The 72,089-nt window shown below is 40.1% G+C and overlaps 1 protein-coding gene and 1 long non-coding RNA gene across 5 annotated transcripts; both read right to left on the bottom strand.

The window, feature by feature from the left end:
* Window positions 1-11,841: 11,841 nt before the first annotated feature.
* On the bottom strand, window positions 11,842-54,776 carry PIANP (PILR alpha associated neural protein). 4 transcript variants are annotated; one of them, XM_087926254.1, is made up of 6 exons: window positions 54,409-54,776; window positions 27,637-27,704; window positions 26,158-26,729; window positions 25,793-25,874; window positions 20,000-20,227; window positions 11,842-17,138 (listed from the first exon to the last, which is right to left on the bottom strand). In XM_087926254.1, the coding sequence occupies exons 2-6, from the start codon at window positions 27,651-27,653 to the stop codon at window positions 17,117-17,119; spliced, it is 921 nt and encodes a 306-aa protein (XP_087782380.1). In that variant the 5' UTR covers window positions 27,654-27,704; window positions 54,409-54,776; the 3' UTR covers window positions 11,842-17,116. The 4 variants fall into 4 exon arrangements, with proteins under 4 accessions (XP_087782380.1, XP_026569105.1, XP_087782382.1 ...); XM_026713320.2 differs by lacking the exon at window positions 54,409-54,776 and adding an exon at window positions 53,373-54,122; XM_087926256.1 differs by lacking the exon at window positions 54,409-54,776 and adding an exon at window positions 53,214-53,317.
* A 3,808-nt stretch (window positions 54,777-58,584) lies between these two features.
* LOC148127217 (uncharacterized) lies at window positions 58,585-64,620 on the bottom strand. Its single transcript, XR_015741470.1, has 3 exons — window positions 64,506-64,620; window positions 61,676-61,697; window positions 58,585-60,498 (listed from the first exon to the last, which is right to left on the bottom strand). It is a non-coding gene; the product is annotated as an uncharacterized LOC148127217 (long non-coding RNA).
* Between the last annotated feature and the right edge of the window lie 7,469 nt (window positions 64,621-72,089).

Here is a 72,089-nt window from a genome sequence, read left to right as displayed (position 1 = left end):
TTTTTTAATCCCACCACTGCCCAGGCCTACATGTTATGACCCCAAATTCCTTCCCCCTCCCTTGTGATTTATGGCAGAATGCCAACGAAGTGAAGAAGCTGAAGATGGCAGACCTGACAAGCAGTTTGACTGCTTCTGATTTAGGAAATGCCAAAACTGCTCATTCAACTTCTGAAATGAGTATCTGGTGGAGGAAAGCCGCCTATGTGACTTGCATTAATTTCTGCCAGGTTTTCACTGTTATTACTTCTTTCACTACCAAGGAAAGCAACAGAAATAAATACAGAAATGAAAGGGAAATTCATTTATGCATGCCCATGAAAGTATTTGGTATAATTCTACTTGAGAAGGTAAAAGAGGTGACAATGAATAAAATTTGAGTACAATTTGGGATATGTGGTACACAAGGTACCAGATGTTGCAGGCCGGATCTTTTTAGCAAGTTTGTTGTTTTGAAGAAAATGTATAGGAACAGTCTTTTGAATTATGGAATGTTCATTCAAATATGGAGTTAAAAGGTGAATGTTAAATGCAGTAGGAGCAGTAAATAATGGAAGTAAAGCATTGTGGTAATAAATGGCAGGCTTAGAAATTGGCTCAAGATTGAGCAGGGAATAAGACAAGGATCTGTGATGTTTAACACATTTATGAATAAATGTCTAAGGAATGCTTGTGGTAATAATGGAGATATGAATGTGTGTGTGTGTGTGTGTGTGTATTTTTATATGCAGATGATTCCAAGAACATAAAGGATTTCCAGAAAATGTTAGATAAATTATACAATGCACAGAGGGGAAGGAATTGAAAATTAATGTGTCAGAGACCAAGGTAGTTGTATTTTGACAGGGGAAATGGAATAAATGATTGCAGGTTATACATAAATGGAAACAAAATAGAGCAATTCAGTGAATTTGTGTACTTTGCTAGTTTATTAAAGGGTATGAAAATGAATAGAGAAATTTTAACATGTGCAACTGTTTGAAGGTAGATTATAGATGAGAGGTTAGTGCAGGAAAGACCATTTGGCTAAAAGAAATTACAGTGGCTGCATTTTGGGTGTGTTTCTACCTTATTATGTGAAAGTGAGAATAGGGTGTATAAAAAGATATGTAAAAGTAAATTGAATGCAATGGGAATGGGCTGTTTAATGAACGTGCATGGGAGAAGAAGAAGGATAGGCTCAAGAGTGAATAGATGATGAATGAACATACAAAAATGAGCCAAACCACCTCATTAACTCCTTTTGTATTGGTTATAGAAAGGGAATTTTAATGAGGATGAAACTGTAAAATTAATATACAAAGATGGACTGAGGGGAAGATAAAGAATGAAAAGGTGGTGACTGATCAAATTAATGACATTTTCAGACAGCGTGTGGTGAAAAAAATAAAAGTCAATTATGAATCAGTGTATGGATATGGAGAAAGCAAGATAAGAAGATATGGAAAAATAAAATTAGTGGTATTGGTATAAGCTACATTTAACTAGATTTTCCTTTTCTTTTCTCTTGTTTCATGCCTTTAATTTCTTTTGCCCAGTATTTCCTATCCTTTTATGTGCTTTCCAAAATATTGCTTAACCTAAAGGAGAATATTATAATACAGGGGTCTCCAACCTTGGCAACTTTAGGACTTGTGGACTTCAACTCCCAGAGTTGCTAAGGTTGGAGACCTCTGTTACAATAGATATCATCTACAATAATACAAAATATAGCAAAGATAAAGTCTCCTTTAGTTCAAGTTAAACTCCTTATAACTTCGTGGACACCTCCATGGAGATTTCTTGGCTTCATTAGCAAAGTGGTTTGCTACTGCCCTTTTTCAGGATATATTTTTCAACATCCCAATCTAGTTTACAGCCAAAGTATTTCCCATTTTCCATCCCAGTCCTGACCCCATTCCCTTACTTTCATCTATGCCTTCACAAAACCCTCCAGTTTCTGCCTTTTGCTAACAGGCAAAGTGTAAGTTTAGTTTGTATTAACAAATATGCATTTCAAATATTAGATTTTTGGTTAAGATTGAAAATTAAAATTAGGAATGGGTTGTTTTTGAAAATCAATGGCTTTGAAGTATAGTGATAAGATACTTCACATACATATACTCATATACTATATGATTAACATTTAGCTTCTTGTAAAGATAAGTCAAACTTCATAGAAGATGAATGTCTCTAGTCAACCCCATATCATGGGGGGGGTTGATTATGCCCACCGCTTGGATAACAATCTAGAAAAAAAGTATAGCAGGATTTCAGTTCTTCTGCAAATGGCACCCGCCCCCGGTGAACTAGATTGTGTAGAGGCAATTGTTGGTGCTTCTAAGTAAAAGGAACTGACAGCCCTAATCATTCTTGTAATTAATTTCCTTATTGGGGTTATTTGAATTACCTCCTGAATATTCATGACTATCTCAGCATTTTTCCACTCTTCATTTGAAGTAATGTATTCCTATGTTTGATAAATCAACCTTGGAGGTGACATTTCTTCTCCAGTATCAAGACTTGGCTGAAGCAGAAACAGTGAGATACAAATCCAGAGCATTTTTGCCATTATAGAGAGAATAAGTAGGGTGTCTGATATCTTCTACTTCTGGACACCTGACCAAGTGTCTTTTGCCCCCCCCCCCTTTGTTCACCTAAAAGCTTCACATCAAGGAGAGAAGCAGAAGCAACTGAAATACATTAAATCAAGGAGGAGGTCCTCAGGATTTGCTCACTACCCGTGTTTCCCTGAAAATAAGGCCGGGTCTTATTTTCTTTTGGGCCCAAAAATAAGCACTGGGGCTTATTTTCAGGGGGTCTTAGTTTTTCCCATGTACCGAAGGCCATTGCTGTGAGGCAGGGGTGGTAGAGCAGCCCTATGTGCCCACACTGGCTTACCTAAAAGTCCCCACAGCCAGGCCACCCCCAACACCTTGGGGTGGCAGCTCCAGCAGCCCTGTCCAGCTGGACTCCATGTGGCCACTGGCCCCAAAATAAGACCGCCTTAAGAGCTTGTGCAGCGGGCCACCCACCCATTCTGTCTGGTTGCTTGCTTGTGGCCATAAGGAGCAGGCAGAAGAAGTGGGCTGGCGGCCATGTGGGCTCCTGCTGCACATGTCCGCTACTGCTCCAGCTCCAGCTCCAGCACCATCCCACCTCACCTTGGGGTTGTGGCACTGCGAGCAATCAGACAGAATGGGTGGATGGCCCGCAACACAATTTCTTAAGTAGGTCTTATTTTGGGGGGTAGGGCTTATATTAGGTGTACATGTAAAAAGATGCTAGGGCTTATTTTCAGAATAGGTCTTCTTTTCAGGGAAATTCTATCAGAATTGACTGGTCTGTTGAATTTAAAAGCTTGTGAATGTATCCTTATGACAAGTTGCTTGAAAAAGAAGAACGCAATTATTTTAGACTTCAACATGGTTGCTAATAGACAGTGTTGTAAATAAGGGATGTGGTTTTGCAGTCAAATTATGATATTAATAGAATAACAGAGTTGGGAGGGACCTTGGAGCTCTTCTTGTCAAGCAGGAGACCCTACACCCATTTCAGACAAATGGCTCTCCAGTCTCTTCTTAAAAGCCTCCAGTGATGAAGCTCCCACAACTTCTGGAGACAGGCAGTTCCACTGGTTAATTGTTCTCACTGTCAGGAAATTCCTCCTTAGTTCTAGGTTGCTTCTCTCCTTCATTAGTTTCCATCCATTGCTTCTTGTCCTGCCTTCAGTGCTTTAGAGAATAGGTTGACACCCCGCTTCTTCTTTGTGGCAGCCCCTTAGATATTGAAACACTGCTATCATCAGTGGTGAGATTCAAATATTTTACCACCGGTTCGATAAGCGTGGCTTGGTGGGCGCGCTTTGCGTGCATGCACACACTTTGTGTGTGTGCGTGCTCTAAATATGTACTTTGCGCAGGTGCAGAGGCATTCTAACCAGGGGTGGGATTCAAATTTTAACAACCGTTCTGTGGGCGTGGCTTAGGTGGTAGGTGTGGCTTGGTGGTCATGTGACTGGGTGGACATTACTTGGTGGTCATGTTATTGGCTGGGTGTGGCCAACTCAATATCACATCGAGGCACGCATCTCCTTGCCTGGCCTCTCGTGACTGTGGGGATGCTGCAACAATTGTAAGTATGAAAAACAGTCATAAGCCACTTTTTTCAGTGCCATTGTAACTTTGAATGGTCACTCCACACAAGCAAAGTACCAGCAAAGGAGGGGGAAAAAAACTCCAGAGAAGTTCCTGAGACAGGAAGTCTAGTCCTGTCAAGAATGTAATAAGGGTTAATTTCAAGAATGTAATAATGGTTAATGGAGAGGCAGTTTCTGTAAACAACACCAGAATGTTTCCTTCCTGCCTTCCTTACAGGATTAGGCCAGTAATTTCTTCTAACAACCGGTTCTCCAAACTGCTTAAAATGTTAACAACCGGTTCTAGAGAATAGGTGCAAACTGGTAGAATCCCACCCCTGATTCTAACTCACCTCCTATAAGCCTGCACGATCCCCATTGCTTCAGCACTCTTCTGTGCTGCACAAAGCAGCTGCGCTTCAAAAGCAGAGGATAAAGGTGAGTATGGGAGCCCAGGTGGGCAGGCGGGCCCAACAGCAGAGTGGCAGAGAGAACTGGTTCGGTCTCCACTGCTCATCGCTGCTCCTGGCTCGGCCGAACCGGTAGAATACTACCACTGGCTATCATGTCAGGCCTATTCTTTCTTTTTATTACACTAGACATACCCAATTCCTGTAAATGTTCTTCACGTTTTAGCCTCCAAACCCCTAATCATCTTTGTTGCTGTTCTCTACACTCTTTCTAGAATCTCAATATCTTTTTTTATATTGTGGTGACCAAAACTAGATGCAATATTCTAAGTGTGGCCTCCCTAGTGCAATAAAAAAACGGTACAAACACCTCACATGGCCTTGATTGTAACCCTCTGTTAAGGCAGCCTAGGATTGCACTGGCTCTTTGGCAACTGCAGCACACAGCTGGCTGATATTTAAGTGATTGTCTGCTAGTACTCCTAGATCCCTCTCGCAGTTACTGCTATTGAGTTAGGTGATTTATACCTGTTCATTTGGATTTTCTTGTCTAAGTGTAATGCCTCACTTTTCTCTCCAGTGAGATTCATTTTGTTAGATAGGGCTCAGTGTTCAGGTCTGTTGAGATCCTTCTGGATATTAAGCCTCGTCTGGAAATTTTATGAGTTTCCCTTCTACCCTCTCTTCTAAATTGTTTATGAAGATGTTGAAAAGTACTGGGCCTAAGACAGGACCTTGGGGGACCCCACTATATACTTCCCTCTATGTACATGCAGTTCTAAGTACTACATGTTGAGTGCAGTTGGTCAGCCAATTATTAATCCATCTGGTGATGATCTTGTCTAACCCACATTTTTCTATCTTATCAAGTAGTTGGTCCTGGTCTATTTTATCAAATTAATGCAGCAAGAACAAGGGGGAATAAAATGCATTCTAAAACAGAAAAACCTTCACAATTTCTTATTCTATTTCTTCTTACTCTGTCCTTTCCTGCTTGCAATTGGCCTAGCACCAGTTCTGCTAATATGTATAGATCCACTCAGCATTTTCCTCCGTCTCCGTAAGTGTGGGTGAATTTTCTTGTCACTTCTTTGTAAAGTCTACATTCAACCACCCACTCCTAGCTTGGTGCACAGCCACCCATATTTATTGTGAGAGCAAAGAGAGAGGTTTAGTCAGAATACCCCTGTGTGGTGCTCTGTCCTGAATAAGTTCTGTTTGAATAAAACCTTTAATTGTAAAGTCTTCTTTTATGTCAAGTGAGGATAACCTCCTTTCTGAAAAGGTTTGAGAATTCTGGCACTTCCTATATTCATTTTGGGAAAGAACTCCTCACTACAGCTGAAAGGAGTTAATTAATCCATTCCCCACTTCAAACTCTCTGGAGAACCAAGGTCTAATATGTGTCCGCTTAATGCTGCACTCTTTTATTTCCCATCATTGATTGCCGGCTTGACAGAGTGAAGGTATTAAAGCAGAAAGTGGGCGAGTAGAGTTCTAGTTTTCCCCTTGGAAAACTAGAACTCTTAGCAGCAGCTGCACCCTTGACAAAAGAAAGCTACAGGAGAGCCTTAAATAGAAAGGGTGGAGAATCTGAGCAAACAAGCTTTCGGCTCCCTGCCTTGTTCTTCCTTTTCTTCTAGTTATTTCTGTCTCCCCTTCCTCCTCCCTGCCTGCCGCAGCCTGAAATTACAACGTTACAAAATGTTTTTATGATGGCAGATGTTACAGTACAGGCAAAGCAGCAATTATAGAAGCAAGGATGAAAATTCAGTTCTAACCAGGAGGTTGAATGAAGGAAAACAGTGCGATGGTGGATTTGTGTGCTATTAAAGGTATCATTGAGTAGGACATACGAAGTCCAAATGATCAGCAAGGTCTTTTGTAGCTTCCCAACTCCTCCTCCTCCTCCTCCTCCTCCTCCTCCTCCTCCTCCTCCTCCTCCTCCTCCTCCTCCTCCTCCTCCTCCTCCTCCTCCTCCTCTTCTTCTTCTTCTTCTTTCTTCTTCTTCTTCTTCTTCTTCTTCTTCTTCTTCTTCTTCTTCTTTCTTCTTCTTCTTCTTCTTCTTTTCCTTCTCCTTCTCCTTCTCCTTCTTCTTCTTTTCTTCTTCTTCACCAGCTTTGTAGAAGTAATCTTTGTGTTGTATTAATTGGCAGAAAGAAAATGCCATTTAGATTTCTCATCTCAGATGCCAAAACGACTTGGGCCAAACCTGTTGATATTTTTGATAGTACCCAATGCATGCCAGGCAACATATGCACCATCTCATCATAGACACCAAAGAGAAGCATTTTTTCAAAGAGGTTCCAGCTTTTATCTAATCTACCGCTCAGCTCAGCCAAAGTACAGTACACCTTTCAATATGCAGTATACCAAACTTTCCTTAATGGTATGGGATAGAATATGTCCTCTTTTCCAATCTCTTGTTAGCTTCATTTGAAAGTTTCTGGAGATTTCTATCAGAAGACTATCTTCCATTAGATGCTCTTAGGAATACTGACCATGCTGAGATGTTAAGAAACATGAGTATTATTTTGCCAAAACTCACTCTTAACCATGAGCTGAAGAACCTTCTTGGGTGAGAAGCGAAACATCTTCAGACAAAAACCAGAAAGTCCAGTTGCCTCTTGAAAAAGCCCCTTTGGGACAACTATGACCTGGATGACTGAGAATCTGCATGGACATTCACTCTTACCAAGCAATGCTCCTTTCTTTGGATGGGGGGAATTATGCAATTCTCGTACTTTTAATTATGCAGCCAGTGACTGTACTTCTTGTGGACTGTGGAAGCTATCTTGTAGACCAGCATTTTTCAACTGGGGGACCAAATGACCAGGGGTGGGATTCAAATTTTTTAACAACCAGTTCTGTGGGTGTGGCTTAGTTGGTGGGCGTGGTTTGGTGGTCATGTGACTGGGTGGACATGGCTTGGTGGTCATGTTATTGGCTAGGTGTGGCCAACTCAATCGAGGCATGCATCTCCTTGCCTGGCCTCTCATCACTGTGGAAATGCTGCAACAGTCATAAGTGTGAAGAATGGTCATAAGACACTTTTTTCAGTGCCATTGTAACTTTGAATGGTCACTCCACACAAGCAAAGTACCAGCAAAGGAAGAAAAAAAACCTCCAGAGAAGTTCCAGAGACAGGAAGTCCAGTCCTGCCAAAAATGTAATAAGGGTTAATGTAGAGGCAGTTTCTGTAAGCAACACCAGAATGTTTTCTTCCTGCCTTCCTTACAGGATTAGGCAAGTAATTTCTTCTAACAACCGGTTCTCCAGACTGCTTAGAATGTTAACAACTGCAAATAGGTGCAAACTGGTAGAATCCCTGCATATGACCTCTTGGAGGCTTTAGGGTGTTTTAAGGGAGCTATAGATAAAAATAAAATATGTAACAAGGGCCATGATATATACTGAGTGGGCCCCAAAAATGTGAAGTGTGTTCTATTGCAAATAGTGTCTTTTGATCAGAAAACATACACGAGTTTCTGTCCTCTGTCCATATATGATAATGGGACATGGATGTGGAGGCATAGGAGAAAAACAAGGTTGGAAGGGGGCCACAAGTGAAAAAAGCTTGAGAAACAAACTCTGGTCTAGACTCTGGCACATTGGGATGAACCTCCAGTGTGGAGAAGGCAATATGTCTATTTACGCTAACTGGATAGCTCTGCCAATAAGAGTACCATACACGAAAGCTATTTTCTTTATCATTTTGCAGTTTTATTTTAAAATTCTTGAAACTTAACATTCCACAGGTATTAAGAATTTCACCACAAGAAGAAAAGAATTCTACAAAAATATATCGTACAATGCACAAGGGGCAGAAGAAGGAGAAGAGAGACACAGTGGCCCTGCACACATGCTAAAGGTTTCATAAATATTCCACTCCCATGAGAGAAACTGCAAGTTTACTGTCACATGTTACAAATAAACACACACTTACTCTGCCACAAGTAGCCTCAAGTCGTGATGGGTTTCCATGGCACATACAGCAAAGGAGCATTTGTTACATGTGACAGTGATGGAAGCGGTGGCAGAAGAGAAATTGCTTGCCCATAGTTGCCCTTAATTTAGTAGCCACACTGCTCTTCCTTTAACCATGCCTGCTAATAGTTCCCCATCCCCACCCTCTGCTTGGCCATCTCATAGTGTTTCAGGAAATAGACCATTTCACTAAAAAAAATATATGCACAATTATACTGTGATGCTGTATTTCTAGTGCCACGCTTGAGAGAAAATTGTGCCATTAAAAAATAATTAAAACTTCTTAATGCTGATGGCAGAACTCATTCTTGACTGGAACCCATGCTGAATCTCATGCTGGTACCCCATGCCTGACTGCCCACTTTTATTTTAGATGCTCACATCAGTTGCTTACATGGAAATGATAGCAACGCAAGACATTTGTCACAAACCGAGGAAGTGGGCTAGAGGTGGGCGTGGAGGAATTTAAGGAAATGAAAAATAGGAGGAAAGCAGAGAAATGAACAGCAGTTTTCACCACATTCTACTACTCTTTCCCTGTTGTCATATTGCTTTCTCCTCTTCCCTGAAATATTTACCTGCACGTCTTTAAGCCTTTCCTCACTTGAATTTAGTTACAGCACAAACATGCTCTGCAACCCACTTTTCAACATCTATTGGCTAGTGTGGGAACATTCTCCCCTCTGGTCCTTGAACACTATTTTTATATCGCCTTTATGTCATAGAACACTGAACCGCAACCATCTAGGAGTGGTGATGGGCCTGGTGAAGTGGGACAGAGGAAGTCAGCTCCCTGCTGCTTCATTGCACAATTCTCCCCATGACTCCAGCTACTGGCTGCTTTTGAACCTGGGTTTAGTGCTCTTCTGGAATGACACGGAATCTGTGCATCAACTGATATCAGGAAGCTTTTAGTACACCCAAAGAACCCAAGTCAGTTTTGATAGATAGCTAAACCTGATGGTCCTAATATCGGTTAAAATTCACTTCCTTGCCAGCCCCAATGTTAAAGAGAGTGGATGATCGATGTTTTCTTGCCAGGGAATGACCTTTGCTGGAAGTGGAGAGAAATAAACTAGAGGAATTCTCCAGTCCTTGTCCTTAACTTGCTCTGTGTACGTTGTAAACAAGGACAGTTTCATTTGTAGATCGAAAGGCTGGCATTGTGCTTCTGGGAAGACAGGGATCACCAGTAGGGCAGCAAATGCTATGCCATTATAATTTTCTGTTGGCCCAAAGGTAGCCCTTTAAGTTGATATGAGGAAGAACCTGCAATCAATCACTTCCCCAACAATGGACAGTTTATCATTGTTGGAATGACTGACTATTTACCATGAGGGCAGTATAAGAGGAATTTAAAACTGCAGATGCAATTGGGGCAGAGTCAGGGTGAAAAAAAAACTTTATTGTTTTACCATTTATAGTGAAGGGCAGCATAGAAATTCATAAATGTGTAACTGGGATCCATGGGATTTTTAGCTTCTTCACTTGGTTCAACTGAATCATTGTCCAGAGGTGCAGATTTAGGCCTAGTGCATATATAAATAAAAAAGAGTTATTGGGTACTTCCAAGGGAAAAAAATGGTGAACTGAAGACAGCTCTGCAAAAAGCAGAGCTGATGGCCACAGTGGAAGAAAGAGTAGATAGATAGATAGATAGATGATAGATAGATAGATAGATAGATAGATAGATAGATAGATAGATAGATAGATAGAGGAGAGGAACTGAGATCACCCATAAATGCTCCAGCCAGTTTCCCTCTACAAGGAGACTGCACGACACTGATGCTAATGGGTTTAGGAAATGATGCTAATGGGTTTACTCTGGGAGATGAGGAAATAGCCATCTTTGCTCAAACCAGTCACTGCCTTTGAAACACTAAGTTTGTATACTTCCTTTTCTAATCACTTTCAGACATTGCTTCTTAATTGGTTTTCAGCTGTTAGGATCTTTCGATCCACATGTTTTATAGCACAGGCTGAGTTTCCTTCAATACTTGGCAAAATAAATTTTAAATACAGCTTAAGGGCCTTTTTTAATGGAATGAAAAGAAAAAGGTGATTAAAACTTTGGTTTTTGGAAGTTACAAACAGTCTGAGGGACCAGGTAAATTTGAAGTAAGGTTTTGGAATGAGATATAAAGAATCTTTCCTTTGGGAAAGTGCTTTTACTTTGAATTTTTAAAAAAATTGAATAGACTTTAAAAATTGGGCACCAGAGAGAAGAAGAAAGAAGTAAGGTTTACAATTGAAAATGAACCCCCAAACTCAAACTTACTAATGCAAATGAAGTGAAGCATTTTAACCCTGAACCTATTGGAGGATATTTTTGAACTATGGACACAGAAGCTAATTTTAAGGTGGTCTGTCTCTGTAGATAGTGTTCAGAACAGGGGTTGCCAACCTTTTGGACCTCAGGGACCACCAAACTCATAATTTTAAATCCCAGGGACCACTAACTAGTTCTGTGGGCGTGGCCTAATTTGTGGGTGTGGCTTGGTGGTCATGTGACTGGCTGGGCATGGCTTGTATGTAAATATTATAAATATTTATATAAATATTGAATTTTTTATAAAAAAAAGAGCAACTTTTACCCAAAATTAGGCAAAACAGGCAGGTAGATTGAGTTGCTCACAGATTCATTCAGAGATCTAGCTATCTGCCATTGGCTAGCTCAGTCGGTCACATAAAATTTGCTTGCTATGAGTCTGCAGTGAATAATCAATAATCAATAATCAACTTCTAGGTTATTTGAAGGGACTAAAGATGAAGATTTCTGGAGGTGAGAAAAAGGAATATAAAGTTGGTTTATTTGATCAAAATATTTTTTTTGTTATTTCTGGTAATCCTTAATGGGCTTTTGTTGACATCAGGACTGAAATTGCAACATTGTATGGATTTGTTTATATCCGTGTTTCCCTAAAAATAAGACCCTGTCTTATATTTTTTGCCACCAACACAGGCAAAAAAGGTCTTCTTTTTGAGGGATATCATCCACTGACTAACCTCACGTGTGACACCCCCAGTCTCCTTTTCACTGTCAGAGGCCTTCAGGAACGTTTTCTTCACAGGCGGTAAGGCTGGCAAAGCTTTCCTGAAGGCAAAGGGGTCTGGATGGATCTGGAGCTCTGTTATTAGCTGCAGAGGCCTTCGGGAAATCCTTGCTGGCCTTGCTGGCTGCAGAAGAAATAGGCCAGCAAGGCAGGTGTCAAGTGTACCAGGCCTGGCTGCAACTGTCCGAAGGTAAATAGTAGGGCAACTCCACCCCCAAGCTTAATTTTTACCTTGCAGTGGGCGGGGTCTTAATTAGGGCTTCTTTTTTTGGGGGGGGGGGTAGGGCTTATACTGGACACGTGTAAAATTCAAGCTAGGACTTACTTTCAGGATAGGTTGTATTTTCGGGGAAACACGGTAGATAAGAGATGGGTTATGGGAAGAAGAACTCATGTGTTCTACTTTTATAAGTTACTAAACTGTTTATACTTATTGGGATAAATTAAATTATTTAAAAACACAATTATTGGCATGAAAACAAATAAAGACAGGAAAAATATTACAGCATCATAACTTTTTCTTGGAAATGTAAACCCAGGTGGTTTTTGTTTCATGGGTTGTTTGGGTCCCAGTTGGTATTTGCCTGATGCTATCATTACTACAGCTCTCATATCTGCAATATGGCCAACGAGAGAATTAGCACCCGACAAAGAAATCCGATTACATGAGGCAGGGATAGAAAGTACATTCATTGTGCAGTATAACCAGCCCCATTGGGAGGCTCTGTGCAGTTATGCACTTACAATTAACAGCATTTAATCTATTATCACTGATGCAGAGGCCAACAAAAATAAATAATGACATAGAAGGCTCTAAGGGTTCCAATGCGGCAAAGTTAAAGACGCTTTTTATGGAGCTGTACATACCGTCATGAAGGCAGAACTGCCTACAATATGAATGCATATGGGAAAGTCATTCTCTCATGACCAGATCTATTAGACCTCAGTCATGACCCATCATAGTAATCATTGCTGGTTTCTTTTCTCTCCTATTAGGCAGGAAAATCTCTTTACCTGTCCATTCCAAGGACAAACTATAGAAGGAAAATCCTCCTTCTATTCCTCTGGGTCAAGGCAAGGCCAAGAGGAACCATAATGAAGAGGAGATGACACCACCCAACCAAGGGCTTCCACCACCCATTTCCCCTGGAAAACCTTGGAACAGAAGATCCAGGGTGTGTGCATACTTTGCCATGTGCCAAAATGACAAATGGATCCAAACAGGAATAAATGAATGCTGGCTGCTGCCCACAACATGGTTTGTCCTCAAACTCACCCACTTCAATTTTCAGTTTTGCCTTAGCCTGCCTGTTTCCTTTGGTGGCATCTCTGCTTTGCCAACCCAACCGTTTCCAGTGTTACCTCCTCCTCTTCCTGCTTGGAGAAATTATTTTAGAACAACTTAGCTGGAATCTTTGCAGCTGCTCACTCTCTTTTCCCCATATGAATAACCCATTGAATGCTAACATGGATTGTGTTTAGCCTCTTAAAAGTAACACTTGAGCTATTTTAAGCTACGAGCTGCTTGGAAGCTGGGGATAAAATTATTCTATCTCAGGTGACTGGAGAATCAATGGAATTCCAATTATTACCCAAGAAAGTACAACAAAGAGCGAAAAAGGAATTTTGGAAAGAAAAATATATCATTGTAAAACACGTTGGATTTTGAACCAGTTATGTTCAAACAGCTATACCAACTGTAGTACTGGTAAAAATGAGTCAAAAAGCCCTTAGAAACAGATACAGTATATAGTTATATATATATATTGGCCAGGCTTTTTAAAGCTGGCTTCGAGTCAAGCAGGCATTACTAACAGGACAGGAACAGCTCAGATAGTAAGCACAGAAATGCCCTTAATTACAATGAGGCATGTAGAAGATTCCCCAGGGACTGAATCCCGGGCTAAAGATTTTTGCATTTTCCATTTCATTTGCTAAAACATCTTTAGTCAGGCTTGCTGACATCACTCTGTTTTAACAGCATGAGGATTAATATTTTTAAAGGTTAAAGAACACAATTTTGTTGAGGAAGAACCCTCATCTTCTGCAAGCACATATCAAGGAAGGAGAATAACAGACATAGAAAAGGTAAACATCTAAGTAGTTAAGCACCCAACCAGTTTTTCATCTTCTCTCCCAAGGTTTATATCAGCACCATTTTTTCTTTACTTCCAGTGATGGACAATCTTAACAATATTTCTGCCTGCCTTTTTCTTGCTTTACTTCACATGCTGCAACACCACCCATTCCAATGTCTCTAAAATTTTGATGGTGGTGGAGGGATTACATCTTATGCGTTGTCAAAATAAAAGCAGCTTTGTGTACACACATTAAAATATGACAGTTATAAACAAGCTGAAAAGAGCTCAGTTGATTTATTTTGGCGTATCAAATTTATGCAAACAGAGTACTGTTATGGTGGGGGTTAGGGTTATTTTTTGGTTAATAAGCATGCCTGGGTGGTCTGTAGTTTCCACTAAGAATCTTGGTAGTCAAGTTCTAACTCTGTACTATTGATACAATTAATAAAATATAGAGTTTTATAGTTCCTTAAATAACTAGGTGACAATCCCTTTGCCCCAAAGAAGCAGAAGGGATCACTAAACTTCATATTACTGCATAAAAATAAACTATAAAGTTATTTCACTTGAATAAGAAATGTATGCTGGCAATTAATTCTTAATTTAAAAATAGATGTAACTCCATACTGAAATAAATGGCACTTGAAAATAATTTTCTGTGCATCATATATCCTTAAGCAGATGAAAGAATGCAAACATTTTGTTATTAAGTATACTACAAAGAAAGGAGAGGGATCAAACACAAATAACAATGGCAAGTTTCCTTCATTTCTTCCTTAATTAAAATAAAATGACAATGGCCCACCGTCCCATCCCTCATTTTCATTACTACAGGGTCCCTATACTCCTTTGATTATTTGGTGATTCTGAGAATGGAATTCTAAATGCAACAATGCAGTTTAGTTCTGAGTGAGTGTTCATAGGATAGAAATGACTTGAGATATGACATGTTACTTATGCATTTTTCTCCAGAACTGAAGACGATTGGTTAAATCCCAAATACCTGGCTAGATCTCCATTCAGGCTGGCTTCAAATCTCAGATTCCACTCAGATAAGTGTGGGCCACTCTTCTCTTTCTCACCTCACAGAAGAGTTGTGAGGCTAACATTGACAGGGTGGCACCTACTCATTCAATAAGTTTCCTTGGGAAAGAGCAAGATATAAACATTAACAAATGTTTATACAGAGTATCTCATAACTATGCAATCTAGTATCTGGGAAGATGGGTATAAAGGAATCTGCCCCTTGTGGATTTATCACAGAAAAACGGCTTTATGTTGGAAGCTCAGATATAATTACCGGAGGAACCTTTGATAAAGAATTGTGCTTGTCAGAAACTGAAGTAATAAAAAGAACATATAAGTGCTTCCTTGGGGCTTTGGAACAGATGCCCGTATTTAAAAAAAAACAGATTTTGGTTTTGTCCCGCTTATACAACACAGTTCTGTAGATACTGTACAAAAACTATAAACATATACCTTTAATACTTGTTCTGAGCTAGAGAATCCACTGCAGAAAATATGAAACACCCAGGGATAATGACGTTGGCATTGCAAGGAAGTAGCTTTTTATCCTAAGAAGAGTCAGACTGCTCAGGTAGCTGGTCTGTGCTTTAAAACAAAAACAGACCCCAGAAGGCTTAATGATGAGCCTAAGGTTGAAATGTTTAGCAATGCAGTGGCTACATGTGGTTTATAATCTTTGGCTTGCCCATCTTCAAATCTCTACCTGAAATTCTATCTCTACTACTTCCCTACTTGGAAGGGCACAATACACATTATATATATATATATACCACCTAGCATGATCAGCAGTGATAGCTCCATTTTGGAATCTCTTCCTAGAGAAATGCATTTGGCACTGACTTTACAATGCTTTTGGAGGCCACATTTGTTGCAAACCATAGTTTCATTGGGGGTATCAGGACAGGCAAGTCTCATCCAATAATTGTAGCGGGGAACTCAGAACTAGAATGAAATGCTACAGAAGGGCAAATGAAGGGGGACATGAAGGAAATGTACCTTCTTGGCACCATAGCTATAGCAAGTAATGTGCTTAAAAATTCAAGAACAGACAGATGGTATGGGTTGCTTACATACTACAGTGCATCAGTAGTGCAAAGGAATTACCTTTCTGCAGTTAGCAGTAAATTTAATTAATCAGAGATTTTACATATACAAAAGGAACAACACTTGCTGCTATCAAGAAAATCTTATGTTTATGCACAAAAAGGTTCTGTTTAGTGGAAGTTCCTAGCAATATAAACAAACAATTTCCTCTTTTAATTCCTCAATAGCTAGTTTTCTGACACTGAGGGAAGGGACGTAATTTCACCATATTTTTAAGACAAAAAAAAAGCAACTAACAAACCCCTCCAATGCATTTTTGTTCTGCTGTCAAAACAAAGGCTTCATTGGGTTGAAGAGAAGCTATTCAGAGGGCCATTAATAGCTTTTCACTTATCTCCCATTCATTCTCATTATGAAGCAATCAAGCATACCGCACCTGCAGCCAGGAAATATTTGATGGGAGGCACAAGACCCTATCAAAGCTTCAGTTATGGTTAGCCTGTCATCACCAGACAGCATAGTCTTGCAATTGTGTCATTGAAATAGCCATTGGCTTGTTTGTTTAATCGGTGTTCTCCGATTATCTCTGGGCAGAGGTTTTTGTTCTGTATCGGTAAAGTATAAACAAGCAGTGGTTTTCAGTGCCCTGTAAGTGGCAGATTTGGATTAACCAGTCCTAGGTTCAGTATGATGCTTGAACACAATTTAAAACAAATGAACAAGGGATGGCAATTCTAGATCAAAGGTTAATCTGAAAACCACTATAGGAAATTGAGTGTGTTTGTTACTGACTCTTTGTATCTAGTTCCCCTTTGTTGTACTTTCGCTTCCTATATAGTATGTTGATTCCCATAACCCAGTAAGATCTGCATCATCCCCACCCCCACCCCCCACTGATACTAAGAACTGCCCTTTTGGAAGGCCCATCAGATCACACGAAGGGGAAGAGAACAAAACTTGGGAAGGAAGGGAAGACACACAGCATCCTGCCTCTTGGTATCAAGCATGCTTACTAATAAATATCTGTATGCAACTGTTTGTGTCAAGATACAGGAGAGAGATGTAAAAATTATTATGATACTAGTAGCTTTCATCTACTTGTTCCTCCCCCAGGCTTTGCTGGCATGACACTGCCCTAATCCCCGTGCACCATGGCGCTTTTGAAAGCCCAGCCTGGCAGGTTGCAACTGAGCTCATTCTTGTTTCTGTCAGGTCCGCAGTGATGATGGAAGGACGTGACACAAAGGGATCCACAATAACTCTTCTGTTGCAGCAGAAGTGGCATTGCAGGAGGATGGGACTAAATAAAGGGCTGCCGCTTCTGTGGGACTCCCTCGGAGATTCAGCATTTGAGCTCATTACAAGGACATCAAGCCTTATTCCTTCTAGCACATTCAGTCACAAGTTCACCAGTGGGATCCTGGAAGATCAGGAGACAGAAGAGGAAATGGAATGGGAGAAAATTAGAGACATAAATAAAAAAGTATTCCCAATTCTTAGATGGTAAGAATAGAGTGGCTTTATCCGCTCTTTTGCAACGCTAACATAGCTTGGGTGAGATTATTTCTAAAACCTTCTTAGTTCTCTATAAAAATGGGTAGCATGTAAGTCATTACACTATGCCAAAATGATAAATTTTGGGAAAGTTGAGAGTATTTCATCAACTATTACATTTAAATAAATGTACATTAGCCAACATTCTGTTCATGCTTTCTCATTGCTGCATCCTATTGTCTCCCATTTGTTGGAGGAAGCCCCTATAGATAGGGATCTTCAGAAAGAGGAAGGATATAAAACTATCCGTGGGTCAAGGAGAGAAACTCCTCCTGCCCCCCATGGAGAATGGGCATGGTCCTGTCTACTCATGTTATTCCTATCTATTCCCAAAGAACCCAGCACACCATACAGGGCATCAGGATGGAGAGGTCTTCCCACTGATGACAATAGCGAGGAATGGAATATCCTGATTGGAGGAATGACTTCTGGGATACCAAGGGTGGAAAAAATCAAATCAAAACAGTTAACATGGAAATGGGTGGTCAGAAGAAATCCTTTTATGAAAAATGTTCTCTCATAATATGGATGTCTGCCTTTAACTCATGATTCTACAGGTACTCCTTGACTTAGGACCACAATTGATCCCAACATTTCCTTTGCAAATCAAGTTAAGTGAATTTTCCCCATTTTACAACCTTTCTTGCCAGAAAAAGAGAAGAGAATTTGGCTTCCCCATTTTGCCTTTGCTTGTCAGAAGATCGCGCCCTGGGATGCTGCAATGGTACATGCCATTTGTCAAGTGTCTGAACTTTGGTCACATGGCCATGGAGATGCTGCATGGTTGTGTGAAAAACAGTCATAACTCACTTTTTTTCAATGCCTTTGTAACTTCAAATGGTCACTAATCAAATGGTTGTAACTCAAGGTCTACCTGTATTAATATTTGATTCTCGCTGATTAACTGTAATTTTTTATAGATATTCAGTTGCTGTTATATATTTATTATATAGAACCAAGATCCCCTCAGAAGTTGTCAAATGTATTACAGTATTAATAGTATTCATCTTCAGTCACTTTTAGCCCAATATATATTAGAGGTCTAAGTAATTTTGTTACCACCTATTTGCATGGTGCCAGTAATCTATGATTTAGCTTACCCAACCCATGATACAGAAACCAATGCATTCTGTTTATATACTATTATACAGGAGTGGAAGTGGGTGGGTTGCATCGGAAATGCAGTCAAGTAATGTAACTCTTGCGAACTCTGTGGCCTTGCCTGGCATATTGGGCTCTGCTTGCGATACCGGTAGGAATAATGAAAAGTAGTGAGATTTCTCTTCTATTATTTGTAAAGGTCATAGTTGCTTTTAGGGATTTTTTTTTTGGTTACTTCTTCTAGTGAAGACCATTTTTAAAAGCAGTAACATAAGACTACTCCTTTTCCTATATCATCAATGGAACCTGCAACTTTCAGCTTCCTTTATCGTTGCCAAGTTGCCTGAGGCTACTGGGAACTAGAGTTCATCAGTATCCAGGGACATGGCCTGTCCCAAGCCTATCGCAGTGAGTCATTATTTCAGGACCATTTGAAAAGTGAGAGGAAAGAGAAGAAGAGGTCCACCATGCAGCACATAGGTAGGCTCAGTGACAGTGGCAGTGAGGGCACTGTTGGAAGATCTAAAAGGCTAAGTTAGGATAGAATCCTCATGAAGAAAATCTATATGGCTGCCAAGAGTCAGCAGCAACATCATCAATTGCTTTTCAATTATTTTCCTTGAGGTTTCTGAAGTCTTTGTATCCCTATTTTTGTTTTATACCTACAGAACTGAAAGTTATACAAATACAAAAATAGAAAGTCAACCTTCCCTCCGCCCAGTACCATTAATTCTTGAAGGGGTATTTGCTAACATTTTATAACTAAAATGGAACCGGAACACAGTGACAAAGCATAGTACGTACAGATTAAACAACTGAAGCTCTCAGTCTAAAACTTGTCCTCTCTGGGGCATAGTTTTTCAACCTTAGGGTTCTGTGAGACACTAGAGGAGGAAAAAAATCACTCAAGCACAGCCAATTATCCACCAGTAGACTTTTGATCAAAGTTTCTAGCATTTCTTTTTCTAACTAACAACCTCCACCACCTAAAAGAGTTTGAAAAATCCAGCTGAAGGGATATTACTGCTAGTCTTTTTTTTATCACTTTCTGAGCACAAATACTGCTACCACAGAGATGTTTGTGTAAAATTTAAAAAACGTTTAATATCATGGAATGGAGGAAGAATTTTTACTACTGATCACTTTCATACCACTTGAAAAAAGCCATAGCATAGTTGAATGTGTACTGAAAAGGAGAACTGCATATCTTCCAAGGAACAAACGCTTGGGGTGGGGGAAGAATGGGGGGAGGAGAACAAGAATAGATCAGAATGTATTTTGAAAAGAATGAATGAAATTATCATATTCCCCATCGTAATCTTTACAATTGCGTTATAAAATTGGCAAACAAAATGTACGAAGTCACTCTCTTTTCCATTGGTTTCTTCCAAACATCATGTCAGAGAAAGCCTAGAGTATAAACATCAAGGGGAAACAAAACCTGCACCAAAATGTAGAATCTGTTTTGACATGTGGCTCAAATAAAGGTTTGTTTGGCCTGCACACAAAATCAGCTGCTTATATACTTCTGAGTTTGTTTGGCTTTTTTGCTCTGATTTTCACTTGTTTTCCCTCCTCTTCTTCCGCCAAAAGCACCATCCAATTATGGTCCACGCTGTTACTTACCTGTTGAGCTGGAAGGCACTGGACTTCCCTAGACCCTCCAGCTTCTCCAAGCCTTCCAGGACTTGTCCACTTTCCACCATCTCTGGCATAGGAACCTGTGAATCGCTGTAGGGCCCCAGGATGCTGACCGTGGCAGGTGACAGGTCGGTTAAAGGCTGCTGGCTCTCCTGCTGCTGCAATTCACTTTGCTGACTAGAATGGTGACGTCGCTTTTGATTCCGGTCCCAGCTAAGGGAGGTGGAGAAGAGGGTGACCATCAACAACAGCATCCACAGATAACTTCCAGGGGGTTGTTCATTGCTTAATTTTAGAAAGGCATTCCATTATCTTCCTTTTCTTTTGCAAGGACATTATATTTTCCAGCCTTCAAACTATAATTTTGATTGCTGGGAAAATAAAAAGCTCACTTGTTTCGCTGACATGGAATTTGTCCTCTTTTTGAACACGTCAATACTCAATATCTCAAAGTATTACAGTACAGGGTACCAGGGGTGGGATTCAAATTTTTTAACAACAGGTTCTGTGGGCATGGCTAGGTGGGTGTGGCCATGTAACTGGGTGGGCGTGGGTTCTTTCTTTTTTTTGCAGCTCCTCCCCCCAGTTTTTGGGTCTTGTGGGCCTCAGGGAAGCCTCCTGGGGGGCATTTTTGCTCCCAGGAAGCTTTCCTGGGGCCCAGGAAGGCAAAAAACGGAGCTTGGAGGGGGCGCAAAGCAGTAAGACAGCGAGGGGGATCCCAGCACAGCTGATCATTGGGAGGGGGAAAAAAGAAATACCTTAAGGAGTGACTGGGCGGCGGAGAACACAGTCAGCGATGTTGGGCATGCACGTGAAGTTGGGCATGCATGATAAGGACTGACTGGGCAGGGAGAGGCGGGGCCAGCCAGTGGCATGATTTGCCAGTTCTCTGAACTGCGCAGAATCCTAACAACTGGTTCCATAGAACCAGTCCGAACCAGTAGAATCCCACCCCTGCTGGGTACTGTTTGTGGAAGTTTAATAGGCATCTATTGAACCGTCCCTATGAAATCCACACCACGGTGTGTGGACCAAGCTCAACTGGAAATGGCTATACAGGTAGTCCTCTACTTACAGCCGTTTGTTTCGTGACTGTTCAAAGTTACAATGGCACTGAAAAAAAATGACTTATGACTGTTTTTCACACTTACGACAGTTGCAGGATCCCCATGGTCACGTGATCAAAATTTAGACTCTGGCAATTGACTCATATTTATGAATTTTGTAGTATCCCAGGGTCATGAGATCATCTTTTGTGACCTTCTGACAAGCAAAATCAATGGGGATATTTCCTCAACAACCCCATTACTAACTTAACTGCAGTGATTCACTTAATAACTTGCAAGAAAAGTCATAAAATGGAACAAAAATCATTTAGAGTCTGCAATTTCAGATGTTCATAAGTCGAAGACTACCTCCATTCTAGGTTCCTTTTACCCATGACTAGAATTTGGTATATAGCAATTAAAGGAATTTGTCTGGTTCTTTAAATCTATCGTTTAAAAATAGTTTTCACTAAAGCTCAGGCATTTGAGAGAGCTTTATCTGAGTTTTATTTTTTAAGTCTTGTTTTTGTTAATCTTGTTAGTTTTATTTATATATTTGATTGCTTTTATTGTACAGCGCTTTTCGTATTTGGAGCAGGAAAGCAAATAATGAATTTCACCAACAGCAGCAATTTACAAGCATAGCAATTTAGAACATGGAAACATGTTCTAAGTGGTTCCTGCTTTTCTTTTAGGTATGATGGACAAACCAATTGAAAAACAGTTTGCGACGCTATTTCTCTATATGTTGACCGCTGCGAGGATTGTATATGTTCAATATTGGAAAGAAAAGGCTAGGCCAACTTTTGAAGAGTGGATCTTCAAATTGACCGAATTAGCTGAGATAGCAAAATTAACTGCCTTGATTAGAGACAATAGATTAGGCAACTTTGTAAGATACTGGAAAGAGTTTGTGGATTTTCTACATGTTAAATACAATAACAGCTGGTTAACAGAGGGATTTGAAGATTAGTTTTATGTTTGGGGTAACCTGTTGACTGGTTATTTTTTTAATTTATAGATTGTATTGGTCAATTTGATTGCTAGATAACTAGATTTCCACATCAGGGAGATTTGTGTACCTAATATATCATTTTTTCTTTTTCTGGGTTTTTTTTTGTACAAAAGATCCATTTTTTTGCTTATTGTGTTGTCAATCTGTTTTTTTCCTGTTTTTCTGTTTTGTATTTTATCTTCGTTAATTAAAGAAGAATATATACTTTAGAATTCATAGCTTAAAGTACTTGGGTGCACTTACCATAAAGAAAGGAAATAGTGGTTCCCAAATTCATTTGGGAGGCTGAGATTTTTTTTGTTTTAACTGTACAAGAAAAGTATATGAGTATTTCTAAAACTCTCTCAGGCTACTTCCTTAATGATAACAGTAACAGTAATATAGTTGAGATTGCTCCTTTCTCTGTAGAAAGTACATTATTATTTCATGGACCTTTTAATTATTTATTCTTCTCTCATCTGGAAATTTTGTGGTTCACCACTTTACACCACTATCCTCCAACTCCAGTCTCTCTTATTTCATAAGGATAGTTATCTTGTATATTTCCTGCTATCAGAGAAGGATTAAAATAAGCATAGCCAAGTGTCTTTAGTATGTAAAAATCCCTACAGAGAGCTTTTCTTTGTCTACCTCAATTTTAGATTGCTACCTTTGTTTAAGCCTCACAAAATCTATGATGTAATTTAAACTGAAGGCAATTTCCTGACCAGCTTCAGGGCTGAATGGGGAATTGAACCTGGGTTTCCTCTTTCCTCTTAGTCTAATACTTAAACCACTATACTAACCTTGGCAAATATCATATCTTGCAGACATGCATGGATCTACCTACCTATGAAACAGATTAGGAGGGCATCTTAGAGATTGCCGCCATTGAAAAAAATATGATATGGAATGGATCCCTAAAACAACCTAGTTACTCTCTTGTCAGGAATCCCAGAAAACATTACTTTTATCCAAGCCTACAAATCATTGTATTCTGTCAGCAAGAATGTATGCCCAGAATGACTAAACATCAAATCTTTATGCTATAATTGTAAAATATGTTTTCACACATTTTGTAATAACTAACTGCTTCATATTGTATCACTGTCATGGAAAAATGGCAACTTCTACTCGACACATGCTGCAACATCCGAGTGATCCACAGCCACTGAATAAACCTTTCCATCCATATACACACATCCTTTATTTTCATTTCTATGTGTCAGGCAAAAGCTGTCAATATCTCAGCAGCATTTTCTTGAAACTTTCAATCCTCGAGGCTACCGTATTGCCTGAAGGAACGCCTTGATTGGTATCATGTGACACAGATGATTGTTAACACCGTTGTCAAAGCTTCCAGATCATGTTTGCTTCTACGCATTGCCTAATGTAGCTAAGGCTGCCAATTTTCATTCTGATTTCAAGAGTACTGGGCCTAGAATTATACTAGAAATGCAGGTGGTAGATTTTAACAGGAGCTGAGCTAGCAACAAAAGGTTTTTGTTGCTTCCCTGGGAACTGCTGCTGACTGATACTGGCATTGTGTTGATACTTGCATTCTGGTGCAGGATAAGGAAGAAGGCAAGGAACTGATACAAAAGAATTACCCTGTTAGCTAGCCAGCCTGCACGCCCACCCATCTGCCTACTTGAGATTTATGAGCTTGGACAAAGCCAGTCACTAAGGAGGAAGATCACCCATGTAACCATAATCCTCAGTCCTGGGGCTGAGCTCCACAACTTTATATGCTTGTTCTGATTACAAGGTATGGACATTCTGATTCCTGTGGTCCCACAAATGTGGGTGAGCAGCCCAAACATTCTGCAAAATAACAGTCCTGCTCATTTCCCTTCAACTCCAATTGGTTCACAAAGCTCTATATGGTTTAAATACTCTTCTAGTAATGGATGAATAAAGTATTGTGTAGGTGATAGCAAATTCTCCTTTCGTCCTTGTCTCCTAAGGGGGTGGATGAAAGAAGAATTGATTTTGTTTCTTATACATACTAGATCAGATGTGGGCAGTCCATGATTTACAGCACACATACAGCCTTAATAGCATATTTTTTGGAACCCCCAGATCTACAGACAATTGCAGACTGAAAATCAGCAGAGAACTGAAGCAGGTTTTCCACAATTTTTCTGGAGGGAACTGAAATGTTGGTTAAGACTTAGAATATAAAGTCAATCAAACTGCAAAAATAATATGCCACACATACTCAAGAAAGAAAGAAAAGAAAAATCCTGGTGCTGCCTATTTAGAAATGTTTTGTTTCTCTTGGGACCCAAAATGAAAAATATAGCTTCCAGCAGTGAAACATTTTGTGTTATACCACATAAACATTGCCTGCCTCTGTTCTACAAAGGGAAGATAACAGGTTTGAAGCAAAACTTTTAAAGCTACCTCTTCAAATAGTTCTTTGGCTTTTGAAACAAGGAAAAATAAAACATGAAATCATTGTACACAAAAAGAAAAAAAAACCTCTCCACAGTGGGGCTTGAATTATGGCAACTGAATAAAAGACTCCATCAACCCCTTACATAGTGACTGCCTTGGGAATTCTTTGATGGCATCTGATACGAGTACAGACCAAATATTTAAAGAAAAGTATACATTCAACTGCCACATCAATCCAATTTACAATTGTATGGATGGTTTCTTCATTCAAGAGAAACCCACTTCTGTAGTCTTGTGTGTCTTCTGAGCTGCTTACTTTTAATGTTATAAATACAGAACAAAAAACTACATTTTTTGTTATTATGTTTGCATATAATATTAAACCATATAGATAGCTTTGACATCCCACTAAGCCAAAACCAGAAAAACCTCAACATTATGAAAACTAGCTATAGCTTTTGAAAAGTAAACAAAAGCTACATGAAACTGAATTAAATATTTGGTTCATTTAGCTTATATTCTTTATGTAGACTGGCAGGGACTCTCCAGAGTTTTAACCATGTGTTCATGCACGTACCAAATCACATTTTGCCCTCTGAATCTGGATCACTGCTCAGCCTTATTATGAACACCCTAAGCTGAACATTGTAGGACACAGGAGGTTATTTTCATTATGTCAAATGAGATTGAAATCCATCCTTAACTAAGGAAAGAAGCTAATCATTCGCTACAAAACAGCATATAATAATAAAGTCATTTTATCATTTATTATATATGGTACTTCTAATAATCTACGGAGCAAAAATATTTCGAATGGGGTTTTATTCTATACTTTGAAACCATACTGCGTATAGACCCGATCTAAATATTCAGCAGAATCAGCTTATTTGTACAAAACTGAAATGAGAAAATGGAAAGCATCCATTGCTTTAAAATTGCTGAGTTTGACCTTTAAATCTTCTCCATCCTGAACGCCACTCACCGTAATAAAGGGTGAGGCATTAGAGTAACTACTAACAATTCCTTTAGTTTGACAGGGCAGTGACCTGCCATTTGCAGCCTTAGGCATATTATGGGCTTCATAATATACAAAATGCTTCCTGCTGGACAGCACTAACTTTAATCATACAGCCTGGCTGCTTATGAGATAATTAGGACAACAAAATACACTTCTAAAGGCAAATGAATGGATAATTGAAAAAATGACCTCCAAGGCATTGGAATTCATTATAGGTAATTATAGCCCATTCCCAGGACCATTGTCACATCTCACAATACTACTTTTGATTTCAGCAAAGGCCTGGAACAACTCTTTACACCTGTGTAGACTCTACTTACCAAAACTTGAGTATTATTCCCATAGCAACAAGGATGATAATGACAGAAATTGTAATGGTGACATAAAGTTGAGGGTCCACACCTGGAACAGACAAAGGTTGCAGAGTCAGAAAATAAAAGAAGTGGGACTAATTTTATGAGGAGAAGCACTAAATTTTAAGCTCCTTTTAGGAAGGCCAACTATTTCCTAGATTGATTTATGTACGTCTGTAAACAGGGAGGCAGAAACCTAGCAGCCACAGAAGGCAGTTCTTGCAATGACAAAAATAGCCCCTGCCTAATTTTGGCTTGTTACTCAAGCTGTTAGTTACACAGAATCATTAAAGCAGTTTCTATAGGAGTAAGGGAAAGCAACTGATGGTTACCTTCTCCACGAGGTCCAAAGAGGAAGGGTGGTAGAGTGGCTGGGGTCTGACGCAGGTTGAGCCCTTCATTGTGTAACAGTGAGTGGGAATTGGGTTGTGCTGTTGCCATTCCATTGGATGAAACAAAGGCGTAATCCAGAAGTGGGAAGCCTGGGTTGGCAGAGCTGGCATCCCCTCCCTCATCAACTGAGACTGTGGGACCCCAAACAATGGCCCAGGGGTACTGAGATGAGGAGGGACCATCCTCAAAGCCGGATGGGGTAGCAGGCCGGATCCCTTGGGCTTGACGCCTCAGCCGTATGGCATGGCGTTGGCCAGCCCCTTTGGAAACCATAGAGCGCAGCCGCAGTGAGGTAGAGTGAAATCCTGTTTTCTCCGTGGGCAGATTCTTATCCCAGATACAGAAAGATCTGGATGCTGTGGGGCTCCGGTGGCTACACAGTGGCCGAGCTGCCAGAAGACCACGGGTCCGAAGAGACCAGACGCTGTGCAATGGAACTGCTGAGGCTAGGAGGAAGAGGAGCCAGAAGTGCAGCAAGTGGAAGCAGGAGACCAGGGGAAACCTCCTATGGCTGTTGAGAAGAAAGAGAGATGTCCCTTATTCATTGGGCCACTCCTCTTTCTGTGCTGCAAGATGGCTGTGTTTCAGCTAGTGGTTTTGTTCAGCTTCTGATTGCTTCATGAGATAACTAGAAGGGGCCGCATGTTAACAACTACAAAAGCAGAGAATGTCTCTGTTTGAGTTTATTGCCTCAGACATGCATATGCCTTAGGCTCACCATGAAGGTGGAGCAGCAGCATATTTCTCAACCAGAATTAAGTATCATTTTACCTTCTTCAATTAAAGCCATGCCTGGAAGGAGTTGCACAGTTAACAGTGGAGAGATTTTGCTACCTCCCGGCTCCGATTCAATTATCCTTTCATCTCTTTATAGAGATCCTTCTTTCAGTCTTCCTTAGAATTTCATGTCATTCAGTGGTTACTGCCCTCCTCCCCCACCCCGCAAAGAAGTCTAGTGGCTGCATTCAGTTACCTGTGATTGCTGAATATGATTTAAGAAGCATGGCTAGGTGTTCTTCCCTTCTTAATGGACCACCACTTTGGTGAAAAAAATCCTTAGATCCTGGATTACCAATACTAAACCAGAATCTCCTCCTCTCTAAGTGCAATGGGAAATCTGTGCTTAATACATTGCAGGGTGAAAGAGGAAAGGGAGGAGCCTTACTTTGTGAAACTGCAACCTATTCAAGCACTGGTTCCTAAGCCTCTTAATTCTTAGTGGAGCCGCTCCTTCACCCATTCCTAATGCCAACAGAATAGCCTTTTTATAGCACCTGAAGTTACTGGTGCTATGTGTTTAATCCAACCTCTTTCTGATCCTACAGCTGTTAGATTAGCCTTTTCAAAAGGAGTCCCATAGATGCCATGGTCCAGCTCGCATTGCTATCCTACATTCTAAAATAATACCACGGACTTACCGGAAACTAGTTTCCATAGCTAGAGGCAACAGTTTTTCCACAGTTGTAAACGAGTCTCATATTCTTCACTAAAACCAGGAATAAAAAAAAGAAAAAAAAGGGATGAACGTTAGATGTTATCTACACCAACACTTCCAAATCTTTAGGCAGTTTCATGGGTCTTTCCTCCTTTGTATCTGACTGCAGCACTAATATGTAACGGTATAACGAAATTGGAAAGGGCCTTGGAGGTCTTCTAGTCCAACCCCTTGCCCAAGCAGGAGACCATTCCAGACAAGGGCCTTCTCATCTCTTCTTAAAAACCTCCAGTGGTGGAGCACCCACAATTTCTGAAGGCTGATTAATTGTTCTCACTCTAAGGAAACTTCTCCTTAGAGGTTTCTAGCAGGTTAGGTCTCCCTTTGATAAGCTTCCATCCATTGCTTCTTGTCTTCCCCCCAGGTGCTTTGGAGAATAGCTTGCCCACCCTCCTTTCTGTGGCAGCCCCTCAAATATTGGAACATTACTTGCAGGTCACCCCTAGTCCTTCTCTTCATTTGACCAGGCATAGGCAGATATTATTCATGAAGTCCGTTAGACTAGACATGCCCTGGCAACCTCTTTTTTTTCTCCATTATGTCTTCATGATGTTGATTTTTTTTTGACCCAAGAGTAAAATAGGGGCTACCTTAAGTGTGGTAGTATCAGTGTTAAAGCAGAGTTTTCCCCTTGACACAAAAATCAGTTGCCCGGTGAATATAATTCAGTATACTCCTAGTACAGTCAGGTGATCCTTGCTCTCATTGGCCACTGTGGCCTGATGTGGGCCCCTCCCTCCTGCTTTAATTCCAGAGAGGTGGTTCTTTCAAGCCAGGTCCTCCTCATATATCAGCCAGCCTCCAAGGTAATACCTCCTTTGAAGACTTAACAGGTGACCGGTAGGAGGGATACGCATGGTGAACTTTGGGAGGAGAAGAGAGAGAAATAAATGGCCTTAACTCTGCTGGTTTGTAGCATAACTTTCTTGGTGTCTGTCAGATATTGCTTTTGAACATTGATTTAATGTACACTCCTGGAATAAGAATGACCTCATTTCTGAAAGGAGTTTGATCATTACCTGATGTTAATGTCCTACTGGAAAAGTACTAACTTGCGTCTTCTAAAAGAATTTTAATCTCATTTTTAGAAGGAGTGCTAAGCCAATGAGATCAGCTGATAGTTGGGTACCCTTTGAACACACCCATGCAAAATACTGGAGCAGCAAAACTAGAGTGAGGGCTGAGGGATGGCTAAACATGCCATCTTAGCCATCTGTCAACATTTGTCTCCTGCTCAACTCCCAGCCCATTTCCTTGAGGTAAATTTTATGCAGTAAATTTTAAGCCAAGTACTTGTGGGGGAATCCTCCAATATTTCCCTATAGTGTCCCTTGTATGGCATAAATAAAACAATCCCCATTTCTCACATCCTGGCTGGGACAGCATAGGTTTGCCAGGTGAGGTAGCAAATATTAAGTCAGTTTAGCTGTCTGCAAGGTCAGTAGTGAGAATCCAAATTTGGCAGTGAGAAGGAACCTCATTATTACCGAGTGATTCTAAACTTCCTACATTTTCCACTTATTCTTTCAACTGTTACGAAGATATCAGGTGCTTTAAAAGTACACAGGCTATATCTTGATACATAGAGCAAACTTGACCCAAGATTCCCATTTTGCGCATATATTTGCACTCATAAAAATGAAAAAAATGAGTATGTGAAAACCTCACTATCATTAATGTCACCACTGCTGCCTCTGAAATTGATAAGAAGAAATTTATTGTCATGGATTTTTTAGCACTTAAAAACTTAACAGTTCCTCCATGTATTTATAGTATGAAATGTGTAATCCACTTCATATAAAGAACCATTTTAATTGTGCATGCAGACAAGAAAAGGAATAAGAATAAATTTAGAATGATAAACACAGGAGATTGTGAAAGGGAATGAATCAGCAAGAAAAGATTCCAAACCTGTTTAAGAATTTAGAGAAAAAAATGTGCCCATAAAATATTTAGTATTTACTTTCTGGTTGGCTAAAATGCTTTTCAACATTCCTTTTTTGCCTTTTTCCTAGTTCTCTCTTCTTCTTCCACTTTCCTGCTACACATAAAATACAAGTGGATTATATGTTCCAACTTGTAGTTTGAACTATTGTTCATGTAGACTAACATGATATTAGACAATATTCTCAAATTCCAGAATTCCATAACTGATTGGTTTTTTTACAGCCTGTGCCTTCTGGATAATCTCGGATATAGTTTATCTGTCCATAGAAAATACTGGATATTACAAGCTTGTAGTTCTTTTCAAAGACTAAGATACTTTTCCAAAGCCTCTTCCCTCTAGGCTGCCTTACCCCACCTGTTGCTGCTCTTCAGTGTGCCTAATTTCAGCGCCTACAATCTCTAGTCAGCATTGCTGAGAACTATGCTGCCTGGGGATTATGGGAGTTGGAAGCTAACAGATTTGGAGGGCAACAGATTGAAGAAGCTGGCTTTATGCACTAGGCCATTGTATGGCTGATACATAATTTACACACTGAACTTAGATGGAAAATCACTATAGGTAGTTCTCAACTTATGACCACATTTGAGCCCAAAATTTCTGTTGCTGAGTAAGACAGTTGTTAAGTGAGTTTTGCTCCATTTTACAACATTTCTTGCCACAGTTGTTAAATGAATCATTGCAGTTGTTAAGTTAGTAACCCGGTTAATAAGTGAATCTGGTTCCCTGTTGACTTTGTTTGTCAAAGTGATCACATGACCATGGGACACTGCAATCATCGTAAATATGAGTCGGTTGCCAAGCATATGAATTTTGATTATGTGACCATGGGGATGTTGCAATGGTCATAAGTGTGACAAATAGCAATAGCACTTAGACTTATATACCGCTTTATAGTGCTTTATATAATGCTCATTTTACCCACCTTGGAAGGATGGAAGGCTGAGTCAACCTTGAGCCTGGTGGGATTTGAACTGCCAAATTGTAGGCAGCTGACTGCAGCAGAAGTAGCTTGCAGTACTGCACTCTAACCACTGCACCACAGAGGCTCCTTATATGGTCATAAGTCACTTGTTTCAGTGCCATTGTATCTTTGAATGGTCATTAAATGAACTGTTGCAAGTCAAAAACTTTTTGTATATTGTTAGCATTTTCCTGATTTGAGCACTGAAGCTGAAATGCTCAGCTGGGGCAACACAGACAATTTGAGGTCTCCACTATTTTAAAAAAACTATCCTAGGATACACAGTGGTAGCTAGATGCAAAATAGTATCTTATATGTGAGGCCAACTGTTAAAATGAAGGAGCTGCTAGACACTAATGCAGTCCAAGCATATGTAATCCAAAAATCAATTCACACACAAATCTATTCCTGATTCTTGTTGTCCCATTTATTTTTCTGTATGTGTGTATAGATACACTGTATATGCTTCCTAATTGGCTGGATGCAGCAATGGCTTATTGGATTGCTATGTACTTTAGAGATCCTAATTTGTGTACAATATAATGGGCACACATTGAGATAAACTAGCTTTGGATGCTTCTGTGCCATATGGTCCAAATTTGACAAAATTGTTCTTATTATCAACAGGGGATGCTGCATGTAACGCGACTGAAGCTCTATTGTAACCCAGTCTATTCATCTTGCTAAAAAAAACAACTATTTGAAACCTCTGATTGATCAAAACCATTTATGGGAGGTGAAAGTCAATTCTAAGTAGCCCCTATGGTGATAACTATGGCACATGGTAGTTTCTGACTTACATAAAATAAGAATATACGGCAAACAATATTAATTTACTAATGAAAGAAAAAAAAGGATACACTTGGTGTTTGAAAAATGCAGAGAAGGATATAATACAATTGTTCTAAGTGCATATGAAAGTATGAAGTCATAGTTTGGTTATAATTGCAAGTTACAGTTCAGTGACTATGATAATAGAAGAAGCTGGAATAGTTTTGAGGGGAAATTGTACAATATTCTAAATGGATGGAATTCAGGGGAATAATACTTACTGTTACATGATATGAACAACAGATGGGAATGAGGTGAGACAATAGAGGAAAAATAATTGGGTCTTTTTGAGAATGAATGAGAATAGTGTTTGTTTGGCATCTGCTTAGAAAAATGTTCCAAATACATGATTTAAGCAAAAGATTATTCATGCTAAAAGTTTGGTTGATTTGATTGTCTATGCTGAAAATCTGAGAACAAGTGAAGATACAATAGTAGTAAAACTTCTGAATGTGGAACAGACTTATTTTGGTAATATCATGAGTTGATCTAGGGAAAAATGGATGTGAAGGAAAAATAAGGAAGTGAAAGAAATTAGAGTGCAAGTAGAATGAGAAAGAATAAGTTTTTTGTAATATTATAAGAAAACATTAATCACTCAACAGAATAAATGAATGCATGGAATACAAAGAAAGGATATGGAAATTGCTAGAAACAGACCAAAGAGAATCATGTTACGAAGTGCCACAGACAAATGTGACATTTCACAAGGAAATTTAAAGGCTTCCTGAAAAGATGAAATGAAAGAGGCTGTGGATGGGAAAAATGCATACAACAGAATCATCATAGCAAAAACAATAAATGTAGAGTGTATTATTATGTGTACAAATATAAAGGTAGTTGCAAAGAATGTAATCAAAGTTCATTAGGAACAGTTCAGATTAAAAGTGGCAAAGAAAATGAAGAATGCTTTTAATGGAAAGAAAAGGGGTTTTGGGGGGGGGGGGAATTGAGTAAAGATGGCGAAACAAGGAGCCTCCAGCAAAGTGAACCCAATTAAAGGGAGGGAGGGAGGAAGGAAAGAAGGAAGGGAGAGAGAAGGAAAGAAAGGAAAGAGGGAGGAAAGGAGGAAGAAGGAGGGAGAAAAAAAGGAACAGGAAGTAAAGAAGAGGGAGGGTAGAAGGGAAGAAAGTAGAAAGGAAGGAACAAGGCAGAAAAGATGGAAAATTTCTGATAGTCCCTGCCAGTTCCCACAAGATACCTCAATAGGGAGGTTAACAGGAACTTGAAAGCCATATTAGCTTCCACTGATTTTTTTTCTGCTGATTTTTTTTCTGCCTGCCTACCCTTTTTTTTTTTGGCCAGGAAACAGCTCTGAAATCATTCAGCAGCAGAGGTGGGTATTCAGCAGGTTCTGACCAGTTCTGGAGAAACAGTAGCAGAAATTTTGAGTAGTTAGGAGAACTGGAAAATACCACCTCTAACTGGCCCTGCCCCCATCTCTAGTTTATTGTAAATAATGAATGTGTCTTAAAATGAGTGAATGTAACAGTATACGTCTGCCTATTTTGTTATATGCAAGTGATAGCTGGGTATGTCAGGAGAAAATATAAGTTGCATGTAATGAGAATGGATTATTTTTAAAAAGTGTAATAAAGCAAGGAGAGATAGGGTCAAGAGTGAACAAGTGACGAATGAATGATTTGAATACAAAAAATTGAGTAAAAACTATGCTGAAAAATTTGACTCTATTGAGAATATCAAATCACAAAATTAATGTAAGGAGCAAGAGTGAATTACTTGATAGAAAGGGAAGAAACTGAGAAAAACAGTGATGTTTAAAGGACAAAAGGCAATCTATGAATTGGTGCATCAACATGGCGGAAGCAGGGATGTTTTGCATGGCTTGGAAAGGAGTCAGTAGTGTGGGGAAATGTGTTGTGCAAACTACATTTAATTTCTTTTATCTCCTGCTTCTATTTTTTTCTGCTTACTCTCGCTCCTTTTTTATGCTTCCCATAACATTGCTTGACTTGAAAGGGAATAGCATAATGCACATGCTATTTCGGATATTTGAGAATCAGAATCCTCTGCAGAATAGCGCAGAAATCTATCAGAGGGTCCCACTCTACTATCGTCTGCCCACCTCCATATGCAAAGAAGGAATATTAATTCTCCTTTCTCTTCCCTTCATTTATTTTTCCCAAGTGTAGATATTCAGCATCCTTTTTATGCAGTTACTTTCCATTGATTTAATGCAGATTGTTTTCCCCAATATTTGGTAAAAGCTTCAAAGACGAAGCTTCCTGCAACTCTACTTCCTTGTGATGGCATGTTCTGATTTAATCTACCGATTATTCACTTCTTAATTCTGTTTTGCTTTTTGCTTTTCTTAATAGGCAAGAATCACTTTCAGATTTCTAATATATTGTGGACAGGCTTTTATTTTTAGTGCTGTATTAACTCGAATATCAGTGCAATGTCTTGCATCTCATAATGTTGTGCAAAGGTGTGTGTGTGTGTGTGTGTGTGTGAGAGAGAGAGAGAGAGAGAGAGAGAGAGAGAGAAGGAGGGAGGGAGGGACGGGGAGAGAGGTCATCCAGAGGCTGAGAGAACTCCATTGTTGCTTTGGAAAAAGAGGTGCGCTTTATGCTTGAGAAGAGGCAAACTGACTTGAGGAAAGGATTAACCTAAGATGTTATAAATCGCATGGGTGCCAATCCCTTCTGCTTCTCCTGATCTCCCAGGACCCTAACTACATCTATAGGGTTACTTATAGTCTATGCTGCATGCAAAGCAGAAGGGAAAGCAATGTAGACAATGGGAAGACACATGGCAAAAATGACTTTGGGGAGCACTGCTGCTAGGAAGGGGTCTTGCTGTCTTTCTGTTTAAAATGGGGTGGGCTGAAATAAGAACTGTGGTTGAATTGTGTAATCTTGCTCATGCACACGTGTAATGCTGCCATATGTTTCTTTAGGCTCATAGACATCATTGGTTTCTATTTCTCATGCACTATCATCCCGAATGAAATTTTTATTGTGGGCCATTCAGTGCCCCCTAGCTGATTAGTAGAGTTAACACCTTGAGAGGAGGCAGTAGATTCACAGTGCTTCCTTATCGTTCCTTCTCCTGCAGTGAAATGCAATGATTGCTGGTTGGAATAACAATTAGAGACTTGGAATAAGTCGTATATCAAAGCTGCTATGTTGCATTTCAAGGAATGCATCTGTAATCTTTTCACGCCATGAAAGATACTGAAGTTCACTTTTGTGGTTATCTTGTTTCTTTTATCAGTGGCAAACCAATTCTTTCTGTAGAATGCTTTCCATCTTCTGGGACTGTGCTCACCTTCTCATGCTCTCTTTTGATCAACATTTCATATAATATCTATTTCACCTTGTGGTTTTTGCTGTTCTCTCACTGAGTGCAAAAGACAAGAGACTCCCTGGAATCTCTTTCAGACTAAAAAAAGCTTGTTCGGACCTTTCCAGTTTGTTGATTTTCTTAGGGAGTTGTTTTGCCATGACAAAAAGATGCATGAGTGCATACTACCTATCTGAGCAGTGTAGCAGGAGAAAACGCTTTCTCTCTGCAGAAATTAAAATAAAAAAAGGTACTCATAAAAAAGGAAAAATAAAATTTCCATGGCAGAGCTTAGAGAGAGAAGGAAAAATGCACCACTCCTTCCCAGAAATGCCAATGACACTCTGTTATAACACTGGCATTCACAATGCTGCATTCAATAAAGTACTCCAGTGTAAATAAAACATATTATTGGTATGCGTATAATAGATTAACCCAAAAAGACAGATCTCTGCTCCTTGCCTGAAGAGATTTGTAGCTAAAACCGCTGACTAAGATTCAGTTTCAATAACACATCATGAATGGCCCTGTATGGAAGCATAAGCACCCGTCTGCATTAAGACATTCAGCTACTTTTTCATTCTGAATTCTGCTTTTCTGGTCAGTAAGCTGCAAGAAATAGAGAGGGAGAAGAATGCACAACACAAGGGAAAAGGGGGGAAAAAAAGAGAAGAATCTGGGCAGACGTATATCCTTTTACCTACATGAATAGTTGAGGCGAAGGTGAAATAACAGTGTTTGAGAAAAGGCTCTTCAGAAAATATATGCTCCTCATTTCAAGCTTTAGATGTGAGATTGCTTGGATAAAAGTTTATCTCCACAGAGAGATCTAAAAGACTAACCTGGAATCTTATGGTAACTTAAAGACTAAAATCTAAGCTTTCGTGAATCACATCTATTTCATCAAAAATATCAGTAAATTCCCATGAGAACGGTGAGGGAAAGGGGTGATAAGGAAGAATTTTTGCAGTGGGGCGGGAGCCAGTGAGATAGAATTATTTAGATAGTAACCATAAATAAAGTTGCACAGTGTTTCTCAGCCTTCACAATTTTAAGATGTGAAGATTTCAAATCCCAGAATTCCCATACTTGCGTGGGGGATTCTGGGAATTGAAGTCCACACATCTTACAGTTGCCAGGGTTGAGAAACACTGAAATACAGGAAGTCCAACAGGGACCAGCAACTCAGTTGTTAAGCAAAGTGGTTGCCAAGTGAAAACATAACTGTGATCTTACTTCAGTTTTCCTTTATAGACCAGTGAAGGTCAAAAATGCAAGGATTGGTTGTAAAATTGTTTTTTTTTATCACCATTGCAACTGTGAATGGTCACTAGATGAGGACTACCCACAGTGATATGGAGTATTCATAGGATTCCATCATTAGGACTGGGAATTTCCCATAAAAGCCAAAAAGAGTTTTAACCCCATACCTGCTGTTAGTGCAAACAAAGTAGCCCTAACTCTATACTGCCAGTAGAGCCTTCTAAATTATATATTACTGCTTAATTAATTCTAGTAGATCAGGGTGATTTATGACCTTTTTTCAATTTGATTGATGGCTGTGGTTACAGTTACTTTACTGTGAGCTGTTAAAGTTGATATTATTAATAGTAATACTTTTTTTCCTTGGGCTTCTACTCATAGAGTTGTATATCACCCAGCAGTGCCGCAGTCATTGAGTTAGCCTCTAAACTGGATGAATTTTAATAAGGTTGAGAAAAGAAAACCCCTCCATTTCTTCCAACCTTTGGGAGAAGTGTCTTCTTTGGAAGAAGCTTGTTTCCAATCCAATCTCAGGTTGCATGGCTGGTAGAAAAATAATCACCATTAGAACAAAGTACATGCCTCACATTTAAAGCTTTGTGGGCTTATTTATAGGCTGAATGATTAAAGAAGATTCTGTAGGAAAGAAATTATTCCTGCATCTACTAATAGTTTTCCAACTCCCACACACGGCAGGGACGTCAAACGAAGAAGTCAGTGTTGGAACCTCCTGAGCTCAGAAAGAGGCAGGTTGCATTTTCCAGCTGTCCCGACTTGTAGGATGCTGAATTGGGGTTTTTGAAGATGCTGCTGCAGTTTGTCTTGATTTATATAGCAATGAGACTGGTAGGATGGAGAATGTGGGGTAATCAGTTGTGCGCAGTTGTTCATATTCTCGGCTTTGTATTTTTATCATTTCCTTTTTTTTAAAAAAAATGCATCAATATTTTAACAGGTTAAAAATTTAAAAAGAGCATGTAACTTTCATAGAGCACTTTCAAGTTCCTATGCAATATCAGAGCATAATGTATTATCAGTTGCACTATCGGGGCATAATTCTTACACGGTTTGAAGTCTACTGTCAATCAATGTGATGAATGTGTCAACAAAGGGGGAAGTGATATTGTGGACTACAATAATCCAGCAGGTTCCTAGGAAGGAGAGAGCACATTCCAAGGAAGAGATTTAGACAAGAGACAGAATAGTCCAGAACTGGATCCTGGGAACATGAAGGGATTTAGGATAGCCACTCCCTAGAATCTCCCAGGGTATGTCTGTTAAATTAGGGTAGTCTAGGTTTAGTCTGGCAAGATTCTATCTATCCAGTGTTGGCTGGATTGTGATATATTGTTCTTGGGCTAGGCTTGACAGCTGTCATCATTCTGTATCTCTGACTTACTTCAGTGGTTGTCATCAGCCTGTTACAGCAAATGATGTAACTAGGCAGTTTATACCTCACATCTCATTTATTGCAACAATCTCCCAGTAACAATCATTTTCCCAACTTCTCCCTCCCCACTTCCCCTGTCTAAGGCTGGTAGAAACTTAATTTAAGTCCCAACTAAAGACCTAAGAATTATTAAGGCAGCGACTAAAAATATAGGCAATTTCAAGCAAGCTAGAGGGTTATTTTAAAAAAATTAGGATGTTCAAAGCTCAATATTCAATATTTCAATATTTTGAGATGTTGAGGAAGTCCTTTAGGTATTGTTCTGAAGGCTTCAATCGTGACAGGGATAACAATGGATTCCTCCCCCACCCGCATTAGCATTCAATTTTGATCTGCAAGTCCCGATATCTTGTAATTTTATCCAGGGGTGGGATTCAATTTTTTGAACAACCAGTTCTGTGGGTGTGGCTTAGTTGGTGGGCGTGGCTTGGTGGTCATGTGACTGGCTGGGTGTGGCCAACTCAACATCACTCACATCGAGACATGCTTCTCCTCACCTGGCCTCTCATGACTGTGGGGATGCTGCAACAGTTGTAAGTGTGAAAAACGGTCACAAGTCACTTTTTTCAGTGCCATTGTAACTTTGAATGGTCACTCCACACAAGCAAAGTACCAGCAAAGGAGGGGAAAAAAACTCCAGAGAAGTTCCTGAGACAGGAAGTCTAGTCCTGCCAAGAACGTAATAAGGATTAACAGAGAGGCAGTTTCTGTAAGCAACACCAGAATGTTTCCTTCCTGCCTTCCTTACAGGATTAGGCCAGTAATTTCTTCTAACATCCGGTTCTCCGAACTGCTTAGAATGTTAACAACCGGTTCTAGCGAATAGGTGCAAACCGGTAGAATCCCACCCCTGATTTTATCCAATTGTTTTTCCTCAATCCTAGCATCACCCAGAATAGGGTTAGGGTTATCACTCAGATTTTCTTCTTTTCAAAAACTTAGATCAGGAATGTTATATCAGGCATGTTATGAACAAGGTCTATCTGTATGGATCTTAAACTCCCTTAAGATCTTAATGTCTCAACTTGATAGTCCCAGTAGTTTTAACTATATTCAAATCCAAACTTCTGGCAAAGCTTCCAATAAATATTTCTGGCAACTTGGTCATGAGGGTGCTTATAGTCAATTTGTGAAATTTTGCTGCAGCCATTGATCAAACAGTCAATTATCATTATGGTTTGTCATTTTTTGTTTGTCAGCCATTTTTATCCATCTTTTGAGTCTTTCTCAAGGACCTGGGATAAGAAGATGTTTTTTGATGGTATTAAAGGCATCATCACAGGATGTAAGCTGTTCCAAATAAAGCTGCATTTTGCAATTGACAGATGGTGATTCTGTCAAAGCTGATTGTGTTCAAGTGACACATTTATTATTACTTGTACTATCTTTGTCTTCTCTTGCCACAGTCACTCTACTTCTATGTGCAGGTCTTTGTACAGTATTTTGTGATTTTCTCTGGTTCTTTTTCTTCTCTTCTACCGTCTCCAAGTATTGACATAACCACTATCCATACTTTTTTGACTTCCATATCAATAATAATTAAGTCTGAAGTGTTATGTGGCAGGTGCTTGTTTGTTTGAATTCTAAAGCCCAGAGCACTTTAGCTTCATTTTCTATTACTTTGTCTATTTTGTGGTCCCATTAGTTCTTGCTTGCAGGCAAATGATATTTCTTGCAGATAAAGTACAGTATTCCAATGCACCATTGTTGCTACTTTGTCATGCTGTTTTCTATAGTCAATCTGTGTGATCTTCTTGCAGCAGTCTGCTGTTTCTTCAGTTTCTTGGCAGAGGTGGCATTTGCTCTCTGTTGCTGTCTTCTCAATGTTTGTTTTGCATACGTGTATTCTTAAGACTTGGTCTTGTGCAGCCAGAATTAGCCCCTCTGTGTCATGAGGGGGAGATTGAGGAGCTGACAGGGAGTGGGATTGTGGCTGTGGAAGAAACAGGGGAAGGGCACAGTTCGGCTGGGCATTCAGAGGAAGACCCAGGGCCACCCCTTCTTTATCCTAGGGCACGCAGGAAGGAATGGAGAAGGGAGCAACATGGCTTATGGGAAAGAAAAAGGCCCTGATCCCTTTCATTAGTTGCAGCTGGGAGAACAGGATATAAGAAGGGTGTTTGCACACAGCACCTTGCTGGAAGCAAAGTGTGCATTATCTTTGTCAAGGCTTATCTGGGTTTTGGCATCCTCCCAACTGTGTGTTTCATTATCTTATGGAAGCCTGTAATTTATTATCCTGGCCTGTCGTTTTAATTACTTCAGTGTGGTTTGTGTTGGTTTTTTTATTTCCAATTTATCTGTACTTTGGGTTCGGACTGCATTTCTTCCCTTTGTAGACTGTTTTTGGAAGAGTTTGATCTCCAGCTGAGGATAGCTGGACACTGGAGGCCAAGTTGGAGGCATTAAAGGGAATTTATCTACTTTTGTGCCTTTGTTATTTTTGTGCCACGCCCCGGATCATCACACTCTGTCTCTTTCTTCAATTTTCCTGCTGCTAACCTTATTACTATCTATTTGTCTGCTTTTTTTATGTACAGGTCAGGTAATACCTTTTTCATGTGTTATTATTATGTTTCTTTGCACATGTAGTACTATATACACAACAATATGAGATTACAGCTGCCAGTTCTTTAGCTGGTGTTGGCCTTCATACACATCAAATTCTTCCCAAGAACCTGGAATATCATAATGTATTGGCATAGTATATGCGTGGATCCAAGCAGGGTGGCCATCTGTATTAGTAGATGGAAATGTTGTCAATGTGAAGATTTTCTAAGTGATGTCTAAGATTTTTTTGGTATGGCACCTGCTATTAATAACCACTGGCACTCTAAGGATGGGTTATGCCATAATCTTTCAATTTTGATTTTTAGATCTTGATACTTTGTGATCTTCTCCAATTTTCTGTCTTGTATTCTACTATTCCCTGGCATTGCTACATCAATTATCAACACTTTCTTATTTTCAGCCACAATTAAATCTGGTGTGTTATGAGCCAGGATTTGTTAGTATGTATTCAGAAATCCCACAATATTTTTGCCTGCTCATTTTCAACTATTTTTTAAAGACATATTCCCCCAGTTTTTTATTACTAGCACATGATAATTTTTACAGATAATCCAGTGAATAATCTTGGCAATTATGTTATATTACTGATTAAGCTTGTACAATCTTCTTGCATGGGTTGAGTATGTGATCTACTCATTATTATTATTGTCGTTGTTAATTGCACAGTCAGCCAGATGTTCAGACTGGGTTTGGCATTTTTGTCCACCTATTGCAGGATGGAAGCTGTTCCAAGTAAAGCCACTTTCTGCAATTGACTGATGGAGAATTTGTCAATGCCTTTTATCATTATCTCTTTTATTCATTAAACAGGAAACTCAGTCAACTGAACGTTTAAAAATGTATCACAAATGCGAGTGACTGGTGCTAATGGTCGATATGGGTTGCTGCCAGCGTCCTAGGTATCAACCAAATATCTTCTTAAAATATACAATGTTCCGAGTAGCAGTTTTTTAAAGTTCTGCTGGTGTTATTGCAGGAAGCTGCATTTTCTTGATGTGTTTTGTAAAATTCTTGGACATGGTACCAACTTCCCCAATGATAATGGGTATCACTGTTACATGTTTCATCCATAACCATGTAGTTTCGATGGCCAGGTCATGATATTTGGTGATTTTTTTCCAGCCCTTTTTCTTTGACTCTGGTATCTCCTGGTACAGTGATATCAATAAATTGTATGCTTTGGCCCTCTACAACTGTAATATCTGGCAATGTTGTATTCCAAATGGTGATCCATCTGTACTTGAAAGTCCCACAAGATCTTTACCATCTCATTTTTGACAACTTTTTCCATTTTATGTTCCCATGACTTTTCGGATACAGTAGGGCATATTTTTTACATAATGACCAGTGGATTAATTTAGCAACTGGATCATGTCTATCTTTTAGTCAGTTTGCGCGATTTTGCTGCACTCACATATTAAGTGCGAAATACTTTGTCAACTTTGTCATTGCAAAGTCGACAATTTGGATTGTCAGTGGCTTTTGTATCTTCACTTTCATGGCATTAGTTTGTAGTGGTTATTCTTGAGCAGCAAGTATTAAACCTTCCGTTTCTTTCTTGATGGTTCCATCATCATTATCATCATCATCATTACATAAGAAGATGAAGTTACAACAGCCAGTTCTTTAGATGAAGTTGGTCTTCATGGGCATTGAGTTATTCTCAAGAACCTAGGGTGGTATAATGAATCCACATAATATATGTGTGGATGCAAGCAGCATGCCATGGCCTTTTCCATCTGATAGATGGAAATTTTTGTCAATGCACATGGTTTCTAATTTCTACCCAAGACTTTTTGGTATGGCCTCCAGTGTACCGATATCCATGGGACCACCACAGTCTGCTTATGTCATAGTCTTTCAATTTTGGTTTTCAGATCTTGTTACTTTGTGGTCTTATTATGGTTGGTCACCAGTCAGCCAAATGTTTACACTAGAATTGGCATTTTTATCACCCATCGAGACCTTCACAAGGAATTGGAATAGGCAAATATTGTTTGAAAGTGTTGTTGTTATTATTATTACTATATACACAAAAATGTCACAGCTGCCAGTTCTTTAGCTAGTGTTGGCCTTCAGATGCATTGAGTTCATCCCAGGAACCTAGAATGTCATAATGTATAAGTGTAGTATATGTGCAGATCCAGTGTGGCTTACTGATAACTTACTGATGCAAATGTTGTGGAAATGAAGATTTTTGGTATGGCAGCAAAGTGTGCCACTGGCACCAGCAGTTCTTTCTCTTCCATTCTGCTGCCTCTATGAACTTATTTTATTATGATATTTTATCCTGCCTTTTTAACATATATGACCCAAAGTATGGCAAACATATTTAATATTCCTTCTTCCTATTTTCCCACAGTGACAACCCTGTGGGATGGGACGGGCTGAGAGAAAGAGAATGACTGGCCCATAGTCACCCAATGGCCTTCATGCCTGACGGAAGCCTAGAACTCACAGTCTCCAGTATAACTAAACTGGCTCTCTAATGAACTATTGAGCCACCCCCTTCCTGCATGGATGCAACCTTTTTCTCTGTCAATGGCTTCTTCTGTTTCATTGATCCAAAATACATGAATATGTGCATTTTCTGCCATGCTTTATTTATTACCTTCACTATTTTACCTTACATACATAATCTATCCTTTTCTCATTGCCCTCTGATGACCTAAAGAAGTAAGTTTTTGTTCTGCTTACGGATTTTAAATCATACTCTGTTAAATTATGGGAAAATTGGACATAGAAATTCCCTTCAGATTTCTTAGGCCTGGGTTCAACGTGCTCAGAGCCTATCCATACTAAGAATTTACAGCATCGCTCAGTCATCACTGTAGCAATGTAAAACCTGCCTGCAGTATGTTTATGTGTTCGTGTCCCAGCCATGATATGATAATGCTATAATTTTCTTCTGCAGAAGACATCTCACTTTGGGGGGTGGGTATTATTCTTACAAGAAAAATATTCAATGTCCCTTTTTAAAATCATAAACATGCTATTATTTGTTTAATAATGTAGTTTAACACATTAAAATATATTGATATATGAGAGGCTTAGTGTGTCAGTTGGAGTGTTGTTCTCTCTACAGAGCTGTATATATTGTATTTTGACATTCTAACACTGTATTTTACAATAGATTTTATTCATGGCTTCATAATTCACCCAGGTTATAACTTCTTCATGTCATAAGAAATGGCAAGAAAATCTGGGAAGGAAAACTAACACCAAATCTTACTCTCTCTTATGGTTTCATTTCCAGCACGGATCCTACAAGCCTCTCTTTATGGCCACAAAGAGTAAAAAGGTAAGTTCTTAAAGAGCAAAACAAGCAATGAAATCGGTGCCAGTCATCTGTGGAAGTGAAGACAGTTTATAGGACCTGCATTAGATCGTAAATTTAATGAAGGCCCGTCACTAGTTAAGTGGCAGTCGTGTTTTAAAGAACATAATAATTGTGTACGTTATGTGCATTAAGTACATAACATTATTGATAAATGTTTGCACAACCTGCACAAAGTAGCTGGATTCACAGATTAGTTAAGCTCAAAGATGAATTCATATGAAATGTTAAGCCAAAGTTGAGATTTGGGTTTAGCAGATTATGCAAATCTACTTAGTTTATGTTCAAAGTCAGCCAATGGATTTTTTTTCCAGTTACACCATGGTTATATAAAGCATGGGTTCATAAAATGTGTGAATTTTATGTTTCCTAATACGTGAATGTGTAGAGAAAGGAGAACTAAAAGCAGCACTTCCTTGATAGAAGATAAGTGCTTTGCCACCTTGCCTAAATTTGAGTTCCTAGCTGATAGAATTGGAATGGGACAAACTGCTCAGTCTATATTCCCTGCTATTAATTTAAGCAAATAAAACTTTTGTAAGTGATAACATGCAAATGCAACCATTTGTGATTTATTCAGTAAACTATGGTTAAACCAACCATTTAGTACTCAGATATGTGAAACAAATTATGGCTTCACTATCCCATATTAGTGGTGAGTCAATTATGTGCTGAGCATAATGAATTGTAGTTGATCACCTAGAGTAGATTTTTCTGGCTTGGGCATATCAAATGAAGTTTCCTGAAATGCTTTCTGACTGCATCAGCTATTACCTAGATTTATCACTCTGTCAATGAAAGAAAGTACAGTGGTTAATTTTTAGTCTATTTGAATCCTGAGACATGCATAAATAAACACATTTGAAATAAATTATGCTACTTCTGCCCAAATGTGCTGATTTTGCCATGCCTGCTTCAGCTTTTCCAAAAAAAAGGAGGGAATTGCACTATGCAGCTTATCAATATAAGCTAAAAAATTTCCAAAATTTATTTAAGTTGAGAAGATATGGTCAGGTTCCAATTATTTTTTTATGGTGCCAACTCAGAAATGCCCATGGGAAAAAAGGGGCAACATTTCACTGTTGCATCAGATTTTGCATTACAAAATGCATGGATCAGAATAGAGAAGTTTGGAAATCCTGATAGATTGTAGCTTTTACACTTAAATGCTTTTCCAAGGTCAGCTATATATATCCAGTATATATGTAGAGAGAGCCAAATGACTTTCCACCCTTTCCAGATTATAAATTTATTGTATTATGTTCTGCTGTACTAGGAACTGTTGTGACTATGTGACTAGGAAAGACAGAATGTTTCTAAAACATACTTGGAACATGTTTATTTTTAAACAATTGATTCAAAACATGGGCTAAAGTGCTATTTCATTTAAAGTGCTACTGCATAAATATTTAAAATCTAAAAGAAAGTATGGCAATTGAATATATAAGTTTAGAAAATACACACAGTGCTAAAATTGGAAAACATACTAATTTTTATAGTTTGTGCCAAATAGCTTGCTGCTTTGTTTAAGCATGCAAGTATTTTAATTTTTGTCCTGTAAATTAATTAGCACAATTTGGATTTTGACTTTAAACATGAATTCCATTGCTACAATCTTTACCTTTGTTGCTACAAATGTTGTAGCTCAGAGCTGCTATAGAGTTGAACCATGCAAATTGAAATAATAAACTATCACCATTCACACAATCACCATCAATCAATTACAGCTTCACTTGGAATCGTTTACATGCTGTGATGATACCTTTAACATCATCAAACAACAACATCTGCCTACTCCAGATCCTTGGGAAGGACACAATAGGCAGATAAAAATGCCAAATTCAATCTAAACATCTAGCTGACTGTGGGACGAACTACAATAAAAACAATACTCGATAGGTGGATAAAAATGTCAAATCCCGTCTAAACAGCTGGTTGACTGTGCAACCAACCATAAACACAACAGACCTGACAAATAAGGCAATTTATAGAGATATAGTAAAATCAATTACTTAAAATGTCAGTTCAATGGAATAACATATATTACATATATTACAGAAAGGCAAACATAGAAACTCCTGCAGCTATAGGTAGTTACCAAAGGTGACAGACCCTCATAACTCTTCTGTTAACAGGGGCGTCAAAACTTATGTCGTCATGGCAGCGTCATGTGACGTATCAGGACTTTCCCCCACCCTTTGCTAAACCGGGCGTGGGTGTTGCCAGTGTGTGACACATCCGGCCCATGGGCCGGGAGTTTGACAGTCCCGTGTTAGCACATGAAAATTATAACATAAATCTTAAAATAGCTTCAATAACTCGAGTTTACAAAATAAGAAAATTCCCCAAATTCTCTCGAAGCATTTAGGAAAAAAAAACCCCAAACTGGATATTTTAATGCAATCCATGCATGTGACAACTTTGCAGCTACAGCCCTTACACTCCAAAAATGTAAATTACAGTCTTCTGGCACCCATAAACTTTTTTTTCAGTCTCAGTGTAAGATGCTCCATAAAAATGGACAGCCCCTCTGCACACAGCATTTGAACCAATCTGGCGTTGTGTCAGACTTCACACCAGGCATGGTAATAAATCTCAGCACTCCTGACATTCAACCTTTTATTCAGGAATTTGCTAACCACAGAAGCTTCACAGACATGACATGGCTGAGTAAGTTGCTTTATTGCAGATAAGAAAGAAATAATATATGCACAGAAAATCTGCCTACTGCAGTGGGCAGAAAGCAAGCCCAATGTGCAACATAGATCTGCTCTAAAGTTTGCATTTCAGGTATTTTCCTTTTGCCTGTTCACATTCACGGACTCTTGGCCTTGAGAACTGCAGATATCTGCTCAATATTTATAAAACAGATTTATTTTGCCTGAGAATCACCACTCATTGGCCTTTGCTTGTGAGTGCTCAGCCACTATATTCATCCTTCTTGGGCAGCTGAGCTGATTTTTCAATATTGCCATTGGGGACCTGGAGGAAGTATTGGATAACTTTCTGGTCAGTCTCACAATCCTTCTTTCAAACTGCCTAGATTGATTTTCCCAGCTTATATAAGTAGGGAGCATTGCTCTTTTGGATTATGTCGCCTCTGGCTCAAGCGAGCTAGTAATCCTTCCCCACCCCCATCACCTACAACAACAACACAGACATAGGCTTTACAACCTAGAATGGTTGTGGTTGTTGAAAGAAAAGCATGTGTTGACAGCCATGATGTTATGCCACCTTTGCAGCTCTCACTGGGTATTCATAAACAGGAAGTATGTCAACTTGACAGTCAGTAATTCCGGTTTTTCTAAAACGGCCAAATGAACATCACTTGTACAGAAAGCATTGGAGAGATACTTTCAAATAACATCTGACCTATAGGGCCCAACCTCTTTTCTGAGCTGATGGCAATGCTTCCCCTCCCCCTCCTGAATGAAACAAAAACAAGGAGATTTTTTTTTTGTACCAGAAGCTGCTGTAACTCAAGGATGGATCCATAACTGGGTGAAGGTTTGGTTACAGACCTTTTCATTGCTGGAGAGACCACTTTTGGTCTCTTGCCATTCCGTGCTGGTTCCCCTCATTCCAACATTTGGGAGAATGTTTGTTGGATGTTTCTATAAAGCTCTCCAATATTCTTTTGGGGGACTTAGGGGTGAAAACTGGTGCCCTGCGGAATTAACCTGAATGAACCAACTATGGTAATACCACACCGAATAGCTACTGTGGGAACAAACATTCACCCTGTTGTATAAGAATCCAGGATTTAATTACCAAAGAAACTTTTCCTCCATTCCAAGGCTTTAAAAAGTGGTATGCATGTGATCTGAGGCAGCCCTGAGGGCATACAAGAGAAAGTCACTTCTGCTTACTCTTTTCAGAACTGGGATCATTTTAAAATGCCCTCTTTTTTACGCCCATGTCCATGTGGCATTTGCTCCAGAAATTTTCAGAACATGCAATAAATATGGGATTCTTCCTAAAATCTGCTTCAAGACCTACCCCAGCCTATCTTCTAAAAAAACAAACAAAAAAGGAATCATAGACATGGAGACTTCTTTCTACTGGCATAATGGAGTATCTGCAGACTGGACTGAATGGTTTGTGCAAATCATGTTAACCTGTGACCTGGCTTTCACCCTCTATCACATCTTAATTTATTGCCTAACCGAGGGCTAGCTTGGTGCCTTTAGCAACTGACCTATCTAATAGAAGTTTCATTTAGCTACCATAGCAGCCAGGACTAGGATAACCACTGATTTCTCCAATACTCCTTCAAAAAGCAACTAAGCTAGTGTTTTTTCTCCATCTTTTCTCCATCTCAATTAATTTCATGCTCTCTTCCTTGTAGGACAACCGAACATTCTTCAAAGGTAACTGGGATAAATGCAGATTATTTATTTATTTAATTCCCCATCCCTTTTTTCATGTCTTTCAGAGAGGTAACTGATGAACTAATTTATTTTCCTCGTTGGATGAGTCAGTGGAATAAAACATTTGACCTCGGTTCCTAAATTAAATTTGGCCAAGGCCTGTAGGCGAGAGGAAATGGAGGAGGGCGAACCTTGCCCTACATCTCAGTCTAGCAGCTGAAATCCAGTGGGACATAAGAATTAGTCACCATGTGCCTTCTCTAAGCTCTGTTAAGCAGGCATGTTTATTCCCAATTACACTGGTTTGGGACTGCAGCTTTAAAAACAGAATTTTGGCGACATCAGAATCGATCTGGGCTGGGATGTTAAACCTAATCAGACCTAATATTTAGATGTCAAACGTCCAGAAAATTCCCAATGTGTAGACATTGACTAGGAGGTTGAAAGGCATCCTAGAAAAGGACAAGGCAAAGTACTTTATTATTATTATTTTTGACAAGAAAACTATGGGGACATATATGTGAAGTCATAAAAGACATTTCAGGAACTGAACTAAAAATCAGCAAGTCCCTGTTTCTCCTCAGGATCTTTCCCACAATATGAGAACCACCATCATATTTCTCTACCTGACAGCAAACATATCCCACATACTTTCCTCCTCCTCTTTTCCCCTCAACAAAAATCCGGTGGGGTAGGCTGAGAGGAAGTGACTGGCTCAAGGTTCCTCAGCTGGCTTTCATGGCTAAGACAGACTAGAATTCCTGGTTTCTAGCCTTTTGCCTTAATCATTAGGCCAAACCAGCTCTCCAAAAAGAGGTTTTACAGATAGTTCACAGAAATGCTATTTAGTAAAAAAAAAATGTAAGAGTAATTCCTAGAAGGGAGCCAATTTGGTGCAGTGGTTCAGCTACTAGGCTGATAGATCATGAGTTCTAATCCTGTCTTGGGCACAAAGCCAGCTGGGAGCTCTTGGGTCAGTCATTCTCCCTTAGCCCTAAGAAGCAGGCAAGGACAAGCCACTTTTAAAAACGTTGCCAAGCAAACTGCAGAGACTTCTCCAGCTGGTTGACTGGAGTCAAGACTAACTCAAAAACTCCACATACACAGATCCCCAGAGCTGCCATTTTTTACCTGGGTGTTGCTGCCAGCCTGGTTTGTTCAACACCTTGGTAAATAATGGCAGCTCTATGGAGTTCCAAATAAACCAGGCCACTAGTTTAAGTCTCTGAAAATAGTTCCACTGCACCTTTCCAAAGAGGTATAGAGGTAAAGGTAGAGATAAACTGTTCATCTGTTATATGAAAAACTTACCTTTTTGAAGTTTTATAAAGTATTGTATTAGGATCTTTGCTTGGTCACCTTTTTCCAAATAAGCAAATTATCAGATTAGGTACCATTATCAATGCTTTGAGATAAATGAGTGGGCTTCGCCAACGTTTTATGTATGGCAGCTGCTCCTACCTGTCTGGATCAGGTAGGCCAATCAGAAACAGGCATATATTATAACGTCAGACAATCCTGGTTAAGATGGAAGGTTTCGGGCACACCATCTTAATATAATGTGTGAACTATGTGCTGGCTGGGAAATTCCTGGAGTTGAAGTCCACACATCTTACAGCTGTCAAGGTTAAAAACCACTGAATTAGACTAACTAATTTCTATTGATGCTATTTTTCTCTAATTTTTTGGTTGAAGCTACAATCCTATTCCCTCTTTGCTAGGTAGAAGCTTCAGTATAAAGGATCTTCTTTCCAAGTAGATGAATACAAGATTGTGCTGCCAATTCTTTTTTTCTTTTCAATTTCTCCCACAATACAATAATACTTTGTGGCAACAACTCATTCACAAATCCAACTGAACTGAAAGCCTCTCTGTGCTTTGACAGTCATTGCCTTGTTTTATTTCATATTGCAAACAAAGCAAAATTAACAACTGCTTCTTGTTAACTTCATAATATCCATTGCACTCTTTTGGTCATTTAGCCCAATGAAAATATCTCTTTAGTCTTAAACCTTATGGAAACTATTTTTGCTGCCTTTCCTTATATCTTTGTTCCCATTTTCTACAAATCAAATTCTACAACATTTGCAGCATATGATTTAGAATCCACAAATCATATGCATCTCTTTACCCTGAAAATATTTACAATAAGGATTCTTTCCTCACATACAACCCACCCCCCCCAGCATTTTGCAATGCCTAATACGGAGTTTCATCTGCCATTTTATTGCTAAAGTCACCCAGTTGTGTAATGACCTTCCAGAGACAGCAATCTGTTTTCAAGTGCAAAGCTTTGCCAGTTGTGTTTCCAGCTCAACCTACCTACCCTACCTACCTACCTATCTTCCTTCCTTCTTTCCTTCCTTCCTTCCTACCTACCTTCCCTCCCTCCCTCCCTCCTCTCCCCTCTTCTTTCTGTTGTTCAGTGTTTTCCTTTCAAATCTCCTATTTATATTTTTAGAATCCCACTTGAATTTTTACTCATTTGTCACTCTGCTTTTCAGCAGTCCTAACAAACAGAGGAGGAGTTGGAGGCATACTGGTCCATTAAGCAGAAAGTCCCAAAAGCAAATTATGTGTGGGGCTGGGTTGGGGAGAGAGAATCTGCTTTTTTAAAAAAATAGTCCAGATTTGGCCAAATGCCAAAGTTGACCCTGATCAAAACATAACTGGGGGAGGGAAGTCAGCCCAATGCTCTGTAAATACAGTTGCTTGGATCCCCAACTTAACCAAACCTCTCCCCATCTCCCCATTAGTAACTGACAAAACATCAGTCCCTCTTATTCTAGGATGACTTTGTTTTCTTAAGAGACTTTGAAGAATGGTTTTCTGAAAGGCTTCTGAAAATCCATTTGTATAGAATCAATGGGAGCACCCACTTTTACAGGCTGCCTGAACATCCTCAGAGAATTTGGGGAAATGAGTGAGGTGTCACTTTCCCTTATTAATCCCAGAACTGACAGTTTCCTGACATAACAACATTTATCTATACATTCTGTGTTTTTGTCTAGGCTTCAGAATTTCTGTGCATTTTCAAAGGAAAACAGATATGTAATTTAGTAAAGATGCAAAATTCAACCAGCCAGGCAAAAAATCCAACGGGAGACAAAAGATATATTGAAAAAAAACCCCACCTTACAGTTATTCACTTGGTGATTTCCCCAGGAATGTGTTGGGATTTGCATTTTGAACATTTAAAATAATCTGGGCATGCTGAATCTTTATTCCAGTGGAGCTACTTTCAGAATTCAGCCTCCATAAGATTTTTGTCACTGTCAAGACTGACAAAACAAGGAAGAATTCTGACCTGTAGGAGACCAGTTAATCAGAGCGTTCCTGGTGTTAAGGACAACTCCTTTCATCCTTTTTAACAGTTCTTCTGCAGGAAAATATCTAGCAAATGGTCTCTCATATTGCTTAATAGAGGGAAGAATGGATGTTGTTTCAGATATCAAAATGTCTGAGCCAGACCATCATTCCTGAAAGCTCAGTCAGGGAAACCACTTGAGTTCCATTTCAGCTCCCCTCTGCTTTTTCCATGGGATGCTACGATGGTCAGTAGTTACACCAACACATTATTACGGGTAGAAACAAAACCATCTCTGGAGCCAAGGAAAGACAAGCAGGATTCAGTATCTCATATCCCACCTCAGGCAAACAGTTACTTTTCACCAAGACTAGTAGGAGTGTTAGAAGCCAGTTGCCAAAACACATGAGGGAGGTTTGCTGCAATAAATCCTGCCATGTAGCAAAGGAGATAAATATAATAATATAAAATGATGCCCTAAGAAGATGTTGTGTTTGGAGGTGTGGATGTAATCGGGAAACTTTTAAAAAAAATTTCTTTCCCTCCATAAAATTGATTGGCAGTAAGTCTGGGGCAGAAATGGAAAGGAATTCTTTAACTAACACATAATAAAGTTGCAGGAGTCATCACCACCGCCAAATGCAAGCAAACATCTTTAATGTAGCCTTTGTTTAATAAATAACAAAAAGCAAATGTTGCTAAGACAAGCCATTGAGAACCTCCACAGGGGTTCCCAGGGATTTGCTAGCCAGTTTTGGATCCAAATTGCTTTGGATCCAGGCAGGCAACTGTTAGAGAGGCTTAAAGAGGTTTGGGGAATCTTAGCCTAGGAATAAAATTGTTGTATTATTTATTCAAAGTATGGCCCTACTATATTCAAAGCCAGGCTGTGATTTCATGGTGGTAGTAGCTAATGTGCTGTTTAAAGAAATTCAGCAATATTTTCTAGCTGGAATAGCGAAGAGTCTGGTGGTCTCTCACCCTACGATGGTGTTGCTGACGCTGCTATGAGGAGCTGGAAAATGTTTTAATCCCAGTGGGGAAAACAGTCTGTTTTTCAAGGACTGACAGAGTGGTCCAGAATGAATCAGATGGCTTAGAATAGCCTTCTCCAACCCAGAGCCGTCCAAGGAGTTGAGGATGAGGAGATTGTAATTCCCTATTTCCAATGGACGGCAGACTGTGGAAATATGTGAACTTGACTTTAAAAATATCAGATCTGTTCTTCCAGAGATTTGGAGGAAAGAAGTTACACTGCAATCTCCTTGGGCAAGTAAGTTCCATGTTCATTGCTTGGGAGTCATGTAGGTGTGCTAAGCAAGCATACCTAGAGTCTACTGAAAATCCTGGAAGCCTAGAGCATTCTCCTCTCTTTAAAAAAAAAGAATTGTGAAATGTGAGGATTAAGCCTGCAAGGCTTAATCTGAATTTCCACCTGCATCCACAAGCTATTAAGCTTTTTTGGCCAGGTGGACAGGACCTATGTAGCACATCCCCTTGGGTACTGGGGGGGGAGGTGGTGGTGAAGTAATTGCTTCACGCCCCTGTGTTGTGTCTGTTTATCTTCTGGCTTACCACAATCGCTCCTGGGCACAGCAGATCTTGGGCGTCTGTGCACAAGGGATGGAGCCGAATAGGCTCAGGGCAAGATTGGCCAGGGCTGCTGGAAAAGGCTAGATGGAGACTACTAAGTATCGTTCGCCCAAAGGGTTGCCAAATTGCCGTTCTTTGAGGGACCCGCTTTCCCCTATCGCAGAGAACGCCCTCGATTTCTGCCAGTTTTCACAACACACACGCGCGCGCGCACACACACACACACACACACACGATACACAACAGAACGTTCCTCCCCTTCAGCCCGCCAAAAGCCCCCGATCAGACGCCCCGCGTTCTCCCCCCGCACGGTCAGCCTTCCCTTGACATCTCTTCCCACCAGAAAACCCCGCAGAAGCCAGCCGCGGAGCCCACCGAGGAGACCGGGGCGCACACACTCACCCGCGATTCCCTCCAACCTCCCCTCTCCTCCCCGCGGCTCTTCGGAGAGCTCCTGCGCCGGACCGGAGCCCTCCACACAACCCCACGACCCAGGTCTCCCGGCTCTCCCCACTCCCTTGGCCCCCGAGGACACCGCCCAGCCCCGCTCGGGAAACGCTGACCTGCGAGGCGGCGGCGGCGGCGGCGGATCGCAGCAGGAAGCCGACGGAGCAGGCGAAGAGCCGCGAGCGGGTGGCTCGCAGTCTCCGAGCAGTGGCGGGCGGGCGAGCTCTGCTTTCCCCTCCTCCAAGCCCGGAGAACCGAGCCAGCCACCAACTCACCTTGGCGGGCGAGCCGAGGGACCCGGCTAGCCGCGGAAGAGTCCAGCTGCCGCTCTCCTTCTCCCAGCTGGCGTCGCCTTTCATGGCCAGGCGGGCTAAGGAGGCAGAGGCGGCGGCGGGCGGGCTGCTCCGGCCTCTTCCCTCGCAGCGGCTGTCTTGTCTGTCCGTCTCTCTGTCTGGTTAGCTCACACCTCGGTCCCTGGTTAACCCTCCGACTGCTGGCTAAGCCCTGCTCTGCGCGCCACGAGAGGCCGCCCCTTCGAGCGACTGACTGGCGCGCGGGGTGGCTGCTGCTCTCGCTGTTGGCGGGAGACCGAGCGGGCGGCACACCGGCGGGCAGAGAGGGGCCAGCGGCGGGGCAGGCGGGGTTACGGGGGCGGAGGAAAGGCCCTCGGGTGCGGGGCAGAGAGCACGTGGGCCCCACTTTTGAGGAAAGGGCGTGTAGCACTTGCGCGGGCCGGGGGGAGCTCCCTTCCAGCCGTTCCAAGTTCCCTTGGACGGCTGTGCCTGTGTGGTGGGCTAATCGCTTTGCAAGCCACGGTCCTTTCCCCGCGGAGAAAACCCCTCCCTCCTCCCTCCCTCCCGGCTCAGTCCTGCTAAAGGACCGCTTGTTTGTTCAAGCAGCGGCGGATTCTTCAGAGGCACGAGGCTGAGCACCCGCAAAGTGAGCAGCCTCCCGTCCGCACGCCAGACCTCAGGCTTGCGCCAGGGAGCCCTTTTCGCTTTGGGGGAGATGAAGAGGTCCCACCTACCCCCCTCCTCCAGGGCCAAGGGGCCGGGCACCCCCCCCCCCCGGTCCCAGGCTGCAGACTGACTTCAGCCCCGGATGGGACTCCTGGCGGGAGGATCCGCCTAGAGTGATACTGCTCTCGGTCTCTCTCTCCCCCCCGCTCCTCTCCCGCCGCCAACTCCCTCCTGAGCTAGTCTCGCAGATTCATTTCGGCGCCCCTCTCCCTGCTCTCTGCCAGATCCTCCCCGGCAGTCCAGCCTCCTTCTCTGGCGTTGCTATGGAGCGAGGCGTCTCCAAGGGACATACCAGGCGGCACCTGTGGCTGAAAACTGTCTCGGTTCAACCTCCAAAGCCAGCTCGTCCGCTCGGGAAGGGTGGGAGCTGAAGCCCCCCCCCCTCCCCGTCTCTCTAAGGGAAGAAGAGACCCAGAACGGGCGGAGCGGGGCGGGCGAGGCAGCAATTAAACGGAAGAGCGAGCTCGACCGTCCGGCTCTTCCTTGCGCTTTCTTCGACTCCCGTCCCTCCGCTGTTCCGATTTTTTATTTTTTTATTTTGCTTGGAGCAACAAATGCTAATCTGGTTCCTCCTCTGGTCCTCCGGCTGAGTTCCGAATCTCCACCCTCGCCTTTCGCCTCCACCCCACCCCTCACTTGTCCAGAAGCATCTCCCAAGCGCCTTGCCGCGGGAGGGAATATTTTTCCCCAAAGCATCCCTCCGTTTTTATTTATTTTTACCAAGCCCTCTGTTTCAAGCCTTCCCTGTGGAAAGAAATGCCGGAGCGAGTGAGGGAGCGAGGAACCTGCAACGCGAGGCCGAAGTCTGAATGGACCCGGTCCCTGCGCCTAGTCTGGAAGGATTTCAATCCTGGGGTGTTCCCCCCCCCCCTAAAATCCCGGTATGAGCATCTCGTGAACTTGGTTCGGAAATCAAGTGGGCTTTGGCCTGGCTCCTTCTTGGACGGGAGATCTCAAGGGGATTAGTAGAGCCGACGGCTAGACCGCAAAGTAGAAAAACAAACAAGGTACCGAGGCGACGAAAAATTGAAATCACCAGGATTTGAGGGAGGCTATGTTATTCTTGGAGAGTGAGAAATAGTTGGATCACTTTACTTTGTCCCTAATGGACCCTTCAGATATATATTAAAAATGCAGTGCAGAAGTGCCAAACACATGTTTACAAACCCTAGGGCCATGGGTATTTAAGGAATGATGAACCACTGCAGTATGTTGTTAGTTATATGGTTAGTAGAGCCACTTTCGTCTAATGGTTAAGGCATCGAGCTAAAAACAGGGAAAGTGAACAGATGGCCTTTGGGGGATATTTATTATACCTGTAGCGCTTGGGAAACCTGGGGTTTACCTACTCTTTTGAGCACTTGCGGCTTAATCCTATCTGATTTTGCTTCTAAACACTTGGAAGTCTGCTGAACAACTTTACTGTCTATGATGAAAACTGCAAATATTAACTTTATGGTTAAGGATCAAGTCCATCATCATATCGTATCACCACCCTCTCTCCAAGCACAGGGATGGTCTGTGACCTGAAAATTGTAAACAAAAATCCATGTTTTTGTACAACGATGCCAACCACAAGGGCCAGATCTAAGTTAAGCAGAGAGAAGCTGTGATACAGTGCTTTTAAAAAGGTTCTCTTAAAATACTTAAAGCACGGCTACTCCAATATTACTGTATCCAGTTTTTACTCGTGTGTTTGTATAATGTTTTTCTTTTCCCTTTTCTTGTAATTTTTTTTTGCTTTTTTTGTTCCCCGGTTCATCTCACTATTGCCAGTTTGCCCGTTCTCCTTCTTCCATCTGTAGATCATTGATTTCTGTCACTGCCCAGTTAGTTCTGCACTGTGCTTCTCTTCCATTTGCAGAGTGGCCATGCCTTTTAAAAAATGTTTGCGATGGTGATGAATATCTGTATTTTTTTTTTAAATGTATGCATTCACTATCTGGCAGGGCTTGCTTTGAAGCCCACAGCAGACCAAAAGCATTTGGGGGGATTATATAGCAGGAAGCTGAGCCTTTGTAATGTTTTGTTGTGCTGCCTTTTTTTCCCCTCCAGCCTTCCTGTGCTTGCTATGTCGGGAGTAGAAGACTTATCAAATCTTTCAATGCCTACTTTGTTTGTTAATACACCTTATCGCAACTTTACAATGTTTTTTTTTTATTCTCGGTGTGCATTTTGAATTAATTTCCCCCTAAATTCTTTGCAGAAAGCCAACCATGATAATTATAATTTACTCTGCTTCTGTGTAGATACCTGGAAGCAGTAACAGCCCTCCAGCTTACTTAAACCTTGCTTTCTTAACCATTTAAAAAACCCAGTGACTATGTTACCTTTAGAAACACACCATGCCATCTCAACAGAACTAACACACAGGAAAATCGTAGGGGCTGGAAACTTTTTTTTTCATAAAATGAAATCCAAGAAATAAGGTCAGTCAATGCCTAGCCAAGGTTTCTGCACTCCTTCCAACCTGCATATAGAATCACACCAACTGAGCAATACTATATGCAGCCAGTCACATGATGTTCCCCTTTACTTGAGGATAGGCAGCTAATTACTTTTTACTCACCAGCACCAAGCCACAGCTGTTACATTACAGTGTTTGTTACACTTCAGACTGCAAAAGTGAAACAGCTACCAATTTAGACGACTTGGCTTCCTTTGTTCTGCCTTTCCTTCGACATTGCGTGTGGGGGGAAAAGTGAGAAATAATTGGGGCAGAATAAGGCTTGGAAAAAGAAAATATTGTGAGTAAAAGCTGTTGCATTTTTTCAGCTGCACGGCCAGAGTTATCTCGTGTGTGCTGCTTCAAGAAGGAAGGATAACAGTGGAGTGGTGGCTTGGTTCATTATGTACCACTGTGGGATTTCTCATCCGCTATGGAGGATTAGATCCCTGCACAGGTGTCTGAGACAAGGCCAAAAGCTTCTATTTTAAAGTGCCTATTGGTCCCTATTGGAAACTGAATTGCCTGCTGGATTGGGATGCTTGGATGGAATACCGAGGGAGCATTTGGGCTGTTTATGAAAGAGAGCTTGGATGAAGCACCAGTTTGTTAGCAATTAAATGGTAAACCCTTCAAGTGCCCACCGGGCAAACTGGTGAGGAAGCCACTTGTCCATGAATTTGATTACAATATGTGATCCATCTTTTATCCGTTAATATGGCATGACAAGGCCTTCTAGCTTGTTTGGCCTTATGTTGGAACCAGAAGAGTCCAAAATGTGTCCTAGAATGCATCTTAGACAAAAGCTCTTTTCACACATTTATTCAGTTAGAACAAGTTGACTCTGTTGTGTTAGTCATTTAATAGCAGGATCATTGGGGAGATTGTTGGAAGTGCTAGAAAATTTTCTGATTTTTATCTAGATCTCTGACATTAAAGAAGGAATGTGATACTTGTCTGGACAACAGCATGCTGATTTTCACCTACCTTGCTTTTTTGAACAAAATGTATGTAACAATTGCTCTGAAAGGAGAAAAACAGATGAATATCCTCTTTCAAACCATCAATTCTGAAATAAAGTCAGCACATGCTCTGGAAAACCTATTGAAGCAATTCATATAAGCTAGATGGATTTTGTTTACTTTATTTGAGGTTCTGTATGTTGGTGGTAGTTTTCTCACTGTCAGTTGACACTGGTGGGAGAGGGGAAAAGCCAGGAAAGAAAGAAAGATAGAGACAGACAGAGAGACACACACAGAAAGAGACAGAGATAGAGACAGAGATAGAGAGAGAGAGAGAGAGAGAGAGAGAAAGACAGAAACAGAGACAGACAGACAGACAGAGAGACCGAGAGAGAGAGAGAAAGACAGAAACAGAGACAGACAGACAGACAGACAGAGAGACCGAGAGAGAGAGAGAGAGAGAGAATATTTTAAAAATAATTGTGTATTTTTAAAACTTGTATTCAATTTGAGTTATGATAAAATTGGGTAATGGCTATGGGAAGCAGCTTCAGAAGATGGACAGACCTTTGTAGTCAAACCCACCTCCTTCATCCTATTCACTATGATTGATGGCAGGGGTGGGATTCAAATTTTTTAACAACTGGTTCTGTGGGCGTGGCTTAGTTGATGGGCATGGCCAACTCAATATCACTCACATCGAGGCACGCATCTCCTTGCCTGGCCTCTCATGACTGTGGGGATGCTGCAGCAGTCGTAAGTGTGAAAAAAATGGTCACAAGTCACTTTTTCAGTGCCATTGTACCTTTGAATGGTCATTCCACACAAGCAAAGTACCAGCAAAGGACGGGGGGAAATTCCAGAGATGTTCCTGAGACAGGAAGTCTACTCCTGCCAAAAATGTAATAAGGGTTAACAGAGAGGCAGTTTCTGTAAGCAACACCAGAATATTTCCTTCCTGCCTTCCTTATAGGATTAGGCCAGTAATTTCTCCGAACTGCTTAGAATGTTAATAACCGGTTCTAGCGAATAGGTGCAAACTGGTAGAATCCCACCCCAATTGATGGATGTTTTTCCTGCCTGCTGTGGTACAGAAAAGGGAGGACAACAAAGATGTGGGGCTCAGTCAATCACTTTACTTATCACAAGTTGCGCACATATGATCAGGACAATGCCATTCAGCAGTGAGTCAGAACAAACGGGAGAGGCAAAATAGGGATTGACAATAGTGATATCAAATGTTATGCCATAATTGATATAGTTTTCTATCAGATGAAGAATCAGTGGCCATCTGTTGAACTCAGCAGTAGGGAAATCCCTTTTGTCTTTATTTACTATTTGCCAGTGGTTGGATTCATACAATGCAAGATGTTGCTCCCTAATACTTTATTTTTCAAACTGTGTGGTTTTTCTTATTCTTTTTTAAGTTTAAGTTGCTCGCTGTGTTGAAGATACAATTAGGAAATGGAAAAGTAGGATAACGTCAGTCAATCATGAATGAATGCTATGTCTGTAAATAGTTTTGTAATAAAGAATTAGGAAAGTTACCAGAGATGCACAGAAGTTACGATATATACCAATAAAACAACTGAGAATTTTGTCATTTAAGATGCAGTTGAATCCCACTTGGATTCAAATGTGTGGTTGTGATTTAAGTACTAGAGTTGTGCAATGCTTTTCATTCTGGAACCATCTTGGAATATATAGACATTTATGTCATCCTTGGGAAATGATGCAGCTGCTTTAAGGAGTTGCAGACAGATGTTCTGTCTGCTTGCTGTATACTTCAAGGCATCTTCTGGATACAGAAGCAGAAGCATTGCACAGCCTTAAGTGTTACTTCCAAGATTATTTCAGATAGGACATTGCTATGACAATATTAATCCTATTAACCAGTGCAAAAATGATTGGATGATGCTAGAAGGCATTGAAAATAACAATCATGAAAGTGGCTTTTAAAACTGTAAAGAGGGTAATTTGTTTGGAAATGTAGCTACTATTTAATAATAGCTGTCTACTTAATTCATCTCCCCCCACTCTCTCTTACAAAAATATAACCTTGTTTCATTGTTTGCACTTGATGCAAGAACTTGATACCCAGAAAGAATGGCAAGGAAGAAAAGGTGAAGTTTAAAATCAAGTTGACTTGTGCTTGATTCCTGATTACTCTATTGAGCCATTTCTGGAGTTTTCTTGGCAGCAATATAGAAGTGGTTGGTCTCTGTCTTCTTCCAGCATTTTTTAAACCTTCATTTTTTACCACAGTTTGCAGGCCAGATTTCCTGATAGTGCTCCATCGAAATACTAAGTCTGATTGTGGAGGATCAGTCCAACTCAGCTTAGTGTTACGTAGCCATGGACAGATACATCTTAATTTTTTTTAAAGAAAACACAAGTAATTTCTCCTTGAGTTAAATATAACGGTAATGTTTCTGTTTTTGCTGATTTATAAAAAAAACCTCAAATAGCACTTAGCACTTAGTTTTGGTCTAATTCATTTCAAGTATCCTTTTCTTTTATGCATCTGTACATTGTCAGGACAATACAATGAATATCTTTGTAAAGAGAGCAGTTTTTGTTGGGAACACAGGCATAGTAATGCCTTCTGTAAAACTTCTCTGCCACTAACACAATAGGATTGCAAACGTCAGGTCCTGTTGTGGAATCAACCCCATGGTAACTGTCTACTGTGGAACAAGCAAAGAAATATAACTCTGCAGTTGGAAGAAGCAATTTAATAATAATTCAAGGAGAACTGTTTGAAATGCTCAGCACAGTTGCCAGCAGGAAGACCCTCCTTTTCCTTGTTATTTGCAAGGAATGGGAGTGTTGAGAACTTCTTCCAGGATCGGTGGACACAAGCAAATTGTGGGAGTAGGAGTAGGTGTAGGTGTAGGTGCATCAGATGGGAAGCAGTGCGGCTTGTTAAGGTTGGGATTTTCAAGAGGGACCAAGTCAAATCATATTTTGATTTCTATGTGGAACAAAAAGAAAAAGATTGAAATCATAGGTCATCCTTCCGAATATTTATGGAAATTTACTTCCCTCTACTGATGTATCTCGTTCATAGGAGCGATATTCTATACCTCTGAAAAGCTACCTTGATCTTTATTCCGAAGGAACTGGCCTTTTTTTTACAATACAGCTTTGGATAGTTTTGTCTGTGACTTCAGCCCCAGATTTGTTTTATATCACCAGTGGGCGGAACTACACAAAGCTTCTGTTTCAGACATATCCTGCAGATTATTTTGATATTGTTTTCTTTATGATACGTCCCTTCTAAAGAAGATAAAAACTAATATGAAATAATACAGAGTGAGAAAAATGAAATGAGAAAGAAATCAAAGAGAAGGCTAAAAATGCAAGAAAGGAAAAAAGGTAAAAGAAAAATAGAAAAGGAAAAAAAAAGCTTCAGCTCTTCTTTACAACAGTTACAAGTACAATTATAAATTTACCCCTTAATCTATGGTTACAAAATAAGTCTCTTTATAATTATTCTGTCTAACCATCAAATCATAAATTCATTTTTTCCTGTTTCACACAAAAACTCCAGAAGGGATTTCTAGTCAGCAGTAAATATAGAAAATGTTTTTTTCTAAAAATTGTAACAGATTTTCAATAGATAATCAGATAGTTTTATTGTATGCTGTCAAGAAGATGAAAGAAATTTCTCACCAAATCTTGTAGGCATTCTGCTCTGGGAGGAGAGTAATTAACCTAGTGCTCAGCTCTTTTGTTTATCAAGTGTGAATTGCAATAGAAATTGACTTTGGGGAGTTTATTCATTATTTTTAATGAAAAGAACAAAACAATGATGTTTTAAATGAACAGGTTTCTTTTTATGTTTGCAACCACATCACATAATTAGAATTAAAAAAAAATCAAAAATAAAACCAAGAATGTTGCAAAATAATAATTAAATGTTGAACTTCAGGGTTAGTTCTACAATAAACCAAAATAGATTAAAATGGCATTTTTGCTATGGACTAATTGTTGATGCTGGTAATTTGAAAAAATGTACAAAATACAATATATTTTCAGAATGAATGTGTAATAATTACTTTTGAGACATGAAAATAATGGGATAGGATCCTTGTTTGTATGTCAGAATATTTAAAATTTTGTATAAAGGTTCCCAAATTCATGCTTACCATCTGCCTCTGGGATAGCAGCCTATGAAAAAGAAGGGAAAAGGTATGAAGAAAGAGAAATAAAGGTAATTTTGGCATTTGTCTTGTCTTGTATAGATTATTGTAATAGTAATCCCTGAGTGACTTTCTGATCATACAGAGTCTGTATTACATCCTTCTATTCAGAAGAATTGCAGGATATGAAACAGAACAGATGATGGTGAAGACATGCCTTGCATCTTCAAGTAGTCATCCATCATAATTGTTTCTTTGGTAGGGCATTTGTTAACATTTGTCCAAGTGATTGGGTGCCCCAATCCTTGGCCTGAGAGTAACAAATTTGCTCAATGCAATCCACCACCTGTTCCGTTTGTCAAATCAGTTCTGTTGTTTCAAAATAAACATTAGACAAAGTTCTTGTAAATATATTGTCTCAATTGTGGTCCTTTACAACCATAGGCAATTGAATGAGCAGGAGGGCAGGTGGCCCAGTATGTTCAGATTGGGACGAACGAACACATCATTTCATGAAAGTCTGGAGCATCATAAAGGAGATCTATAACCTCTCCTGAAGAAGACTATTCTGGTCCCAGCTGCAGTAGATGCAAACTTGTCCATCTCTGTTTGTTCAGCCCTCATTTTGAGGGAAATAGCCATCCATCTCCAAACTCTTTTAGAAAAAAAGATTCTCCCCAGTAGTATAAAATATAAGCAATAAGTAAATGCCAGACTCTGTTGACTCTGATTATTATTCAAGGATACTACCCCCAGCAAATCCGAAGTTTATTAGGTGTCAACAAACCTTAGCAATACTTAGCCGAATGATAAATAAAGGCATATTCTAGGTTTCACCAACTCTTTGTTTGTATAAATGAGATTACAATGGGAGAGGAGGGTCTTTAGAATACAAAGGCTATATTTTATCTATTTTGGCCTCTAGGCATGAGGTCAATATATCAAATGTTTTAGGGAGCACCTTTGTCTCATACTAAAACTTGGAGTTTGTGCAGAGTCTGGTTTCAGATCTGGGCTAAGTCACCATGGTAGCTCTAATCAGATAGATAATTTTATCAGCATGAACGTGTGCTACTCTGTGTTTTTTTTTAATTTATTGATGTCTTTTTAAATCACTGTCCCTTATTAGGAGAGGAAGGGAGAGAGAGAGAAAGAGAGAGAAGAAAGCAATCTGTTCTTTTGATTGATTTCTCAGTAATGTCATTAACCATGGTTCCTTATTGGATCATCACTAAGAGTTAGGATCAGAAATATTATTTTCCATTAGCATCATTCTTGCTTGCAGCATTTATTGCAACTAATGTGGTGACAATAACAGGAAATGTCTGTAGTATCTTTTAATGTTTAGAATGAAATCCCTGGAATTGTTATTTGAAGATACAAGACATCAATATCCCAGAGATTCCTTGCAAAATGTTTGTGTCGTAGCTGAATAAGGGGAGATTGTGGACATGCCTCATGAACTGGATGGAGCCAGGGGTAGGCTTTCTGAGGCTGATTTCTATGGAGGTACTGTAGATCGTTGACTTCCCAGTCCAGGAAATAAGGAATTTTCCTGGCCTAGATGAACCAGTATTAGTATTTGATGTATGGCACTTACATCAAGTGCAATATGATACCTAAGTGCAATATGAAAAAGGCAATAAAAATACAACACAGTATTGATTGGTACCAACACTATTATAATGTAATAATCAATCTAAAACATTTGCTAATCCAAGAGTACCATAATTTAAATCTCTAAGCCACAACTTCGGAGCTGTCTTTTATAAACTTCAAGAGACTGGACTCCGACTGTAGGGCCATCCATTCGGAAGGGCAGGAACTAGATAGGAAGTGCCATTCTGAAATGGCTTTGATTGCACACATGAGTTGAGCACACAGAAGCATAAATTTTATCAAATTATTCAAATACTAAGTAAGCCTGACCCAGGAGGTCAGTGCCAACAATTTTAAAAAATAATGCTTCTAAAGACTTAACCAATGTATGGGTTGATGGAAAGAAGTGGAGATGAATTGGAGGAAGATCCAGGATCATACAAATCAGAAGACAGAGTGCAGAGTCATATATTTCTACCAAAAAACTATTGCGGGAGACCAGATGAGGCGTCCCTTAGGAGCATTAACAGGCCAATGTTTCTTAACTGACTGCTTAGCTGTTTAAAAAGATACAAATGGATTTTCCAATATTTAGAAGATGAAAATTACAGGATCCTGGCTTTTGATTGATTAAAGACTTTTTAAAAATCCTTACTAATTAGAAGTACTGATTTTTTAAAATTTTGTAGATGTTTTTATTGTTTTACTGCTTTTAAAAAATGTTTTAATTATTTTATAATTTTAGAATTGTAAGCAGCCCACTTGAGTGAGTTGGGCAGCAATAGAATGGAGTAAATAAGTAATAAGTACATAAATAAGTAAGTAAGTATAAGTCAGTCAATCAGTCAGTCATTCAGTCTCTATCATGGAAGATATCCACATTCTCAAAAAGAAAACGAGGCAAAAGAAGGGAAGGGAAAGGAGATTATTCTGGATGACAAGCAAAAAGCACGGCCTTATTCAAGTTTAAGGAGGTGGTAAAGACATCCTTAGTGAGGCAATTGGAGAGGCAAACATATCCCTTATCCAAAACCAGGGCAGAATAATTTATATGAATACTTTCAGTATAGGTGTAACAGTAAAAACTGACTGAAATTGGAGGAAAAAAAGAAAAAAATTAAAGAATCTAGCCAGTGACCTATATACTGAATATGGATCCACACAACCAGGTTGCTCCATTGTATCTGCAGGATACCAACTGTTTTTAGAAGGCAAGATTCAATATGTGCGTCCTTACCTTTTCCCCCATCTCAACGTAAGTGCAACATCTGCCCATATATTCTTGCTCTTTGTCCAAACTAGGATTTTCTGCCCAGGTGATGCCGTCTATTTTGCCTGCTGTGGCTTATTTCCTTATAGGCAACTCCCTGCACTTTGATTGGCTTATGTGTGAAGCAGTGCCAGAACCCTCCCCTCCGCTTACACTCCTAGGCCAATAATCGTTGCCTTGCAGGGTCTTTTGGACCTGGACTATTGACTTTCTAGTTTACTCTTGCTTCACAAATGAGCTGCTTTCTCTTTTTACAAGTTCACAAGCAAAACAATGACACTTTCCCTCTCACCCCCTTTTTAATGATCTGAATGTCAGAAAGAAGGATCAATCATTTTTTGTTTCTCTCTTTTCTTGAAAGGTTGAAGAGAAGTTTAAAAGAAGAAAGAGGGAGAGAGAGAGAGGCAAACAGATTACATTCAAGGGGGTAATCTCTGTCTTTGCATGTTTGAATTTATAATATCCAAATGAGATGGAATTTTTTAAGTCTTAGGTGGAAGGAGGAAGAGGGAAAAGGAATATGTACATACAAAGAAGATGAGCTCTAACTGAATATTTATTTATTTGATTTGATTTGATTTGTCAATCGCTTACAAGATAATAGGCATAAGTATAAACATGAGTAAGAATACAGGAAATAGGTACAAATAAATGGGGACAATAGGACAGGGACTGTAGGCACGATTGTGCACTTAGGCACGTCCCTTACAGACCTCTTAGGAATGGGGTGAGGTCAATAGTGGATAGTCTGAGGTTAAAGGAGTGGGGGTTAGAGGATGTAACAACAGAGTCAGGTAGTGCATTCCAGGCATTGACCACTCTGTTGCTGAAGTCGTACTTTCTGCAATCAAGTTTGAAACTATTTACATTGAGTTTGTATCTGTTGTGTGCTCTTGTATTGTTGTGGTTGAAGCTGAAGTAGTCATTGACTGGTAGGACATTGTAGCAGATAATTTTGTGTGCTATACTTAAGTCCAACCGTAGGCAGCATAGTTCAAGGTTGTCCAAGCCCAAAATTTCAAGCCTGGGTGTTATGTTGCGAACAGAAGAGTGTAGTACTCTTCTCGTGAAATACTTCTGGACTTGTTCAATTGTATTAATGTCCGATGTACAGTGTGAATTCCAGACTGATGAGCTGTATTCGAGTATTGGTCTAGCAAAAGTTTTGTATGCTCTAGCTAGCAATTCAATATTTCCGGAGGAGAAGCTTCGTAAGATTAGATTTACAACTCTTAATGCCTTTTTGGCAATGTTGTTACAGTGAGCTCTGGTGTTTAGGTCATTTGATATGAGTACTCCAAGGTCCTTGACATAGTGAGGATTGTCAACGAGGTCATATCCGTCTAGTTTGTATTTGGTGTACTGATTTTTTTTTTTTACCAATGTGTAGAACAGAGCACTTGTTGGTCGAGATTTGTTGCCAATTATTTGACCATTCAGACACATAATAAAGATTGCTTTGAAGGACAGTAGCATTGTAGGTGGTGTTGAATAGTTTTACGTTGAGTTCCAGATATTCTCTTTTGGAATGGAGACTTATAGCAATTGTTCTTTTGGCCCCCAGAAGTTTGGAAGGAAGAGACGTTGGCTGCTTTACAAGTTACCACCCTTCTGTTCTCAAGTGCCATCTCACACCCAGCCCTACAGTTTATCCCAGAGGCTGCAGAAGAGAGAAGCTGGAAAAAGAAAAGGAAAAGAAATATTCTTGCAAATAGTAATCCTCATATGCCTGCTTACAGTGGATATGCTGCAGGGATGGGAAGGCACAACTGGATGTTTTGTCCAATAAAAGCCTGAGGCATTCTGCAGCCCAGCCCGAACACTTCATTAGCTGCCTAACAAAACATCCAAATGTGCACAGGACATTTCTAAATGAATTTAGGATCCAGCTTGCATCCACGCAGGTAAATAAGAGTGGGGCAAGGTGCTGTTATCAAACAACCACAGATAAAAGGAAGAACAAAGAACTCTTCATGAAATGAAAGTTATGCAATAGAAAATGGATCAGCAGTGCTTAATGAACTAAAAGTATGTAGTAACATTTTTGGATCAAATACTATGGATAAATCCAGCAGTCCTGACGATTGATGAAATGCCTTAACCACTGGCAAATAATTGACAACTCAAGCGAATGCCAGCTCAGTATAACGGACCTCATAAAACCCTAATTAAAATATGTCAGTAAAATTATTCATTGACAAATAGAGAAGAAATTGGGACGGAACAGCTTGTTCCATAATCATACAGTTCTGTAGAGAGCCATGGATATGGCCTTGAAGGAAGTATTCAGAAGCTGTTACAAAAACAAAAATAGCAGAAGCATGCCTTGAGCCCTAGGAAAGGAGGTAGCATTAGGAAAGCTTTCAGGCTGCTGCTCCTGACTCACTGGAGTATGAAAGGGAGGGGAGGAAAAATATAATCAGACTTCCAAGAGTATCTTAAACAATCTCAATAAAGATCAGTTCTGGTCTTGTGGACACCTTCAAATGTGGAAACCTTCAAAACAGAGGTGGTATTCGCAAGATTCTGACCAGTTCTGGAGAACTGATAGTGGAAATTTTGAGTAGTTTTGAGAAACGGCAAATACCACCTCTGACTGGCCCCGCCCCCATCTATTCTCTTCCTCCCAAGTCCCAGCTGATTGGTTGGGTCTTCTTTTGTTGCCCTGCATAGGAGAATAGAGCTGGAAAGCAGGTTAGCGGGTTGGGTTGGGAATGGAGATTTTACAGTATCTTTCCCCTGCCACACCCACCAAGCCATGCCCACCAAGCCATGCCCACAGAACCGGTAGTAAAAATTTTGGAATCCCATCACTGTCTCAAAGCCTATCAGATTCCCTAAAGCAGAGGTCTCCAAACTTGGCAACTTTAAGACGTGTGGACTTCAACTCCCAGAATTGTGGGAGTTGAAGTCCACACGTCTTAAAGTTGCCAACTTTGAAGACCCCTGCCCCAAAGGGTCAGGAAGGAAGCTGAGATGAACTAAAGGTTCAGGGATTTGTGTTGACAAACAGAACTTTTATTAACTTTGATTGGTAACATTGGCATGGATCCAATCAGGGATAGCTTAGGCTCTAGGGTCTGTGTGTTGATACAAAGAAGTGATGATGCAACCTTGACAAAGGAAGACAAAAGCCACCAGCAGAAACTAAATGACAACTCAGTCCTGAGCCAGGAAAAAGTATGAGAAAGAAAATAACTTTGTTTTTAATCTGTTTGGCATCAGAGGAGTAGAGAGATATTCTGGCAGGCTTTCAAGATTTTGTTTTTATACCCTAGTATCAGTGGTGGGATTCAATTTTTTTTTTACTACCGGTTCTGTGGGCATGGCTTGGTAGGTGTGGCAGAGGAAGGATACTGTAAAATCTCCAGTCAGAGGTGGTATTTGCTGGTTCTCCAAACTACTCAAAATTCCCACTACTGGTTCTCCAGAACTGGTCAGAACCTGCTGAATACCGCCTCTGCCTAGCATGGTAAGGTGGTGTTCCTGAAATCCTTGCTGTTTCCAAACCTGGCTACCTCAGAAGGTTGACAGATGGTAACCTCTCAGCTCTGTTGTTGCAAGGTGCTCTAGATAAGGCTGCTTTTATGTAAAATCTGGAAGCTGCAGCTGGTATAAGCTGCAGAGATGAGATTGTAATTCGCCTTGCTGCAACCATATAAACGACCCCTGAGAGAACTGCTGGTTTGCTCTCATACACGACTGAGATTACCTAAACAATTTTGGACCAGAATATTTAAGATATTCCATCCTCCCATAGAGAGCAGCCCAGATCCTATTGTCGTTCTGATGTAGTTCTGCCCTTGTTATGTGCACTTTCTAGAATAGCTTTCCCCAGAAACAGAGCAACTGCTGACTCAGTTGCAGTTCAGGAATATGCAGAAAGCTTTTTAAAAATTCAACTGCTAGAAAATTGTGAATTTTGCCTTAATTTATGGCTACTTATTAGTAGTTACACTTGTTTTTATTTATAATGCATGTTGATATTGGGATCTCCAGAAGTTGTGACTGCTCCGACACTGGAAGTTTTTTAAAAAGATGTTGGATAACCAGTTGTCTGAAGTGGTGTAGGGTTTCCTGCCTAGACAAGGGGTTGGACTAGAAGACCTCCAAAGTTCCTTCCAATTCTGTTATTCTATTCTATTCTGTTCTGTTCTGTTCTATTCTGTTCTATTCTTATTACAGGTATTCTGTGGCTTACAACAGTTCATTTGCTGACTATTCAAACTTATTACAGCAGCACTGAAAAAAGTGACATAACCATTTTCACACTTATGACCATTGTAGCATTCCTATGTCACATGATCAAAATTCATGTAACTGACTCATATTTATAAAGATTGCAGTGTTCTGGGATCATGAGATCACTTTTTGTGACCTTCTGACAAACAAAGTCAATGGAGAAGCCAGATTCACACAAGAACCATGTTATTAACTGTGGCAAGAAAGACCATAAAATAGGGCAAAATTCACCTAACAACTGTTTCACTTAGCAACAGAAATTTTGGGCTCAATTGTGGTCATAAGTCAAAGACTACCATATTCTACACCACCTGGATATGGAATACATGACAAGTATTATGGAAATACTTTCTAGAAGTATGCAACTAAGTCAAGAGATACAAAACAGCTGGAAAAGCGCCTGTTATGGACACAATGTTTGTGAAGGGCAAGAAAGTGTTCAGAATCAGTACAGTATTCATGCCCTGGTCCCATCCTATCAAATAACAAATCACCTAAATATATTAGTAAACTATTGTATTATTGCAGGAGATGAGAGAGAAAACATAGAAAACATGGTGCATGAATAAACTTTAATCTGTTTTTAATTCCTTCAACCGGTCCCTTAATTTAATTCCTTCAACCAGTCCCTTCACAATGCTTTCGATGAACAGCCCAAAAGAGAAGTGAGTCTTAATGGAGAAGATGGGATATTACCTAGGTTGTCTCATGGTTACAGATAGAGTCTTTTAGTCTCTCTTGGGTTAGTAAGCTGCCGTGATGGTTATTCTTAGAGAGGGAGCTTCTGTTATGTCCAGCTGCCTGATGTTTTAAACTCTAAATGTCCATTCTCTCAGCTTGTCCATGATACAGAAAGATGTTAGTGCATTAGCATCCCAGATAAAGAGATCAGATACTGTCTTTTTCCTTTTTCAGGTCCATAAGCTGATCGGCTGATTTCCAGGAATATGGTATTGATCTAGACCAGTGTTTCCTAAAATATGGCCCTAGAATCTCTGGGGGACTCCCAAGAACCTCTCAGGGGTCTATGAAATCAAAATTATTTGCCAGCCTATGTCAAAGTATAAGACAAAGTTATGTATCATTTTTAAACATGGTAAATATCAATAAACATAACCCATAGGAACAAAAGCTCTTTTGGGGTCCTCTATAATTTTTAAAAAGTGGGAAGGGGTCCTGAGAGGTGAAAAAAAGTTTAAGGAACACTGATCTAGCTAGTAAATCTTTGCTTCAGAAATGCCATTTCCTGCAAGCATGGATAATCGATGGCAGGTGGGGGGAAATTGTTATAATGAGAATGTTGTTATTCGCTTCATAATTTGTCTCTGCCCATTGCAGGTGGAACAGTTTCACACAATAGTCTGGTGCAATCCTGGCTTCTCTTTCATCTACAAAGGCATTGCTTTCCCTGCCTTGGCATTTATTTAGTTGCTGTGTAGAGGTGACTTTGGTTTTATTATACACAGCTGCTGAGCAGACGGTTCTGACCATACATCAGCCATTTGATGAGTTTCTACTCATGTCCTCATTTACTCACTAAGATGGCTGCCCATAGCTCAATGTCACCGGTTGCCGTAGTATATGTAGTACATTGCTGCCGATACTCGCAACAATAGTATAATGTTCTAATGAAGCAGCGTCTTTAGACTTCTTTATTCTTTTGGCTTCACTTAGAGTAAAAGGTCTGTTGATATATCAAGAGGTATATTTGTAACATATTCGTGGCATTTCTGTGGCATCGTGTTGGAAGAATAGCTACATGGGGGCAATGATCTGGGGACCTCCAGGGCAATTTCACTGGCAATATGTGCCAGCATAGCTCTGTCTACACGAGCAGAATGACCCTTTTGCTGCTTCCCAAGATCATTCAGACAGTTGCTCTTTGGTACAGAATTGCATCCTTAGGCATGTTGCAAATATGCCATTTGGACTATGTGAGCAGAATAATCACAGATATTTGTGATGTACCTAAACTGAAATCAAGTCTGTGAAAGCCATTTTTGCATCTCTCTGATATAATGTTCCTTTCCGGCATAAATCAAAGATTCCCTGAAACTAGCATAAAATTCACTGTTAATTTTTGTATCCCATCTTTCTGTCTGCATCTGGTGACTTACAACAAGATTTTAAAATATAAATGAAATATGCGTTTAAAAAATCATTACAACGGTAATAGCAAAATAAGGTTTTGGCCATTTGTTCCAGACTTATGCTCCTGAGAAAATTACAAGCAAAGCAGCAAGGAAATGGCCATTTCACCTCAGACTCAATACAAGGTCCTTAACTTTATCTTTCATCTTATCAAACACTTTCCATTTCCTTATATCTCTGCATGAACATACCTTTCTGTTCCTGCTGCTGTTCCATCCTTCTTCAGAAAGTTCTTATTAATTACATCATTCTTCTTCCCTTGCTGCTTTTATCCCTGAAACTATTATCCAAAACATATAAAATCACACAATTGGAAGGAGGAAAGAATCATCTAGTCCAGGGGTGTCAAAGTCAAGGCCTGCAGGCCGGATTGGGCCCACGGAGTGCTTAAATTTGGCCCAGAAATGGCAAAGGACCAGCCCACGGTATCTCTGGCAGCCAAAACAGGGCACGGGGAGGGATCACCTGGCCCCCTGTGCCCCATTTTGGCCAGCAGGGTGTTGCAGGAGGTTTCCATCTTGTTTCCACCCACCCCTGCCAGCCCATAGAGAACTACAATGCTGACTCGGCCACTCAAAAAAATCCAGTTTGACACCTCTGATCTAGTCCATGACTCTAATGTGAAGGAAAACCAACTAAACTAGAATAGGTATAGGTGTCTAGCTTCTTTTTAAAAATCTCCACAGTCTGTAAAGAAGACTGTCCCATTTTTGACCAGATCTTAATGTCACCATACTGGGCTGGGAATTCTGGGTGCTGAAGTCCGTACATCTTAAAATTGCTAAGGTTGAGAAACACTAAGTGTGTCTGACATTGCTTTGTTTCCTGAAAGCTAATCAAAATAGGTGTAATGCAATGTAAGCCTGTTGTTGCCACTGGTTCCATGAAAGATATGGGGAACAGGAATTCCACCAACCAAGCATTTTCCCATTTGGTTGCTGTCTTTTAAATGTTCTTTCCAGCAACCTTTTCAGATCTTTTCACTGACTGTTTACAATGCAGCCTCCTGAATCCTTACCAACTTGGGAACCAATTCTTACGGCTGGTTTCTTCCTGGCAATCATGCTTTTTGCTATGAAGTCCCATAAACCCTTCCTTATAATCTGAAGGAAGACAGCCTGGAATAGATTACTGTGGAGAACAGCTGAGAAATGGTTG

This window comes from Pseudonaja textilis, chromosome 2 (assembly GCF_049901715.1).
Source record: "Pseudonaja textilis isolate UNSWEBS1 chromosome 2, rPseTex1.2, whole genome shotgun sequence".
Classification (NCBI taxonomy): domain Eukaryota; kingdom Metazoa; phylum Chordata; class Lepidosauria; order Squamata; family Elapidae; genus Pseudonaja; species Pseudonaja textilis.
Note: the sequence above shows the minus strand (reverse complement) of the source record. Positions and strands in the feature narration are given on the sequence as shown.

What these genes read in the sequence shown, in the direction of transcription:
- PIANP (XM_087926254.1), bottom strand. An exon ending in CTTTGGACCTCGTGGAGAAG is followed by an intron (nt 25,875 to 26,157) that starts GTAACCATCAGT and finishes TGTCTGTTCCAG; the next exon opens with GTGTGGACCCTCAACTTTAT. An exon ending in GGAATAATACTCAAGTTTTG is followed by an intron (nt 20,228 to 25,792) that starts GTAAGTAGAGTC and finishes CACCTCCCTTAG; the next exon opens with CTGGGACCGGAATCAAAAGC.